Source organism: Neovison vison, chromosome 3 (genome assembly GCF_020171115.1).
Source record: "Neovison vison isolate M4711 chromosome 3, ASM_NN_V1, whole genome shotgun sequence".
NCBI classification, from domain to species: Eukaryota; Metazoa; Chordata; class Mammalia; order Carnivora; family Mustelidae; genus Neogale; species Neogale vison.
This window is the reverse complement of record NC_058093.1, coordinates 48,298,066-48,370,154: the sequence shown is the minus strand read 5'-3', so window position 1 is coordinate 48,370,154 and position 72,089 is coordinate 48,298,066. Positions and strand designations below refer to the sequence as shown.

The 72,089-nt window shown below is 37.4% G+C and overlaps 1 protein-coding gene across 2 annotated transcripts; it reads left to right on the top strand.

Moving 5' to 3' along the window:
- Positions 1–13,273: 13,273 nt before the first annotated feature.
- Positions 13,274–54,817, top strand: MMADHC (metabolism of cobalamin associated D). 2 transcript variants are annotated; one of them, XM_044242051.1, is made up of 8 exons: positions 13,274–13,355; positions 13,892–13,951; positions 18,635–18,779; positions 45,318–45,535; positions 48,935–49,040; positions 49,593–49,723; positions 53,462–53,548; positions 54,299–54,817. In XM_044242051.1, exons 2-8 carry the CDS (start codon positions 13,943–13,945, stop codon positions 54,491–54,493), a joined length of 891 nt encoding a protein of 296 aa, XP_044097986.1. In that variant the 5' UTR covers positions 13,274–13,355; positions 13,892–13,942; the 3' UTR covers positions 54,494–54,817. The 2 variants fall into 2 exon arrangements, with proteins under 2 accessions (XP_044097986.1, XP_044097985.1); XM_044242050.1 differs by having other exon boundaries at positions 13,348–13,421.
- Positions 54,818–72,089: the final 17,272 nt, after the last annotated feature.

The window sequence follows — 72,089 nt, the reverse complement described above, 5'->3', positions numbered from 1 at the left end:
CCTAAACATGTATGTATCTTCTAACAGAACTTTCAAACGCAAAGTATAAAACTGACAGAACTGAAAGGAGACACAGACAAATCTTAATTAAATTTGGAGATTGACATCTCTCATTCAGTAACTAATAGAATAAAAAATCTGAAGGACATAGAAATTTGAAAAAGGCTATCAACTATCTTCACCTAGAAGACACTTAAAAATACTATACAGGGGCGCCTGGGTGGCTCAGTGGGTTAAAGCCTCTGCCTTCGGCTCGGGTCGTGATCCCGGGGTCCTGGGATCGAGCCCCATGTCGGGCTCTCTGCTCAGCAGGGAGCCTGCTTCCTCCTCTGTCTCTCTCTGCCTGTCGCTTGTGATTTCTCTCTCTCTGTCAAATAAATAAAATCTTTAAAAAAATAAAATAAAGTAAAATAAAAATACTATACAGAGCAGAACACACAAATTCTCCAAACTGAACATTTGGATTGGCAAACTGAACATTTACCAAAAAGATCATATTCAGTTCCATAAAATGTCTCAATAAATTTAGGAGAATTGAAATCTTATAAAGTATGTTTCAGGTCTACAAAATAGTTAAAATAAAAATCAATAAGGGATATATGGGAAACCCCCAATACTTGAAAATTAAACAATGTATTTCTAAGTACCTCGTGAATAAAAAAGAAATTACAAGGAAAAATTGAAAATATTTTGAATTGAATAAAAATAAAAACACAAAAAATCAAAATTTATGGAATGTAACTAAAGCAGAGGTTAGAAGGAAAATTACAGCAAATGCTTGTATTAGAAAAAAAGAAAGGTCTCAATGTAAATAAGAAGCTTCTACCTTGAGAAATTTAAAAAAAAAAAAAAAAAGTAGAAAACTAAGCCAAAAGCAAGCAAGGAGAAGAAAATAATAAAGAGCAAAACTCAATGGCATTCAATTACATAAGAAAACTATTAATCAAGATAAAGAGTCATATTGATATGAATCATTAATAGTAGGAGATCTTAACATGCCTCTCTCAGTAATAGACAGATCATCAAAGCAGAAAACCAATAAAGAAACAAGAGCATTGGGGTACCTGGGTGGCTCAGTGGGTTAAAGCCTCTGTCTTCGGCTCAGGTCATGATCCTAGGGTCCTGGGATCGAGCCCTGCATCGGGCTCTCTGCTCAGCAGGGAGCCTGCTTCCTCGTCTCTCTCTGCCTGCCTCTCTGCTGACTTGTGCTCTCTGTCTGTCAAATAAATAAATAAGATCTTTAAAAAAAAAAAAAAAAGAAAGAAACAAGAGCATTGAATGACACATTGGACCAGATGGACCTCATAGATATATACAGAACATTCCACCCTAAAACAACAGAATAATCATTCTTCTCAAGTGCACATGGAACCTTCTCCAGAATAGACCACATACTGGGTCACAAATCAGGACTCAACTGATACCAAAAGACTGACATTATTCCCTGCATATTCTCAGATCACAATGCTTTGAAACTGGAGCTCAATCACAAGGAAAAGTTCCAAAGGAACTCAAACACCTGGAAGCTAAAGACCACCTTGCTTAAGAATGCTTGGATCAACCAGGAGATCAAAGAAGAACTGAAACAATTCATGGAAACCAATGAGAATGAAGACATTTTGGTCCAAAACCAATGGGATACAGCAAAGGCAGTCCTAAGGGAGACATACATGCCATCCAAGCCTCCCTCAAAAAAATTGAAAAATCCAGAATACACCAGCTGTCTCTACACCTTAAAGAACTGGAGAATCAACAAGTCAAACCAACTCCACACATAAGAAGGGAAAAAAATCAAGATTAGAGCAGAGGTCAATGAGATACAGAGATACAGAGATACAGTGGAACGTATCAATGAAACTAGAAGGTGATTTTTTGAAAGAATCAATAATATCAATAAACCATTGGCCACACTAATCCAAAAGAAAAGAGAGAAAGCCCAAATTAATAAAATTATGAATGAAAAGGGAAAGATGACAACTAACACCAAGGAAGTAGAAACAATCATCAGAAGTTATTACCAACAGTTATATGCCAATAAGCTAAGCAACTTAGATGAAATGGATGCATTCCTAGAAAACTATAAACTCCCAAAATTGAACCAGGAAGAAATTGACAACCTGAATAGACCAATATCTAGTAATGAGATTGAAGCAGTGATCAAAAACCTCCCAAAAAACAAGAGCCCAGGACCTGATGGATTCCCTGGGGAATTCTACCAAACTTTCAAAGAAGAAATAACACCTATTCTCCTGAAGCTGTTTCAAAAAATTGAAACAGAAGGAAAACTTTCAGACTCCTTTTATGAAGCCAGCATTACCCTGATCCCTAAACCAGGCAAAGACCCTACCAAAAAGGAGAATTTCAGACCAATATCACTGATGAATATGGTTGCAAAGATTCTCAACAAGATCCTAGCAAACAGGATCCAACAGCACATTAAAAAGATTATCCACCATGACCAAGTGGGATTCATCCCTGGGTTACAAGGATGGTTCAGCATTCGCAAATCAATCAATGGGATAGAACAAATCAATAAGAGAAGAGAGAACCACATGGTCCTCTCAATTGATGCAGAAAAAGCATTTGACAAAATCCAGCATCCATTCCTGATTAAAACACTTCATAGTATAGGGATAGAGGGAACATTCCTGAACTTCATAAAATCTATCTATGAAAGACCCACAGCAAATATCATCCTCAATAGGAAAAAGCTTGCAGCCTTCCCATTGAGATCAGGAACAAGACAAGAATGCCCACTCTCACCACTCTTGTTCAACATAGTATTAGAAGTCCTAGCAACAGCAATCAGACAACAAAGAGAAATAAAAGGTATCCAAATTGGCAATGAAGAAGTCAAACACTCTCTCTTTGCAGATGACATGATTCTTTATATGGAAGTCCCAAAAGACTTCACCGGCAAACTACTAGAACTCATACAGCAATTCAGTAACGTGGCAGGATACAAAGTCAATGTACAGAAATCAGTGGCTTTCTTATACACTAACAATGAAAATACAGAAAGGGAAATTAGAGAATCGATTCCATTTACTATAGCACCAAGAACCATAAGATACCTGGGAATAAACCTAACCAAAGAGGTAAAGGATCTGTAGTCAAGGAACTACAGAACACTCAAGAAAGAAATTGAAAAAGACACAAAAAGATGGAAGACATTCCATGCTCTTGGATAGGAAGAATAAACATTATTAAAATGTCTATACTGCCGGGCACCTGGGTGGCTCAGGGGTTAGGGCCTCTGCCTTCAGCTCAGGTCATGATCCCGGGGTCCTGGGATTGAGTCCTACATCGGGCTCTTTGCTCGGTGGGGAGCCTGCTTCCTCCTCTCTCTCTGCCTGCCTCTCTGCCTACCTGTGATCTCTGTCAAATAAATAAAAAAAAATTTTTTTTAATAAATTAAAAATAAATAAATAAATAATAAAAAAATAAAATGTCTATACTGCCTAGAGCATTCTATACTTTTAATGCCATTCTGATCAAAATTCCACCAGTATTTTTCAAAGAGCTGGAGCAAATAACCCTAAAATTTGTATGGAATCAGAAGAGACCCCAAATTGCTAAAAGAGAAACAAAAATGGGGGCATCACGTTGCCTCATTTCAAGCTTTACTACAAAGCTGTGATCACCAAGACAGCATGGTACTGGCATAAAAACACACACATAGACCAGTGGAACAGATTAAAGAATCCAGATATGGACCCTCAACTCTATGGTCAAATAATCTTCGACAATACAGGAAAAAATATCCAGTGGAAAAAAGACAGTCTCTTCAATAAATGGTGCTGGGAAAATTGGACAGCTATATGTAGAAGAATGAAACTCGACCATTCTCTTACACCGTACACAAAGATAAACTCAAAATGGATAAAAGACCTCAATGTGAGACAAGAATCCATCAGAATCCTAGAGGAGAACATAGGCAGTAACCTCTTCGATATCAGCCACAGCAACTTCTTTCAAGGTATGTCTCCAAAGGCTAAAGAAACAAAAGTGAAAATGAACTTTTGGGACTTAATCAAGATCAAAAGCTTCTGCACAGCAAAGGAAACAGTCAACAAAACAAAGAGGCAACCCACAGAATGGGAGAAGATATTTGCAAATAACAGTACAGACAAAAGGTTGATATCCAGGATCTATAAAGAACTCCTCAAACTCAACACACACAAAACAGATAATCATATCAAAAAATGGGCAGAAGATATGAACAGACACTTTACCAATGAAGACATACAAATGGCATCAGACACATGAAAAAATGTTCATCATCACTAGCCATCAGGGAGATTCAAATTAAAATGACATTGAGATACCACCTTATACCAGTTAGAATGGCCAAAATTAGCAAGACAGGAAACAATGTGTGTTGGAGAGGATGTGAAGAAAGGGGAACCCTCTTACACTGTTGGTGGGAATGCAAGTTGATGCAGCCACTTTGGAGAACAGTGTGGAGATTCCTCAAGAAATTAAAAAGAGAGCTTCCCTATGACCCTGCCATTGCACTACTGGGTATTTATCCCAAAGATACAGATGTAGTGAAAAGAAGGGCCATCTGTACCCCAATGTTTATAGCAGCAATGGCCATGGTCGCCAAACTGTGGAAAGAACCAAGATGCCCTTCAACGGACAAATGGATAAAGAAGATGTGGTCCATATACACAATGGAGTATTATGCCTCCATCAGAAAGAATGAATACCAAACTTTTGTAGCAACATGGATGGGACTGGAAGAAATTATGCTGAGTGAAATAAATCAAGCAGAGAGAGTCAATTATCATATGGTTTCACTTATTTGTGGAGCATAACAAATAACTTGGAGGACATGGGGAGATGGAGAGGAGAAGGGAGCTGAGGGAAATTGGAAGGGGAGGTGAACCATGAGAGACTATGGACTCTGAAAAAACAACCTGAGGGTTTTGAAGGGACGCGGGGGGTGGGGGGTGGGAGGTTGGGGGAACCAGGTGGTGGGTATTGGGGAGGGATACATTGCATGGAGCACTGGGTGTGCTTCAAAAACAATGAATAGTTTTATGCTGAAAAGAAATTGAAAAAAAAAAAAGAAAGAAAAAATCAATGGCATTAAAAACACAAAAACAATATAAAAACAATGAAACCAAAAACTATTACTAGGAGAAAATCAATGAAATCAATAAATCTCTAGACAGACTGAAAAAAAAAAAGGAGACACAAATTACCAATATTTGGAATGAAAAAGAAACATGACAGATCCTAAAATATTAAATGAAGATGACTGCCCCTGAAGAGTTTATAATCTAGTTGGTAGGACAGGCTCTATGCACAGAAAACAATGAACAATCATACTCATATCAATAATGATAGTAGTAATAATAACAACAACAACAACAATAATCCATTACCTATTATATGCCAGAAGTTCTAAGTACTTATATATATCAAACTGCTAAATTGTCACAACCATAATAGGTAGATACCATTATTAATTGCATTCTACAGATGGGTATCTTAGGCACACACCCAATGTAGATATGACAAAAATAGATAAAAGATAATTTAGTAATTCAGACTCAGAAAGAGAAATAGGACAAGGAGGAGAAAAGAGGATTGCACTGACCTTGCAAATTTGTCATGGAAGAGATAAAGCTTAAACTAGCTCTAGAAGGTCTATTGTGATGTCTACCAAGTTTTTAACACTAGGTGTCACAATCTTGTGTTGGCAGAGATTTAGTACTTCAACAGAGTAGTTTAAATCAATGTTTCAGCCATTTCAACAAACATTTATTGAATACCTACTATGCTTTTGGCTCTGGGATCATAGTCACAAACAAAAGATGGAGATCTCTTGAATATGTATACACAATATGCAGCATACTGGTAGATGTCATTGAGGTACAGTCTTTACTCTCAAAAAGCTCATAATCTAGTTAGTCTATGTATGTGTGTGTATGTGTGTGTGCATGTGTGCAAACAAAAAGCAACTAAGACTAGGTAATTATGAGCTAACCTGAGCAACATTATATATGAGTTAGGAAAATAGAAGATTCGTGTGTTATCCAGACATAGTTTCATGAAGGAGATGCTTTGTAGCTGAATACTGAAAAACTAGTCACATATATAGAGGGAGGGAAAATAGAGGGGCAATACCAGCTGTTGATAAGATGAGGAAAATTCAAATGGGAATAAGCAGTCTGCTTAGCTAAAGGTAGGTAATGCCAGGAGATAGCTAAAGATAAAGGTAAATGTGAAAAGGGAGCAGGAGCATTATAAAATGGAGTGTTGAAAAATATAGGCTTGATAGGTTTCTCCCCCAAATTCTAACAAAATCATTCTATTTTAGTCAGGCAATGAGAAAGGGCATAAATACAAGAGGGAGTGCAGAGAATTCCCAAAACAATAGAGAAAAATGTTTCAGTGATCATTTGCTTTGCACACAACTTCCTAGGAACTCAGAAATATCAATAAAAATTAAAATAGAGAAAAAAATATATCTAATCCAAGATTTTATTGATTTTTAAAAGACAAAAGCTTCTTTAAGCAATTAATTAACAAGCATCACTAATGCGACAAAATATCATCAAAACCATATAAAAGAAAATAGGAAGCTGGGGTAATATAGTCATTGATATTCCTGTGGGCTGGTAAAGTGTCTGCTCCGCTCAAATGACAGGGCACTGGGTCTTCAGTGTGTCCAAGGGATATTCCCATTGCAATTTGTCAGCAGACTGGCAAATGTTCTTAGTAACAGGAACACACAGCCCAAGAATACAGTCTTATCCACATTCATGGCTCAAAGCACCTCCGTGCAGTGTTGTTCTTCCAGCTCCCTCTAATGACCCTAAATACCAGTTAAACAGCTTCACCATCTCAGGATCTAAATTTGGATATAGGTATCAAGTTTGAATGCCTGATGAGACTAACTAAATAATCTGCAGAAGTGTGAAGTAATTAGTCCTAGAAAAAAAGAAAAAAGAAAGGAAATCCCCAGAAGTGGATCTGACATGGTTCCTGTTCCTATATAAGTTTCATAAGATCACAGCTGAAAGAACATTCTACCATAAATTGAAAGGCTCTGCATTAACAGCAGGAAACAAAAACCCATTTCACAACTCATCCCCCACTAATTCAGAATATCCGCCACAAATTCTCAAGTCGTCAGGTTGTCATATATCGCCACCTAGTGTCCACAGGCAGATGTATGTTAACACCAGCTGAGCCCAAAGGTGGCATTTTTCCACGGGCACCTTCAAGGGCTTCCTGCTAGACTCATCTGTTCACCACATCAGGATTCCTAGTGTGATCCCTCATCCTACTTCAGGGCATACCAATGAAAGTTTAATAAAGAATTTATTTTATTGTAGTTAAACTCCTATTTTGTGGATTGTCCCCAAATACTTTGAAACTGCGAAGTTCTCAGTTCCAGACAACTTTCTCTCCCCACTCCACTCCTCTTTTTTAAGAGACAGAGGTGGGCAGGGGACAAGGATCCCAAGCAGGCCCCACGTCCAGCACAAAGCCCCAGCCAGGGCTTGATTTCACAACCTAGAGACCATAACCTGAGCCAAAATCAAGAGTCAGAAGCTCAACTGACTAAGCCACCCAGGCGCCCCAGAATGACCCTTCCTTGACACTTAGCATACATCTGACTCCTCACAATTCCTTCTTACTGTTCTCTATTATTGGGCTGTAGACCCTATAATGGATGTCTCTGGGAGTACATACATTTTGATAGCATTATCTGCTGGATGAGATATAAGTGGAAAGAGAGGGCTGTATCAGAAGTGCATCCCATTGTTCATACCAACATTTTAGTGGCTTTACAATTGTTTCATTTTGTAGATTCACCCTTTCCCTCCCTCTACTCCAAAAACCACACAGTGCAAAAGAGAAAGAGATATTAATGAATAATCAAAACCAAACACGGTAACAGAATATAACAAAATTAAAATAATTACAAAGATTATTTTACTTCAGAAACCCCACTTCTTTCCAACCAATCTTTAGAGTATAAGCCCAAGCAAGCCATTTCTAGACAGGAAGTATGACACATTTTTAAAGATACGAGCTATTAGATGGCAATAAATTCTCTCAAAGCATTTTAGACATACATTACAGTCTGAATCAGACTTTTCCTGTACTAGGAAAAATAGAAGATGCGAGCAATTAGATGGGTGTAGACACATGAATACAGGACAGCTTTCTTAGTTTGCCTTGGAGTTAGATGTGCTAGATTGTCATGTAAAATTTAGGGCACACTTACACTAGAAAATTACTCTTTGTTTATCTGAAACTCAAATTCAACTGAGTGTCCTGTATTTAATCAGGCAACTCTCCTTGGAATGAAACAAAAGACCTTGGTGGAGAAAATAACTAGGCTCCTAGCAGAACCAGAGTCATTTTTATGAAAATGACTTTGGTGGGGTTCCAGAATCAAAGCAAAGGCCCAACACTGTATGCCTTCAAATAATATTCTGTATTAGTTTAATGCTTAAAAATTTATGAAACATTTCACATTTATTACATTATCTGGACTCTCCTAATGACAATCTTTATGTGGTTATTTTATGCCTGTCTCAAAGGTTATAGATATTAAGGAATTGTCATGGTGATCCAAAGTAAACTGTACAAAAAAGCCAGAACTTGAATCCAAATCTCCCAGTATGGTACAATGTCTACAAATAAAGAAAATGTTTGTATGGACACTACACAAGACTTTCCATTGTGACAGAAGGCCAGAAAAATGAAGATATTCTCAGTTACTGAGCAGTCTTAAGTACTTTCAGACTAGAGTCCCATTTGATTTTTTAAAGCACAGAACATTCACTTTATTTCCCCAAGTTCGATAAGGTATCATTCTCCTGATGTAGGTTTATTCACACAGACACAACCACTACACTTTAAGGGTCCTAGAGACCCTTAATAAAATCCAAATTTGTTTAACTCACAGTTCACTTTCCCTGGATCTTTACATTTGAAATTTAGAGAATGTTCTTGTAATAGTCCCATTGGCTATTAAGGATCAAGTTTGTTTTTAAATTGTAGAATAGAGACAGCTGGTGTTCATAGTGTGTATTACACTTCTTCCTAGCACAGTTTTTTTATCTTTTACTTATGGTCCTCAAATTCTAGTTCTCATAAAAATTCCCTGGAGAATTTCTTAAAATGCAGCTTCCTAAACCCTCATAGATTCTGATTATACATATCTGGGGTAATGTACATTATTCAAGCCCCAATGCCACCATTCCTTTCCTCTTCCTGGTCAATCTCATGTAAGAGAACATTATTGTATCACCCCCACAAACACTGTGCACATATATGGAAACCAAAGCTGTTTAAGTATAAAGTTCATAGGAGTTCACTGATGATAATGCTGATAATAACGATAAAGATGATCTCAGCTAACATTTATTGCACACTAAGTGCTGTGCACTGTGCTAAATCCTTTACATGGATTATCTCATATAATCTTCTAAATGTATCTATAAAGTAGATAATATTAAGGGCACCTGGGTGGCTTAGTCAGTTAAGTGTCTGACTCTTGATTTCAGCTCAGGTCATGATCTCTGGGTCCTGAGACTGAGCCCCATGTCTCCAGGCTCAGCACAGTGTCTGCTTATCCCTCCGCTCCTTCTCCAGCTCATGTGCACTCTCTCTCTCTCTCTTCCCCTCAAGTAAACAAATAAAGTCCTTTAAAAAAAAGTAGATAATATTATGGTCTCCATTTTAATGACAAGGAGGCAGAAAGATAATTGTTATATCTAATATCACAACTAAGTCCAATGATTGTATGTATCACATTCAAACTAAAAACCAAAATATTAAATAGAAGGCTTCTCTTCCATTACGTCCTAGAGATACAGTCATTCACTCTCTGTAATATTCATGTGTTGCCACCTAGCAATAGGTGGCTAGAACATACAAGGTGCTTCCAGGAAAAGCTTGAGTTTTCTAGAAATGACTAAAATATATGTCTATCTTAACGTATCAAATACTAAAGAGATAGTCCATCACTGATGTGGGCAACTTAAAAAGATGTATTCTTAATAGTAATATGATTGAGTTAAATAATAAAAACCAAGTGTTCACAGATTTTTACATTTACCCACACTCTTTTTAAATTTCTATTATTATCATTTTACATGTTGTTTTCTTGCAACCAGGTAATAGCTCCATGTAGCATTTTTTAAAATAACATGAGATATTGTCTTTGAACTTCTAAAGTGCTTTAGATATGCATGGCTGAACAGAAAATAGTCCATTTTGTCTTTTGGTTTTATAATCCTACTGTTTTTACAGAAAGAACCAGCTGCAACAGAACAGTCTTGCCAAGTTGAGAACTTAGTGATTACTATATATTTCTTAGTTTGTGTAAGTATACATCTTTTGTTATTGAGAATTAGTGTTTCTAGAATAAAAGGGAAGCCATATGTTTACCAAAAAACATCAAAGCAGGCAGCTATAAAAGTCAGATGAGAAAGAAAACCTCCAAGAATTACATATTGGCCTCTGGATAATCTCATAATGTGGTGAATAGATCAATTTTTACAGTTCTTCGATGGTCCTCCTTCATCTCTGTAGAATAAGAACAATCCAAGAGAGAGGGGAAGGGAGAAGGAAAATAGATAAGAGTAAGCTGAAATAAACTGAGAGACAGCTACTTACCTCTCTGTCTTCTGAGTTTTACTGTTGTGGAAGGCATGGAGATGTCGGAGCCAGACAAATCCAACGTTTAATCTCCCATTCACCACTACACGTAATTGTACATCATTGAGCAGTGTACCTAGCCTGAGTCTCATTTTCTTCACTTATGCAGTATAGACACCATTACTCTCCCAGCACAGTTGTCAGATAGATGGATGTCATGAAGGTATGGAGGCTGGAAACAGAAAAACAAAAAGCAGCTGTTGTTAATGGTAGCTTGTTATTAGTGACCCACACTTCTTCATCTATTCAACTTCTCGTATTCAGCAAACATTTATTGATCACCTCTCTGTAGCAGGAATACAGTAAAGTCCTAGAATAAGGTGAACAAACAGATAAAGTCTCTGTCCTCAAGAAGTTTCTGTTTCATCCTCTGAATACCAAGTTATCAAAATTCCACCTCCCCACACCCCACTGCACTGAAATTCCTCTGGAAAAGTCACGGTTGCTGGATTTATCAAATAAGATGAACCTCAATAAGAACATTTTTAACATCTAATAATGTTGAGCAATAATAACAGTAATTCTTGATGTCTAGAATCCTGTCTCCTGATTTCCTTCTACTTTCTGACTGAAACTTGCCAGTTTCCATTGCCAGGTTTTCTTCTGTTACCCCTTTAATTAATATCTCCTAGTATTCTGACTTTGCCCTTTTTCTTTTGTACTCTACAAAAGAAGCTATGTACCCTCTCCCTATGGAAAAAAAATGAATCTATTTACAAATATACAAAAATGTGGATACATTTCAGAAGTGTCACAGACACTCCCTTCTCATAAAGCCTATTGTTGAACTTCAGGATAAGGGGTTCCCATGGCTTGAATAATTACCCATATGTCAAGGACCCTCAAATTTCTGTCTCCTATATAAACCACTTTCCTGAGCAATAGGCCTATTTTCAAATGACTTATTGGCAACTCCACATGAATGTCCCTTAAGCATCTTACAACTGAAGTTATCCCAAACCAAACTCTTCATCATTCTCCGAACATCCGTTCTTCTGGAAGACACTATGTGCGGGAGAGAGAACACTATTTTGAACCTAACAGACCTTGATTTAAGTCCAACCCTGGAAGCTTCAGAAATATACTTAGCCCCTTTCTTCTTTCATTTCTTCTTCATATTTAACATGAGGATAATAGCTCTTTTTCTATATCGTTATGAGAATTAAAACAAATAATGTGAAAAACCTTATCCAAGTGCAACCACATAGTATACATTCCACAGATACTAATATTACTGAATTCCCAATAAAACAAAAGCAACTCTATTCACCAAATATCCTAAGTCAAAAATTTAGAAGTTATCCTCACACACCCTTCCAATCCATCCTCTAAATGGCAGCCAGAGGACCTTCCCAAGATACAAATCTGGTAACGCCATGACTCTGCTTCAGTCTTCCCAGTTGCTTCTCGTTGCTTCCAAGATTACATCTATCTTAGTACTGCACTGAAGACTGACTATGATCATGGCCCCTGTCCATGCCAAACCCATTCCCTTGACTACCTGTAGATCTCCCCAAATGTGCACAGTGTTTCAGATTCCACAACTCTGTTCACACTGCTCCCTTTGCCGGAAGTATCCTCACCCTTCCACATCTTTTCTTGGCATTCTGGTAAACACCCATTCATCTTTCAAAACACATACAAGCATATGTGCTATGATGTTACTCCTGACAGCTTCCTGCCATACTGTTGATCACTGACTCCTTTTATCTCCCACCTGAACCTGACAAATGATTTCTATCGTGGCAAAGATGAATAGCATATGCTTCCTGATCTCAAAAAGCTTACAATCATCATTCAACCAGAAATCCTCTTATATAACCGGGACAAGTAAACCAAAGAGAAATTTCCAAGGCATGAAAAAGTGAGTTGTATGTAACTTCAACACTCAGCTCAGTGGTCCTTTCTTAGAAGCCTTTCTGTGACTCCCAAGCTCCGAGCTGTGTGTGCATGTGTATGCTTTAAGTGTTAGCTATATATAAATTCGTTTGATCTTTACAGTGTGTGGAGCAAGCACTATTATTCTCCTTTTACAGGTGAAGAAACAGAAACAGACCAACTTGCCTAACATTACCTACCCAGAAATATTGGTATGAATAAAGTATGGACTTCAGTTAATTAAAAAACAATTTATAAATGAAAATGATATATGTTTCTAAATAAATTGTTTGATAAATACCTATTGAGCCTATTAAGGGCCTGGGACATAAATAGAAAAACCTAAGTGTCCTAAGCTCGAAAACAGTGATTCTTGGAAAAACCAGTAACTATGATATAAAGAAGTTAAGATTGTATCTCTTGGTGGCAGTTAGAAAGCCTTGGGGTGGAGGAATCTAGCAAATGAACCCATGAGTTAATGAAGGAAACAGAAGGAGCCCTCAACCCAGATCAGGAACCCTCCTCCTTCCACGTCACCCCACCTCACCTTTTCTCCTCCTACATGTTTGCCCGCGGCTATCCAATAGGAGGTAGGCTCTATGGTCCTATTGTGCGCGTGCGCATCATTAATTCGACGATCCTTCCCATCGACGCTTTCAGGAGCAACTTCTTCAGCCTGGTCACTGCCAGCGTCTACGCTACCCCTGCGGCCGTCGCCGCCGCCATTTTGACGGCGCAAAGAGTGAGAGGGTCTGGGACGGCTGGAGGCGGCGGCGGGACTGGTACGGATGGTTTCCACCCGCTTTAGCCCCTCCAGATTCGCCGTCTTCTTGGTGCCACGGCATTCGGTATTGCCCCTATTCCGACAGGGTCCCTGTCGGTGTCCCTAGTCCTGTCACTCCGTCTGCAGGCTGTTTTCGCTTCCTCACCGTCAGCTCCGTTCGAACCCTTTTTTGGAGCTGTGGTCAGACCCCCCCCCCCACCCCGGTCTGTTAAAATGCCCGCTTCGACCCTCGGAACTCTGTCTAAGCCTTCGGCTCCTCGTTCCCCGCCCTCATCTGGTCCGAGTTGCTTGCTGGAGCGGGGGCTGAGGGATGGGGGCCCAAACCGGGAGGGCTGGGTACTGCACGGCCTCCTCTGGGCAGGGATCTGTGCCCTGTAGGGACTGGAGGCCAATTCTGGCCTTCTTGGATTTTAGGGGGAGCTTGGACTTTGGTCGTGGTGGAGCAACAATGGTAGAAGATAGTGGACGTTCCCCAAGTTGTGTGTTACTACAGCTTAATCGCACACTGGCCTGTTTTGTTTTGTACGTTCTCAGGAAGAACTTTACGAAAGGGAAGATAATTTGCGTCTGCTGTCCCCGCTGGAAATGGCCACTGTGAGTAAATTAGTATTTTAAGCAGTGTAGTGGTTTGGGTACTTGTTAGAAAATGGAGGGACGGGTTTAATTATGATAACATCGGTGGCATGTTTCTTGTGCGTAGACGTAGTTGTATGAAAAATGTCAGGGGAAGCAAGGGGCGTGAAATTATGTTGGTACGCTTCGAAGGTAGTTTGGAACACAAAGGTTTTCTACAACACGCGTGTACTTGTTTCTACAAATTCGTTTTTGGAAATAAATTCAGTGCCAACATCCTTTCAATATTTTTTAAAAGACCTTTTGAGTAAATATTTAGAGTTTATTTTTAAACTATTTTTTCTTTTGTTAGCGAAACTGAAGGTTTTGTAACCGCTTCAGTCAAGCGAGTAACCTTCCAAATCGTACAAAATGAGAGCAAGAGATACGATTCTCATAGACCAGAAATATTGATTGCAAGTCTCCAGTTTAGACTCATGCTACTGTAAGGACTTGATATAGTAGGGGACAGTAGAAGTACATGAAATAGCTACAATAAAGGTGTAAAGTAATTATTTCTTAAAATCTACACAAAAGTACATCCAGATTCAAAGCTTTGTGAAGAGGAGAAACAAGGGGTTTGGGATCACTTAATCAGAGAACATTTAATCTGAGTTTTTAAAGATGGTAGGAGTTAGATAATGGAGGACTTGAATGGAAGAATCTGATATATTCAGAGACATCCTCCCTTTCAAAAACCAAAAAGTCATTTCTGCATTCTGCAATGTGAGATATATGAAAGAGATTAGAGGGAAATAAGGTTGTATTGTGGAGTTGGAATTGAGTAGTAGCTTGAATGTCACACTCAGTATTTAGATCTGATTCTTTACATTGTGATCGTTTAATCAAAGCTGTGTTAGGAGGATTAATATGGCAACAATTAGTCAGGATAATATTCGTGTAATTGAACATGATATGTTAAGAGTCTAATGATGTGACTGTAGGGTCAATTCATAAAAGTAGACCACTAGTTTTGGACCCCATTTTAACATGAATTTTTACTTAGCCAGACCCCCAGAAAGGGAATGTTGTAATAGAAGCATGGGAACTCTCAGAGTAACTAGAATAGAATACTCATGTTCAACCTGGCTTTATTTTTATTTAAATGAATTAGATCATCAGGGTGAGTATTTTGAAAGATGCTTTCACAAATCTTTTATTGTTAGAAAGAAGTTCATACAAAATAAATCTTAATATTCAAATATACTTTAAAATCTTGTGTTTATATGCATTGGAAATACTGAATGTCAGTTAGGAAATATGCAAGTATGTGTGTCTTCACCTATTTAATTAGCATACATAGCAAGAGTCATGAATGTCCACGCTTCAGAAGCTGGACAGGTAAATCAAGATGCCTCAGTGGGAACTTTGGCAAACTGAAATTCTCATTTCTGATATAACAGGAGTAGCCTTTCCTTAGCTACGGTGATTTATTGCTAACTAATGCCATTTGGGAATATGAATAGTGCTGCCAGCTCTTCTGAGATTTCAAGAATAGCCAAAAATCTGGACTTTTTGTGTGAAATCTGTAATTTCTCAATGTTTAGACCCAATTCAGATTTTTTTTTTATATAATATTGTGGACTACACAAAAATGTCTGTAGCTGGATATGAATGAATTTCCTTGATGGATATAGATGAATTTCCTAGATAACTAGTTCTAAGTCTTTGGTATAGATCCTGTATTCTACTCACATGACCAAAAGCAGGACTTAATCCTAAAGTAGTGTCTAAAAGACAGTTTCTCTGTTTACACTAATAAAGATTTTAAAATTATATTTGATAACCTGTCATCTTCCCAAGTCTAGAATCCTAGGTTTGAAGTAGTCATATATAAAATTGTACTTATCCTCATACTAAAATAAACTGGCTATACTAATTTTTGAATTATTTATTGGCTGTCATATTTAGTTATATTTACCAGCTGACCCAATGTCATAAAATCTGCCAAGTAACGAATTTGAGGATCCTGTAGGTTAAAAGGGAAACTTGAAACACATTAACACTGTCATCAGTTATTCCTTTCAGTGGACAAATTAGATACTGGCTTCTTTTGCCATTAAAATGAAATATAAATAAAGTAACTTGATTCGGTTTTCTTAGGTTGGCAACAAAACTCACATTTTATTATAACTTTCGTTAAACCATCAAGGAAAAAAAATCTAAAAGTGGCCTTGGCATTCACGGACTAAAATAATTCTTAATAATATTGGGAAGTTTTTAAAATAATTTGGATAATATTTCTTTTCCTTTTTGCTTGTGAAGCAATTTATTACCAAAAATAATATTTTGATAATCATACTTTAATTTTAATGGCATATGGAAGTATTTTGTGCAGATTAGTAAAACAGTGCATGTAAAGCACTTAGCACAGAACCTAGCCCACAGTAACTAACATCTGTTGAGTATTTGTTATTTAATATTGCCCCTTTCAGATAATCTCCTATTGAGCCTGTTACTATTTTGAGGACTTGCCCAAAATACTTCCGGAGTTTAAAATTTTATATTGCCTTTAGATCCTGAGCCATATTCTGTTAAATGTAAATGTCTTCATTTGTAAATGCAAATTTAAATTATAGAAACACCCAAAAGTCTAAGTTTGTCTAGGTTAAAATGTAATAATTATCACATTTATCTCTTTGAGCATGTTGGGTCCTGACCCAAGGAAGGATGCTTAAATTTTCGGGTGGCCATTTTCTGGAGACAGACCTTGTACTTCAGAGATACGTAAAGAGGGTTCTGTTTATCCAGGTCTTGAAGATAGAGTTGAAATTTGCTAGACCTAGAAGGAGAGGGAAAAGGACATTTTAGTGGAAGAAATCTTATGGCAGTATAAAAGAAGGCAGAGAAATGTGGGAAATGTTGCAGGTATTTTTATGTGACTAAAAAATTGAAAAGGAAAAGGTGGTAAAGTTAGTAAGAAATGCCAGAGAGGTAGAAAAACAAGTTAGAATATTCTCTCTTACTTACGATAAAAGTCGGAGCACATGGGTTGGAATTCAGACTACTTTGTGAAAGGGAAAAAGAATGATGCTAAAGTATCAAATGGCTAGACTAATTCAACATCATGGTACCTAATTTTCATACCACACCAATCCCCATTCTCTAATCCCACTCCAGTCCATCCTGCCCTAAGTGGTACATTCCTAAAACATTCTGCCCCTCTATTCTTCCCTGCCTCCAGATTAAAATTCTGATTTGTTGTCTTGTAACAAGACTTGTACTGTGTCAGATGTAAAGCCTTTTATAATTGCCCACAATTTAACTTCTAAGTCTGTTTTTTACTGCACTCCCTTAAATATCTAACCTCACTGAATTTATCACCTTTTGAATATACCTTTTATGACTGTACGTTTGTTCCAGAAAGTCACTCACTGAAATGCCCCATTTCTCTTCAAATTTCTGCTATTTCTTCAAAACCTAGTATATTCTCTATGAAACTTTTTCCTCCTCTCTCAAGGATCTCTTAATTGTTTAAATCCTTTAATAGCATTTTACAGTATTTGTTCTTACATATTTTCTACTGAATTAAGAGTTGGCATTTTTGTTTTTTAACGTGAAGGAGCAGATAAGTAAATATTTTAGGCTTTCTGTACCATATAGTCTCTGTGCAATTACTTAACTCTGCCATTATGGCATGAAAGCAGCCACAGTACATAAATAAATAGGTATGGCAATGTTAGAATAAAACTTTTATCTACTAAAATAGCAGGGTATATTCAACTATATTTTGCCAACTCCTGCATTCTGATGTGGGGCAGTCAGTTAAGCATCAGACTCTTGGTTACCACTCAGGTTATGATCTCAGGGTCTTGAGATCAAGCCCTGCATCCAGCTATGTGTGGGGAGTCTGCTGGAGAGTCATTCTTTCCCTTTATACCTCCCCCTGTGTGTTTCTGTGTGTGTGTGTGTGTGTGTTTGTGCCCACGTTCTCTCTCAAAAAAAAAAATCTTTAAAAAATAATAAAAGAATGAATTATATCTGACCCAAGTATTTTGCTAGATGTTTATATGTGAAGGACATTTACACAGTCACCTGTTGTAACTGACCTCAGAGTCCAGGAAATGAACAAAGGAGCAAAAAATTCAGCACAAAGCCATGTACTAAAGGTGTTGAAGTTTCCTTAATAATAGAAAAATTTGGGGCGCCTGGGTGGCTCAGTGGGTTAAAGCCTCTGCCTTCAGCTCAGGTCATGATCTCAGGGTCCTGGGATCAAGCCCCACATCAGGTTCTCTGCTCAGTGGGGAGCCTGCTTTCTCCTCTCTCTCTCTCTCTGCCTGCCTCTCTGCTTACTTGTGATCTCTCTCTGTCAAATAAATAAATAAAACCTTTAAAAAAAATAATAGAAAAATTTATTTATACTACCTTTATAGTGTTGTTCCAAATAGGGCAAGTTTTAGAGGTTCCTGTTCTCTTTTGTGTGGCACTCTTGATTCTAGCCTTTATTGGAAAGGCTGTATACTTTTACACAAAGTAAATTATTGTTTGTTTTGTTTTGTTTTTAAAATTATATACAGAATGCTTGTTGTATGGTAGTTGCTAAATAATAGAGTTAAGACTTGTTTTGAAAGATACATTGCAGAGTGAGGATTTGCCAAAGATTGTCTATGTAAGTATAACACTTATATCCAGAACAAATAATGTTAATTTTTGTGTTATTCTTAGGTGCTCTGTAATAGAGCCAGACTGGTTTCCTATCTCCCAGGATTTTGCTCTTTAGTTAAAAGGGTTGTCAGTCCCAAAGCCTTTTCAACTGCAGGATCTTCAGGTTCTGATGAGTCTCATGTGGCCCCTGCACCTCCAGATATATGTAAGTAAACGTTATTATGATTTACTTGTTGCAAAACACCCACCTCTCTTCTAGCGACTACCAGTTTATTCTCTGTATTAAAGACTGTTTTTGTTTGTCCTCTTTTTCTTTTTTTCCTAAACTCTATATGAATTTAATCTTTTGGTATTTGTCTTTCTCTGACTAAATCATTTCATTTACTATTATACCCTATACATTCATCCATGTTACTACACATAGCAAGATTTCAATATTTTTTATGGCTGAGTAATACTCCATTGTGTATATATATATCACATCTTTATCCATTCATCTGTGGATGGATATTTGGATTACTTCCATATCTTGACTATTCTAAATTATGCTATGTTAAATACAGGGGTGTGTATATCTTTTTGTGTGTGTTTTCATTTTCTTTAAGTAAATACCCAGTATTGCAATTATTGGATCATTTGCTAACTTTGTCTTTTAATTTTTTAAGAAATCTCATACTGTTTTGCACAGTGTTTGCACAGTTTGCATTCCCACGAACAGTACACAAGAGTTTCTTTTTCACCAGGTCTTTGCCAACATTTGTTATTTCTTGTATTTGTTTTAGCTATTCTGACAGGTATAAGGTGATAATTTCATTGTGGTTTTGATTTCCCTTTCCTTGATTATTAGTGATATGGAGCATTTTTTCATGTGCCCACCAACTATATGTCTTCCTTAGAGATATGTTTGCTGATGCCCTCTGCCCATCTTTTCAATAGGTTTCTGGTTTGGTTTGGTGTTGAGTTGTTTAAGTTCTTTATCTATTTTGGATATTAACCCCTTATCAGATATAGCATTTGCAAATATATTTTCCCATTCAGTAGGTTGCGTTTTTGTTGTTGTTGATTGTTTCCTTGACTGTCCAAAGACGTTTTATTTCAGTATAGTCTCAGTAGTTTAATTTTGCTTTTCTTTCTCTTGCAGAGAACAAATATTATCTGGAAAAATGTTTCCATAGCCTGTGTCCAGGAAATTACTGGCTGTGTTACTGAAGCATATATAGTTGACTGTGTTACATTAGTTTCAAGTGTACAACATAGTAATTCATTAATTTTATACATTACACAGTGCTTACCATGATAAGTGTAGTTACATGTGTTACTATACAACTTTATTGCAGTGTCACTAACTATATTCCCTGTGCTGTACTTTTAATCCCCATTACATACTTATTTTATAACTGAAAGTTTGTACCATTTAATCAACATCACTATTTGGCTGTCTCCCAATGTCCCTTCCCTCTGGCAGCTACCAGTTTGATCTGTATCTATTAATATCTTCTGACTTTTGCTTATTTCTTTGGTCGTTTGTTATATTCCACATATAAGTGAAATCACTTAGTGTTTGTTCTTCTCTGACATATTTCTCTGATCATAATATCTTCCAGGTCCATCTATGTTGCTGCAAAGAGCAAGATTTCATTCTTTCTTTATGGCTGAGTAGTATTCCATTGTGTGTGTCTATACAGTGCACAGACATATTCTTTATTCATCATCTGTCAGTAAACAGGTTGCTTCCATATCTTGGCCATTGTAAATAATGGTGCAGTAAACATAGAGCTACATATATCTTTTGAATTACCATGACTATTTTTGTTGGGTAAATACCTAACAATGGAATTTCTGGAATGTCTGGTATTTCTTTTCAATTTTTTGAAGAATTCCCAAACTGTTTTCCCCGGTGGTTCCACCAGTTTACATTCCCAACCAACAGAGTGCAAGGGTTCCCTTTTCTCAATATACTCTACAATGCTTTACTGATTTTAATTTTAATTCTAGAAATGCTAACTGGTGTGAGAATGCTGTAGTATGAATTTACTAATATCAGACTTACAGAATGCTTGTCTTGTGATTTTTGTAATGATTTTCAATTTTCTCCAAAAGTAAGATATCTCATAATGAGAAACTTCTAAAAAGGTCTTCGTTTTCACAGACTCACACATGCACACACAAAAGCAGAGGTGTAAAACTAAATAGCGTTAAAACAACACCAAAAATGAAGTTGTACACTATATATGTGTGATTCTAATTACTCACCAATTGAGAAATGAAGAGTGAGATAGGAGATATTATTATATATTTTAGGGAGAATTATCAGAAGTAGCTCCACTCATGACATAAAGCACTCTGGAGCCCTCCTTTGTGTTACATGTTGTACTCAGAGGGAGAAGAGTGTTTGGGTCAGGAAAAATGATCTGGAGGTAGTGATGATTGTGAATACAAATCTACCTGACAGACAAGGTAGAGAAGCATTCCAGGTAAAGGACAGCAGAAATGCCAAGGGAAAGCTTTAAGATAAGACTAATTATATTGGGACTGCTGCCATGCAGGGTGGCCTGAAGGCTGTTAGAAGATGAACTGAAAGGTAGGCAGGAGGCCGATGATGACAGAGGGCCTTATACACCATGCTGATGACTTTGGATGTCACCATTTAGGGTGATGACTTCTAAAGAAATTCTGTGGGGCTCTGGATATTTTCCTAGAAGGGGAAACTGTGAAGGACAATAAGGGTATAGAAGAGGCTTCTAATGTCCTCCCACTGTTCAACCAATGCTTGCAGTAAGAATTTATATTTTATTTGTTTATGCACTCATGTAAGTATGCAAATAAAAGTTTGCAAGGCTAAAATGATTAAAAAACTACTAGAACCAAAAAGAAACAAAAAACTAGAGGCAAAAGAAAGCTACGCAAGGATTTTGGGTAAGACAAAATCTGGTGTATTTCAGAAAAATTGCACTCAGTCCAGATTAGACTATCCGTCCGCATCCCGAGGTGGCCGTGTTCCAAGTATGTAGTATAGGAATGCTTGTTGTCAACTGGTTCGACCACGTGTCATCTCTCCTAAGTCTGGGAAGATTTCCCTTTCATTGCCTTCCCAGTAGTTATGCATTAGCTCATTAGTGATGAGAGGAGCTTGTGGAGATTTAGCAGGCCCAGGTGAAACGCAGGCCATTATACTCAGAAGGTTGTGGGAGTCACAGGGACAGTTCTGTTTAAGTGTTTACGGGACCCCTGTGTGGGAGTGCCCATTTCTTATGCCTCGTTGTGGTCAGACCCGTTGCTCTTCAGACTCCTGTAAACCCCAGGTTTTATGCTTCTAGTTGAGACAGTGACTGTTTCTCTGTTGCTCTGACTACCCCTTTGCAGACAGACCTTCACTTCCCAGCTTCTTCCTCATCCAGGTAAGCGGTAATTCTTCTATGAACCCCTCAGTCCTGTAATATTGTAGTGTCTTAAGAGACCTGACAGAACCCAGACTGATACAGGTGTGTATGAAGTAATCCACTGGGTGGAGAAGATCATGTTAAAACTCCTATTTCTAGACATACTTTAATCTCTCCATTTTAAAATCATAGCATTTTAGGACAAATGTAATGGTGAAAGAGTAAGCATGACTTAAGGAAGTCAAAGTGCATGTGTTGAGATGTGTGTTCAGTTTGTTTACTGAGAGAGGTATGAAGTTTTCAGAATTTGAGAACCTTGTTAGGATGGCCCTGGAAGAAGGACAAAGCTGTAGACCGAGTGTTCAGTCAGAAGGCTATTGTAGATGTCATCCAGGAAAGAACTGATGAGGTTCTGAAGTGAGGCTGTGGCAGGGGCAGTCGGATTTAAGTAGTACTCAGGAGGTAAAAAAGGGAGCAGCAGATAGATGACCTTTGTGGAGGAAAGAGAAGGACAGCTCAAGATGACTCCTAGGTTTGCAGGTAAGGTGCTTCCATTTGCAGAGCAAGACCTGCCAGTTGCTTTTGTTCATTTTTCCTCTCCTCTAGCTTGGCAGTTTAGAAAAACCACCACCCATCAAAACCAAATAGGGTTCATCTAGGAATGTGAAGGATGGTACAGTATTAGGAAAACTTCCCCCAGCTCTACCGTGCAAAGGCTCTAAGAGAAAACTTGTAGCTACAGCTACCCGTCCACCCAAATTTTGTGCTCTCCTCTCCACTGTATAGAGTTGCTAGCAGAAGTGATGCCCAGATGGGACCATGTGACTCATTCTTGCCAAGGGAAATGTTGAGGGAGTGTTGTGCCAACTCTGGGCCAAAGCTTTTTAAGAAGCCAGAGTGCTTGTTTCACATCCCCTTCCCCTTCTATCTGCAGAATTTAGACAACAGCAAGGCCCTAGATGCGAAAGCAGACACATCTGGAAGAAATCTGGGCCCTTGAATTACATTACGGAGGAGAGCCACCTGCCTTAGTGTTCTGTGCCTGAGAAATAAGCCTTCCACCACATTAGACACCAAAACATGGGTCTGCTTGTTCTTTAAAAATGTTTAGTCTACTTTAAATATTCTGAAGATACTATAGTAGAGTCCCCTTAGCATACAATAACAGCAAATAATCATTGTTGATACAAACTTTTAGAAAACCTGTTACTTAACAGGCTTTCTGGATGTGGAGTCCATGCATAGGATGAATTTGGGTGGAAAAAATTACATTTACCTTTTCACTAACATTCCGCTGAAGTTTAGCATGTCTTTTCATTGTGGATATATGTAACACGTCCAGTGTGATTAGCAGTTGCTGGAACTTGTCGCCAACAGAGAACAGATCTTGTCCTGTCACATTAAAGATGTTCCTTGACTTACGATGGCATTATGTCCAGATAAATCCGTTGAACATAGTTGAACGAGTTGAACATAGCATAAACTGAGAGTGCACTTAATACACCTTACCTGCTGAACTTCATAGCTTAGCCTCACCTACCTTAACTGTCTCTGCACGCTTACATTTTCCCACAGCTGGGCAAAATCATCCTCCCACAAAGCCTGTTGTATAACGAAGTGTTGCGTACGTCATGTGATGGCTTGAATGGTGTGCTGAGAGTGAAACACAGAATGGCTGTATTGGTACAGAGTAGCTGTAAGTGGATCTGTTGTTTGTCCTCAAGATCAAGTGGCCATATGGAAGCTGGGGTTCACTGCTACTGCCCAGCATCATGTGAGAGGATTGAACTGCCTATCCCTAGCACAGGGAAAGCTCCAAATTGAGAATTCGCTGAAGTGTGGTCTCTACTGAATGCGTGTCGCTCTTGAACCATAGTCAAGTTCAAAATCCTAGGGTGAATCATCATTAGTTGGGGACTCTTTAAGGGTTGCCAACATATAAATAACGTTTATACTGTCAATATTTCAGAACTACAGATCTTGTAATACTAAACCTTCATAACAAGCACATATATTCTATCACAACTTCCAAAAATGTTTTGATATATGTATTAAAAATGATAAATCAGATTTTTAATATATGTACTTTATGCATTTAAAAACTTTCTGAAAGGCCCATGGCATGAAAAAAAAAACACCTTGAAATATATTTTTTCAATGTAAAGATGATTATCTAACTTATAACAACAGGGATTCTGCTTCCAAACTTTAAAAGTCTAGTTTGAATACCAGCTAAAATATGATAAAGACACATAGAATTACAACAGATTAAAAGAATCTCATGGTAACTCTAACCATCCAAATATTTTTAAATAATAAAATAATATCAGTAAGAAATCAAACTTTGTGCATATGTCTTTGGACACATGTACATGTCTTTTTTTTTTTAGAGCAACCAGAGCCTTCCAGACCTGTCAAGACTACCATCAATACATTTCTTTCTGATTCATTCATATGATCAATTTGTAAATCGCCAAATTCTGGTTAAGGTATTTATAATATTCTGGATCTTAACTAAACCATGAAAGTATTTGCCTATGTCAAGCAGGATATGAATTATAAATGATAAAGATCTTCCACTATTTAGGAATCATTCTGGGGGTTGCAATATTAAGAATTTTACTTTCATCTACATTTTATTAGTGGGTCTGAAAATGGTGATCTGCTAAAGCCAGAACTCAATGGCATCTGGAAATTGCAGTTTCCAAAGGCAACAGAACATACTCTGAACAGCCTGCCATATATGCTTGTACCATCATGTCTTCCCATTTATGACCTAAAAAAAATCTAAAAATAATCACCCCTGAAATCACTTTAAGGGACATTTAAATCACTTCCCATCATCAACAGCCCTTCCTTCCTGTATATTTTAATACAAAAGCTATTTCCAAAAGTGAGACACTTGGCCAGTAATTTTCATAAGGAAATGCAATATGAAAGAAGGGAACTTCCATATTTAAAAAAAAAAAAAAACCTGGGTTTTGGATCCTAGCCCATTACTTAAAAACTTTGTGTCCTTAATTTTTATTTTTTTTCCTGAGTTTGATTTCCTCCTCATGAATTGGAGATAGGATCACTTACCCCATACTGTTTTGTGAATGTTAAATGAGATACTTAGGTAAATTTCAGTAGAAAACGTCTGTGCAGAAAACTGTTAATTCTATCCTTTACTGACTTATAAATAGAGTGATCACAATAGGCCTGAACAAAGTGTCCAACCTTCACAATGACCTGGGAAAATCTCCCCAAAGGGAACTATTTTGCCTCAGGTAGGACTTTTTAAGACTTGGCTACACAAACACGGCATCTGTCCCTATAAATATACTTTTCAAATCTGTTTTTCTTAAAGCCAGTGTATGTGTAGATCTTTTTAAATATTTGACGTAGAATTCTGTTGGATCCAGTGTTTGTTTGTTGGGTTTAGAAATACTGCCCGCCTAACTAAAGGAAAACTATTTAAAAGGGCAGTCAACAATTTCTGACAAATGTCTAGGCATGTAATGGCCAAATAAATCTAAAGCAGTGAATTCCATGATTACCTCCATTAACACGCTATCTGTGTATTAACGGCTGGTGGGAGTATTTCGCTTGTTTCTTGTGGATGTCCTGAATTGTGTGTGATGGTATGATATTTTTCTCTCCAGAGTTGCAATTAGAAATATCCTGTCATGCATCCCTTGAAGTGGTTGTATTACATTTTGGGGGAAATCCATTTGGGGAATAACTTTTACTGCTTCTATGTCCACAAAAGTGGACATCTTTAGAGATCAGATAACAATAGCAGCTCAAATTTACAAACCTTCATAGGAATTTTAAGAAATGACTTGTGTATGTAATTTCCTCTAAACCTAACAGTGCTCCCATTAGATGGGTGTTATTACAGACAGAAAGTAACTTGTCCAAGAATGGAAAACTTACAAGCGGCAGAACTAAGATCCACACTCAGGTGTTGTGCAAAGCTTATTTTTTTAAAAGCCATGATGCTACACAGTTCTTTGATTTCCCAATGATGTCTAGATACCTGAACTCAATATTTCATGGCATGATGTTTGGGATTTTCAGAAGCCTAAAGCAGGTTGGAATTTTAAAAATGAGCATGAAAATATCACGAGCCACCTGATTTCCTAGAACCAAATGGAAATGAATATAGTACTTGATCCAAACAGCAGATTACCAGAACTGCAGTGTGAGAGAACAAAAGATAAGCAGACCCTTACTCCTGCAATCTCTGATGAGGAGGTCTGTGGGCACTGTTTCCAATGGGGCTGAAAATCTTTATTGTCTCACTACCAGCTCCATCAGCTCCCCTCCCCTGGAGTACAGAAAATCAGTGGATTACATTCATTCATTCTTTCTTTATTTCTGTAATTTTTATTATGTTAGTCACCATATAGTAACATCATTAGTTTTTGATGTAGTGTTCCAGGATTCATTGTTTATGTATAACACCCAGTGCTCCATGCAGTATGTGCTGTCCTTAATACCCATCACAGGGCCTACCCTCCTCCCCCCACTCCCTCCCCTCTAAAACCCTCAGTTTGTTTCTTGGAGTCCACAGTCTCTCATGGTTTGTCTCCCTTTCTGATATCTCCCCCTTCATTTACCCTTCCTTCTCCTAATGTCCTCCATGCTGTTGCTTATATTCCACAAATAGTGAAACAATGTGTAATTGACTTTCTGTGCTTAACTTATTTCACTCAGCATAATCTTCTCCAGTCTCATCCATGTTGATGCAAAAATTGGGTATTCATCCTTTCTGGTGGTGGCATAATACTCCATAGTATAAATGGACTGTATTTTCTTTATCTATATGTCTGTTGAAGATACACATATAGTGAAAAGAAGGACCATATGCATCCCACTGTTCATAGCAGCATTGTCCACAATAGCCACATAGTGGTTTAAATTCTAATGTCAAATTCAGTCATGGTGACTTTCAGGGATTCAGGTTAGTTGAGTGAGGTACACCTAGCATTCAATTCTGTCTCCTCAGTACTGACCTCTGAGTTCTAGATTCCCATCTCCCCTCCCAGCTGGATGTTCCCATTTGAATATTCACCACCATTTCCTTTTCAACACATAAAAAGTTAAAAGGGCTAAAACCCACAAGGGAGTACTTGCTAATGGGACCATCAGGAGAGGCATTAGATTCTGGGGCCAGATCACTAGTATTCCAGTCCTGTCTGTCCCTCATGATTCTCTGACTGAACACATCCTCTGATCTTAACATCCTCTGAACCTTAGCTTCAGGTTTTCTATCTGTGCAATGGAAATACTACTACCGACGTCTTGGGGTTATTATGAAGGCTAAAGGAATTATTACACATAAAGCCCTTAGACAGGTGCTGGGCATCCAGTAAGCACCATGGAAATGTGGTTGCTATTATTATTATTGTTAATATTATATCATGGATCATCCAGGCTAAAAACTGATGTCATGTTTGGGTTGCTAGATGTTGGGAGGAGGTGGGAGCAAAGCAAGGGAGCAGTCAGCCACCAACTTCTTTTAATTCTCCTTTTGGAAGACTACTCTCATTTTTAACAGCTATTGCCCTAATTCAGGCCTCTCTCACCTTTGATCTTCTCTGTTACAGTAGCAGTCTGCTCATTCTTCTCTCTTATAATTATGCCCTATGCCAGCAGATTTATCTTTTCAAACTTGAGTTTATGGAAGTATTCTACCCAACAGCTTTCAAAGTCTAATGCTATCACAGGTAATGCAAAGTTGTTACTCTAGGACAGAAAATCCTTTCAGTCCAGCCCCAGCTTATTTTGCTAGCCTCCTCTTCCTCCCTTGCGTGTTGAGGATGCTCTAGGCAAAGCAGTGCACTCACAGCCATATGTTCTTCACAGAACATTCCTAGGTCCTGGAGTATTCTTTTCTCACTATTCAAATCCACCCTGCCTCGTGGGCCAGCACGAATTTTGTCTCCTCCAAAGACTAGTCATGTAGTAAGCTCAATGAATTGGAGCAGACTAAAGGGCATCAGTATAAAAATTTGAACTTTATTCAATCAGAGTGCACATATAGTGGGGCTGATTATTTAAAAAGCATGGGGGTTACAAATTTTACAAAACTGTGGAATGATTTTTGTAATTATATAATGACAGCAGGCAGTGACTGTAACTAGCAGAGGGCATACTATAACAATATATCTCACCATATATAACACAATTCTTGAAATTATTGCTCAAGATCAATTTAATAGCACTCAGGATTTCAGTTTTCCCTTTTGATATAATGTGATAGTTGCATTCGTAAGAGATCTTGCTTGCTGGAAAAGAAATGTTAATGGAAAAACCAGGAGTTCTCAGATCATAACATTATTGAATAAGGAATTTCAGTAATAAAGGTGCTTTCTCATAGCCTAATTGAATAATTATAAAGCCTAAATGTTACTGAGTAAATCCAGTGTTTTATTAACATCAGCAATATTGGCCTTTTTCTATTACTTCTAGCACCACCATTAGTCAGAACTTAACATTTCTGTCATCACTGATACGGTAAATGAAGCAGAGCTGCTCAAATAAAGTAAGGGTATTGTGAACAACTTAATGTTGCCTCTCTGAGAAGTGGTAGATTAAGATTGCATTAAAAATAGATGATTATGTGAGGAAAATTAATCTTATAAAAGCTCATTCCATGCTTGAAAATTCTTTTTTACAGAAAAAAAAAATGTTAATTTCAGAACCACCTGGCTGAGTTATTAGAAATTGCCAATTAGAGAAGTAGTTTAGCAAAGACCCAGAAAATGGGAATTCTAGTCTGACCTTGGTCAAATCACTTAAGACTCTAAAATCTTGAGTTTTCTCATCTGAAAAAAAAAAGGTAGGATTAGATGATTTCAGAGACTCGAGATGCATCAATATCTCTCTACCTATTTCCTTTCTTACCTGCAAGGCTATGAATTATTTTATAATGTATGGCTCTGTTACTTACTATGATCTTAAAGTTTAATGAATGTGTCTATTCCCACATACCTTACTTTTCAAAGAATTAGAATATAAATTCTTAAAATAATTACAACTTAAACTTTTCTTTTATGATTCATAGACACTTTGGATCATCAGTGCCTTGTCGCAAACACTGCAGAATAATATTAAAAAAATCCCATCAGTTCATTTTTTCCCATAATCCATAATCATTTTTAATGACCCTAAAACTATATTACTACAGTTCCAAAACCCAGCAGTAACTTTCATTGACTTTCTACTTTCATAATGTTTCAGAGATAAAACCTCTTTTGATGGAAACAGGAGGCAGCAAGTAAGTGCTTAACAACTGGAAATTGGAAACCTGAGACCATACACACATCAGATCTTTTGGCTAAATGAAACATTCCCTGATTACTCCAGGACTCTTTGGTTGTCTTGCTGGTGAGAGTGAATTTGACCACCTATACCTCATTGCTGCCCCTTTCTTTAATTATTAACAGCTAGGAGTCCTTCTTCCTATCATAATTCCAGCCGTGATCAGCCTGCATTAGACAAACTGAACTTTCACAGAAAATCACAATTTTTTAAAAATGGAAAAAAGACCTGTATTGAACAGTTTGACTTACTACACTGGAGATTGATTTTCTATTGTAGGATACTATAATTAGTTCCATAGACCAAATAATAGCATCTGGGTAATAGCATTAGGGACCAACCCACCAACCAAGTCACTACCAATGTATGAAAACCTCTCTGAACAAAATAGTTCAAATTTGAAACTGGCAGGTTTGATAAGAGGACAGAATCAGAAGGCCCAAATTCTTTGCAAAACTCCAAAATGCAAATTTGAGGAATTTCTAGGCAATTAGATGGTGACATCTGTTGATGTATCACTGCATTCCATCATTTGAGACATCTCAGAGCAGAGGGTTGGATAAAGTTGGCAAAATCCCAAGAGCAAAATTAGGGATTCTTTTCCATTTGAGATGTTCACGTGGATACCTTTAAATATGATATTTTAAATTAGATAAACATACCGTGTGTGTATGTGTGCACACGCACATGCCTGTGCCTCTGTGCCTGTTTTGCTCTTCCTTGGGAAGTTTTTGGTTCACAAAGTATTCACAAGCTTGTCCCCCCCCCCAACACACACACAGTGTATATTTGTTTGTATATATGTGAAAGGACCATGATTATTAGGATTAGCTTATTTTGCACTGTGAGATGGAGAAGCATAATGGAAAGGCCAACAGCTAATGGCTGTCCTCAACTTCCAGAGTCTTTAACTTGCTAGTGAAAATAAACCTTAATTTTAAGTGAAAAACAGGATTAATTTGAGAAGCGGGCCAGGAATTGTTAGCCCTAATTAGTCTAGCACATCTTTTTCACTTTATTGCCACACCTCTAATTTGCTTGGAGGAGTTCGCCTTTGTTGCAAACTTCTGTAACAAATTCCCTCAAGCTTTTGGTAGTCTCAATTTTAATATGTGTTTTATCTCCATTGTGGACTTTTTGAACAGTGCTCGGGTTTTCTCCAATATACTGAAACAGTTTATGCCACGTGGAGACTTTATTGTCTTTGAGTCACTGTAGAGCTTTGGGTTTAGGTGCATAAAACAACATACACTGCATGTTGACCTATGTGTGGTCATAAGGGGATATGAATAGAGAGCAGTCTGAAAGCCAAGTGCTCACCCATTTGAGATTAATTGCCTCTTCCAGGTCACTAATTCATACCCCAGTGTCCCAGGAGAGTTCATTTATTTCCCATCAGTGACCACTTGACTCTGCAAAGGTATTTTTAACTCACTGGGGTTAATATAGGACAAATCTTACTACTATAACCTAGTTATAGTAAAAAAAAAAAAAAAAGAAAGAAAAAAGCAATTTCCCTGTCTCTCTCCCAGCTTGTTTACTCTTTGCCAAAACAGAGTCTTCCTTTTGACCATACCAGTGATTTAACTCTAAACAGCTTCAGTCTCTGGTCAATTATGTTAAGATTGTATGAATTAGATATGGAATTCATATTATTTAAAATAGCTTTTTTTTTTTCACTCAAGTATAATTAGCATACAGTGTTCTATTAGTGTCAATGTACAGTATGATGATTCATCAGTTCTCTATTTCTCAGTGCTCCTCCAGATAAGTGTGCCCGTGAACCCTTTGTCTCTTTCACCTAATGGCCCAACAGCCTCCCCTCTGGCAACCAGAGGGGATCTTTGTACTCACAGGTTTGGGGTTTTGTTGTTGTTCAACATGACATGTTCAGTGACTGGATGAAGTCATATGGTAGTTGTCTTTGTCTGACTGACTTCACTTAGGATTATACCATCTAGGTCAATCCGTGCTGTTGCAGATGGGAAGATCTCATTCTGTTTTAGGGCTAAGTAATACTCCATTGTATGTATATACCCCACCTCCTTTTGTCCATCCGTCTGTGGATGGACACTTGGGTTGCTTCTATACCTTGGCTATTATAAATAATGCTACAGTAAATAGAAGGGTATCTGTATCTTTTCAAATTGTGCTTTGGGGTGGTTTTTTGGTGGGAGCCAGGGAGCGGTTAACTCCCCAGTAGTAGAATTATTGGGTCAATTGGTAATTCTTTTTTTATTTTTTGAGGAACATCTATAGTGTTTTCCACAGTGGCCACACCAGTTTGCTTTCCCACCAACAGTGCACGAAAGTTCCTTTTCCTCCACATTCTTGCCAACACTTGTTATTTCTTGTGTTTCTTATTGTAGCCATTCTGATAGGTACATTGTAATATCTCACCGTGATTTTCATTTTACTTTTCCCTGATGACTAGTGATGTGGAGCATCTTTTCATGCATCTATTGCCCATCTGTATGTGTCAGTGGAAAATGTCTGTTCAGGTCCTCTGCCCAGTTTTAATTGGATTCATTTGAAATTTTTTTGGCGTTGAGTTGTATAAGTTTTTTATATGTTTTGGATGTTAACCTTTTATTGGATGTATCACTTGCAAATATCTTCTCCCATTCAGTTCGTTGTCCTTTGGCTTTGTTGATGGTTCGTTTCTCTGTGCAAAACCTTTTTATTTTGGTGTAGTAGCAGTAGTTCATTTGCTTTTGTCTCCCTTGCCTTAGGACATGTATCTAGGAACATGTTTCTACAATGGGTGTTAAAGACATTACTGCCTATGTTTTCTTCTGGGAGTTTTATAGTTTCAGGTCTCACGTTTACGTCTTTAATCCATTTAGAGTTTGTTTCTACGCATGGTATAAGAAAGTGGTCCAGTTTCATTTTTTTGCATGTAGGTGTCCACAAAGGGTGTCCAACAAAGCACCCTTTGTTGAAGATACTGTCTTTTCCCCATTGTATATTCTTTTTTAAAAAAAGATTTGTTGAGAGTTAGAGTGAGAGAGAGAGAGAGCACAAGTGGGCAGCAGAGTACGAGGAAGGTGCAGACTCCCTGCTGATCAGGGAGCCTGAGGGTGGGGCTAAATCCTAGGACCCTGGGATTAGGTCCTGAGTGGAAGGCAGATGCATAATTGACTGAGCCACCCAGGCGCCCCTCCCCATTGTATGTTCTTCCTGTTTTGTCATAGGTTATTTGACCATGTAAGTATGCGTTTAATTCTGTGTTCTCTGTTGCACTGATCGGTGTGTCTTTTCTTTTCGGCCACAGACATACTCTCTTGATTACTATAGCTTTGTAGCATATCTCAAATCTGAGATTGTGCTATCAAGCTTTGCACTTCTTTCTGAAGATTGATTTTTCTATTCAGTTTCTTTTTGGTTCCATAGATATTTTAGGATTATTTTCTTAAGTTCTGTTAAAAATTCTGTTACTGGTTTCATGAGGATTGCGTTAAATTTGTGGATTTTGGTAATAGGGAAATTTTTAAAATATTGGGTCTGCCAATTCATGTACATTATATATCTTTCCATTTACTTAAGATAGTCTCAGTTTCCTTCATCAGTGTTTTAAAGTTTTCAGAATGCAGATCTTCTACCTCCTTGGTTAAGCTTCTTCCTAGGTATTTTATTCTTTTTGGTGCACTTGTAAATGGGATTGTTTTCTTAATTTCTCTTTCCGCTACTTCATTATTAGTGTACAAAAAATGCAACAGATTTCTCTATATTAATTTTCTGTTCTTTTTTTTTTTTTTTTTAATTTTTTATTTTAAAGATTTTATTTATTTACTTGACAGAGAGCCTGGGTGGCTCAGTGGGTTGAGCCGCTGCCTTCGGCTCAGGTCATGATCTTAGAGTCCTGGGATCGAGTTCCGCATCGGGCTCTCTGCTCAGCAGGGAGCCTGCTTCCCTCTCTCTCTCTCTGCCTGCCTCTCTGTCTACTTGTGATTTCTCTCTGTCAAGTAAATAAATAAAATCTTTAAAAAAATAAAAATAAAAATAAATAATTTTCTGTTCTGCAACCTTACTGAATTATCAGGTTAGTACTTTTTTGGTAGAGTCTTTAGGGTTTTCTGAATATTGTATTATGTCAGCTGCAAATACTGAAAATCTTACATCTTCTTCACTAGTTTGGTTACCTCTTATTTCTTTTTCTTACCTGATTGCCCTGGCTATGTCTTCCAGTATAATATTGAAGAATACTGTTGAGAGTGGACATCCTCGTCCTATTTTTGATTTTAGAGAGAAAGCTCTGTTTTTCACCATTGAGAATGAAGATAGCCTTTGTTAGGTTGAGATACGTTCCCTCTGAACCTAGTATATTGAGACTTTTTATTATGAAGAGTGTTATACTCTTTCAGATGCGTTTTTGCATCTGTTCAGATGATCATATGGTTTTTGTTCTTTCTCTTGATGTGATGTATCACTTTGATTTGCATATACTGAATCACACTTGTGTACCTGGAATAAATCTCACTTGATCATTGTGTACAATTTTTTTTTTTAAAGACTGATTTATTTGCAAGAGAGAGAGCATGTAAGCATGGGTAGGAGAGGAAGAGAAAGAATTTTTTTTTTTTTTAAGATTTTATTTTAGAGAACACATGAGCGGTGGGGTGGAGAAGGAGAGGCAGAGGGAGAGAGAAGTAGACTCCTTGCTGAGCAGGAAGCCTTGGGTGGGGCTTGATCCCAGGGACCCAAGATCTTGACCTGAGCGGAAGGCAGACCTTTTTTTTTTTAAATTAACATATAATGTAATATTTGTTTCAGGGGTACAGGTCTGATATATCAGTCTTAATTCACAGCAGTCACCAAAGCGCATACCCTCCCCAATGTCCATCACCCAACCACCCCCTCCCTCTTACCCCCCTGCCCTACAGCAGCTCTGTTTGTTTTCTGAGATTGAGTCTCTTATAGTTTGTCCCCCTCTCTGGTTTCATCTTGTTTCATTTTTCCCTCCCTTCCCCTATGATTCTCTGTCTTGTTTCTCAAATTCCTCATATCAGTGAGATCATATGATAATTGTCTTTCTCTGATTGACTTATTTCGGTGAGCATGATACCCTCTAGTTCCATCCATGGTGATGCAAATGGCAAGATTACGGGGGTTTTGATGACTGCATAGTATTCCATTGTATTTATATACTGCATCTTCTTTATTATCCATTCATCTGTTGGTGCACATCTAGGCTCTTTCTATAGTTGGGCTATTATGGACATTGCTGCTATAAATATTCAGGTGCACATACCCCATTGGATCACTACATTTGTATCTTTGGGGTAAATACCCAGTAGTGCAATTGCTGGGTCATAGGGTAGCTCTATTTTCAACTTTTTGAGGACCTCCATACTCTTCCAGAGTGGATACACCAACTTGTATTCCCATCAACAGTGTAGGAGGGTTCCCCTTTCCCCACATCCTGGCCAACATCTATCATTTCCTAGCTTGTTAATTTTAGCCATTCTGACTGGTGTGAAGTGGTATCTCATTGTGGTTTTGATTTGTATTTCTCTGATCCCAAGTGAGGTTAAACACTTTGTCATGTGTCTGTTGGCCATTTGGATGTCTTCTTTGCAGAAATGTCTGTTCATATCTTCTGCCCATTTCTTTATTGGATTATTCTTTGGATGTTGAGCTTGATGAGTTCTTTATAAATTTTGGATACAATCCTTTGTCTGAAATGTCATTTACAAATATCTTCTCCCATTCTGTCAGTTGTCTTTTGGTTTTGTTGACTGTTTCCTTGGCTATGCAAAAGCTTTTGATCTTGATGAAGTCTCAGTAGTTCATTTTTGCCTTTGCTCCCCTTGACTTTGGCAATGTTTCTAGGAAGAAGTTGCTGCAGCTGAGGTCAAAGAGGTTGCTGTCTGTGTTCTCCATAAGCATGTTGATGGTTTCCTGTCTCATATTGAGGTCTTTCAATCCATTTTGAGTTTGTTTTTGTGTGTGGTGTAAGAAAGTGCTCCAGGTTCATTCTCCTGCATGTGGCTGTCCAATTTTCCCAACAACATTTGTTGAAGATACTGTCTTTTTTCCATTTCCTGCTATTTCGAAGATCAGTTGACCATATAGTTGAGGGTCCATTTCTGGGCACTCTTTCTGTTCCATTGATCTGTGTGTTAGTTTTTATACCAGTACCATATTGTCTTGATGTTTATAGCTTTATAATAGAGCTTGAAGTCTGGAATTGTGATCGAAGGCAGACACTTAACCGACAGAGCCACCCAGGTGCCCCAAGGGAGTAGTTCCTCTCTGTTCCTTCTCTTGCTCTCTTGTCATTTTGGCTTTCTTTAGTGATGTGCAAAAAAATAAAGAGAAATCCAAGCAAATCTATTATACATAGTTTGACTTTTGGTTACCATTAGGTTCATTTATAATATCCTTTTTTTTTCCAGTGTTCCAAGATTCATTGTTTATGTACCACACCCAGTGCTCCATACAATACATGCCCTCCTTAATATCCACCACCAGGCTCACCCATCACTTTACTCCCACCCCTGTAAAACCTTCAGTTTATTCCTCAGAGTCCACAGTCTCTCATGGTTCATCTCCCCCTCCAATTATCCCAATTCACTTTTCTTTTCCTTCTCCTAATGTCCTCCATGTTATTCCTTATGCTCCACAAGTAAAAATGAAGCCATATGTAATCAACTTTCTTTGCTTCTCTTATTTCACTCAGCATAATCTCCAGTCCCATCCATGTTGATAAAAAAGTTGGGTATTTATCCTTTCTGATGGAGGCATAATACTCCATTGTATATATGGACCACATCTTCCTTATCCATTTGTCCGTTGAAGGGCATCTTGGTTCTTTCCACAGTTTGGCGACCGTGGCCATTGCTGCTATGAACATTGGGGTACAGATGGCCCTTCTTTTCACTACATCTGTATCTTTGGGTAAATACCCAGTAGTGCAATAGCAGGGTCACAGGGCAGCTCTATTTTTAATTTCTTAAGGAATCTCCACCCTGTTTTCCAAAGTGGCAGCAAAACTTGCATTCCCACCAACAGTGTAAGAGGGTACCCCTTTCTCCATGTCCTCTCCAACTCTTGATGTTTCCTATCTTGTTAATTTTAGCCATTCTAACTGGAATAAGGTGGTATCTCAATGTGGGCTTGATTTTAATTTCCTTGATGGGTAATGATGATGAACATTTTTTCATGTGTCTGTTAGCCATTTGTATGCCTTTGGAGAAGTGTTCATGTCATCTGCCCATTTTTTGACATGTTTTCTTGGATGTTGAGTTTGAGGAGTTTTTTAATAGATCTTGGATATCAGCGCTTTGTCTACAGTGTCATTTGCGAATATCGTCTCCCATTCCATGGGTTGCCTCGTTGTTTTGTTGACTGTTTCTTTTGCTGTGCAGAACCTTTTGATCTTGATGAAGTCCCAAAAGTTCATTTTCGCTTTTGTTTGCTCTGCCTTTGGAGACATGTCTTGAAAGAAGTTGCTGTTGCCAATGTTGAAGAAGTTACTGCCTATGTTCTCCTCTAGAATTTTAATAGATTTCTGCCTCACATTGAGGTCTTTTGTCCATTTTGAGTTTATCCTTGTGTATGGTGTAAGAGAATGGTCGAGCTTCATTCCTCTACATAGCGGTCCAATTTTCCCAGCACCATTTATTGAAGAGACTATCTTTTTTTCCACTGGATATTTTTTCCTGCTTTGTCAAAGATTATTTGACCATAGAGTTGAGGATCCATACCTGGGCTCTCTGTTCTGTTCCACTGACCTACGTGTCTGTTTTTCTTCCAGTACCATGCTGTCTTAGTGATCACAACTTTGTAATATAACTTGAAATCAGGCAATGTGATGCCCCCAGCTTTGTTTCTCTTTTTCAGCATTGCCTTAGCAATTCGGGCTCTCTTCTGGTTCTGTACAAATTTTAGGATTGTTTGTTCCAGCTCTTTGAAAAATGCTGGTGGAATTTTAATTGCGATGGCATTGAAAGTATTGATTGCTCTAGGCAGTATAGACATTTTGACAATGTTTGTTCTTCTGACCCATGAACATGGAATGCTTTTCCATGTTTTTGTGTCTTCTTCCATTTCTTTCATGAGTGCTCTGTAGTTCCTCGAGTACAGATCCTTTACCTCTTTTGTTAGGTTTATTCCCAGGTATCTTATGGTTCTTGGTGCTATAGTAAATGGAATTGATTTTCTAATTTCCCTTCCTATATTTTCATTGTTAGTATATAAGAAAGCAACTGATTTATGTACATTCATTTTGTATCCTGCCACATTACTGAATTGCTGTATGAGTTCTAGTTGTTTGGGGGTGGAGTCTTTTGGGTTTTTCATATAAAGTGTCATGTCATCTGCAACAAGAGAGAGAATGACTTCTTCTTTGCCAATTTGAATAACTTTTATTTCTTTTTGTTGTCTGATCACTGTTGCCAGGACCTCCAGTACCATGTTGAACAAAAGTGGTGAGAGTAGGCATCCTTATCATGTTCCTGATCTCAGTGGGAAGGCTGTCAGCTTTTCCCCATGGAGAATGATATTTGCTGTGGGTTCTTCATAGATAGATTTTATGAAGTTGAGGAATGTTCCCTCTATCTCTATACTTTGAAGAGTTTTAGTCAGGAAAGGATGCTTTATCTTGTCAGATGCTTTTTCTGCATCAGTTGAGAGGACCATGTGGTTCTTCTCTCTTATTGATTTGTTCTCTCACATTGGTTGATTAGTAAATGTTGGACCACCCCTACATTCCAGGGATAAATCCCACCTGGTCCTGGTGGATAATCTTTTTAATGTACTGTTGTATCCTATTAACTAGGATCTTGTTGAGAATCTTGGCATCCATACTCATCAGGGATATTGGTCTAAAATTCTCCTTTTTGATAGTGTCTTTGCTTGGTTTGCGGATCAAGGTAATGCTGGTTTCCTAGAAAGAATCCTGAAGTTTTCCTTCTGTTTCTATTTTTTGAAACCACTTCAGGGGAATAGGTATTATTTCTTCTTTCAAAGTTTCTTTGAAGGATTCCCAGGGAATCCATCAGGTTCTGGCCTCTTGTTTTTTGGGAGGTTTTTGATGACCGCTTTAATCTTGTTACTAGACATTGGTCTGTTCAGGTTGTCAGTTTCTTCCTGTTTCAGTCTTGGAAGTTTATACGTTCCCAGGAATGCATCCATTTCTTCTAGGTTGCTTAACTTACTGGCATATAACTGTTGATAATAATTTCTGATGATTGTTTCTGTTTCCTTGATGTTAGTCATGATCTCTCCCTTTTCATTCATAATTTTTATTAATTTGGGTCCTCTGTCTTTTCCTTCGGATTAGTTTGGCCAGTGTTTTATTGATCTTATTGATCCTTTCAAAGAATCAGCTTCTGGTTTTGTTGATGTGTTCTACTGTATTTCTAGTTTCTATTTCATTGATCTCTGCTCTAATCTTGATTATTTCCCTTCTTGTGCTTGGGGTTAGCCTAATTTATTGTTGATTTTCCAGTTCTTTAAAGTGTAAAGAGAGCTGGTATTTTCAGGATTTTTTAATTTTTTTTGAGAGAGGCTTGGATGGCTCTGTATTTCCCTCTCAGGACTGCCTTTGCTGTATCCCATAGGTTTTGGACTGATGTGTCTTCATTCTCATTGGTTTCCATGAATTGTTCAAGTTCTTCTTTGATTTCCTTGTTGATCCAAACATTCTTAAGCAGGTTGGTCTTTAGCTTCCAAGTGTTTCAATTCCCTCCAGACTTTTTTTGTGGTTGAGTTCCAGTTTCAAAGCATTGTATTCTGAGAATATGTAGGGAATAACCTCAGTCTTTGGTATCAGTTGAGCCCTTATTTGGAGCCCTTTTTTGGACCTTATGTGATGTGTTCTGGAGAAAGTTCCGTGTTTGCTCAAGAAGAATGAGTATTCTGTCATTTTAGGTCGAATGTTCTGTATATATCTATGAGATCCATCTGGTCCAGTGTGTCATGTGAAGCTCTTGTTTCTTTGAGTTTCTGCTTAATCTGTTGCTGAGAGTGGCGTGTTAAGATCCTTTACTATTAATGAATTCATATCCATATGATTCTTTATTTTGTTTAACAGTTGGCTTATGGGGACGCCTGGGTGGCTCAGTTGGTTAAGCGGCTGCCTTCGGCTCAGGTCATGATCCCGGCGTCCTGGGATCGAGTCCCACATGGGGCTCCTTGCTTGGCAGGGAGCCTGCTTCTCCCTCTGCCTGCCACTCTGTCTGCATATGCTTGCTCTCGCTTCTCTATGACAAATAAATAAATAAAATCTTTAAAAAAAAAAAAAAAACAGTTGGCTTATGTAGTTGGCTGCTCCCGTGTTGGGGGCATTAATATTTATAATTGTTAGCTCTTCTTCATGGATTGACCCTTTAAGAATGGTGTAGTGTCCTTCTGTACTCTGACTACAGTCTTTAGCTTAAAATCTAATTTATCTGATATGAGAATTGCTACCCCAGCTTTATTCTGAGGCCCATGGGCATGAACAATGTTTCTCCACCCTTTCCTTTCAGTCTAGATGTATCTTTAGGTTCAAAATGTGTCTCTTGAAGACAGCATATGAATGGTCCTGTCGCTTTAGCCAGTCTGCATCCCTGTACCATTTTATGAGCGTGTTCAGGCCATTTATGTTGAGAGTGATTATTGAAAGAAGTTTTTATTGACATCATGTTGCCTGAGATGTCTGTGTTTCTACAGATTGTCTCCTTAAATTTCTGTTCTGTGTTAATCTTGGGCTCTTTCTTCTTTTATAGAACGCCCCTCAATATGTCTTGTAGTGCCAGCTCAGTGGTCACATAATCTTTTAAACCTTGCTGGTCTTGGAAGCCTTGCTGGATAAAGTATTCTTGGCTGCATGTTCTTCTCATTTAGTGCCCTGAATATGTCTTGACAGCCCTTTCTGGCTTGCCAGGTTTCTGTGGACAAACTGACATTATTCTGATGTTTGTTCCTCTGTATGTAAGGAATCTCTTCCCCCAGCTGCCCTTAAGATCTCCTCTCTGAATTTATGATTGGTGAATTTCACAATTACTTGTCCAGAGGTCTTTCTAGACTTGTTGGTCTTGGGAGGTGTCCTCTCTGCCTCTAGGACATGAACACTTTTCCATTTTCCAGATTAGGGAAATTTTCATCCAGTATCTCTTCAACTCTATCTTCTAGTCTTCTCTCTTTTTCCACCCCCTCAGGGATCCCAATAATTCTGACATTGAAATGTTTCATGGTGTCATTTATTTCCCTGATTCTGTTTTTAAGGCTTCTAAGCTGTTTGTTCCAGGCCTCCTCCTGATCCTTCTTTTCTATCAGTTTGTCTTCTATCACTAATTGGATCTTCTGCCTTGGTTAGCTGTTAGAGTATATAGATTAGATTGGATCTCATTGATACCATTTTTAAGTACTGCCAGACAGCCCTCACTTCCACCCTTAGAGATTCTGTGTTGCCACTAATGGTCTTCTCCAGCCTAGCCATTGCCTGGATAATTGTTACCTTGAATTCCATTTCTGACATATCATCTATGTCCATATTTAGTAGTTCTGTGGCAGAGGACACATTCTCTGAACTTTGCCTCTGTTGGGTGTTCCTTCTCCTCATCATTTTGGTGAGGAGTGGTTGAGGGAATGTATAGCTGAATATATCAACCACAGTCCAGTCAAGGTGCACCTTGGAAAAGTTTTGGAGCAATCAGAAGTCACCACCAAAGAGAAAGAGAAAAAAAAAAAAGAAAAAAGGCAAAATGAGCCCCAAAAGTAAGACTTATAAGGTACATAAACAAAAAAGAACAAACAAAAAGACTGTCAAAAGTTAAAGACCGGGGGTTGGGGGGGAAATAAACCCCAGCCAAAATGAACTCCAAGACTAAGATTTATAAAGTACAAAAACAAATACACAGAAACACTCACAGAAGAATAGGTGGTTTTAAACCCTCGATGTGAGTGAGGAAGGTTAGTTTGGTTCTTCCTGGGTGAATCTTGTTATCTTTGTTAAAGGACTCGACTTTCCAGAGATATAGATAAATTAAAACTTGTTTTATATATAGGGATAGTATTGAATAGGGAAAAAGGATTACCTTGAAGCTTATATCTATATATATTAATTTTTAAAAGGAAAGAAAAACACAGGTGTATGTATGAGAAGAGTTCAAGTTCGGCTCGGGTCATGATCCCAGGATCCTGGGGTCGAGTTCCGCATCGGGCTCTCTGCTCAGCGGGGAGCCTGCTTCCTCCTCTCTCTCTCTGCCTGCCTCTCTGCCTGCTTGTGATCTCTCTCTGTCAAATAAATCAATAAAAAAATTTAAAAAAAAAACTGAAAAAAAAAGTTATTATGTAATGTGTCATATTAAACATCTAGTTGTAGTGGTAAGTAGGTTAAAAAAAATCACGAGAACAAATTTAAAACAAAAAAGTTGTATCTATGAAATATACAGGTTTTGGGGCAATACATGGGGCTTAATATATTGTTTTCCCCTGATGTTTGGGTGTTAACAGTTTTATGGGGACCCTGTGGTTATTGTCCTCTTGTTCTTTTGGCTTGTCTTCTGGGGGAGGGGCATTGTTTTTTAGTCATTCTTGCTCAGGCTGAGTTGCCCTGCCTCCTAACAAGGGACTGGGTTCTGAGGAAACCGTTTTTTCAGGCTTTTGTTCTCTGGAGGCTTTTGTTCTTTGGGGGCTTTTTGGAGGGTTAATGCAAGTATATCCAGACCTCCACCTCAGAAGCCTTAGTCTGCTCCCCTCTGGGTGGTGCCTCCCCCTCTGCAAACACCACAACCTCCCACAGGTGGTGTGCACTCCCAGCCACCGTCTCAGTGGTCGCCCAAAGCACCTGCTTGTCTCTGCACCCCAGTGCCACTAAAACCGCAAATGATACTGGTCCAGGCAAGCTGGATCCCAGTGGCTGCCATTGCCGGGACTGCTGTCTGGAGTCCACGCCCACGCCGGATGCACTCAGACCTGGCTGCAGCTCAGGTCTCAGAATGCTGGAGCCTCCTCTGGGTTCTCTCAGGTACCGGTGGGTGCCAGCTGTAACCACCGTGGGACCGTGGGTTTAGTCTGTGCCTGTGGCCACCTGATTCCGGCAGTTGCCCCTTAAGACCCTTTGTTTTTTTTGTGTGCTTTTAACCAGACTCCAAGTTAATGCTGGTCTCCAAACATAGGGCACTTTCGTATTGGGGTATTACTTTTCCAGTGAGTCGTTTCTTGTGGCTCTCTTCCCCTTCTGTGTATCCTCTGGTATGAGTCCCGAGTGCTCCCACTCTGCTTTACCTCTCCATTGACATCTTTCTTCTGCCTTCATAGAGATCCAGAAGTGTATTACATTTTAGGCTGATTTCATGTGTGTTCAGAGTGTTCTGGTAGATATTTAGCTCAATTCAGGGAACCGGTTGAAAGAGGATCTTCTACTTCTCCGCCATCTTGCTGAGTCCACCAAAACCACTCATATATAATATTTTATGTGTATAGCAATGTATATGAAATTAATGGTTGCTTATGTTTGACTCCATTCTAAAAGCACTAAGTTTATACCTGTCCCCACATTTTATGTATATGATGTCACACTTTACATCCTTTTATTTTCTGATTCTATTGATTATAGACAAAATTGATACTACTGCTTTTGTGTATTAAACTCCATACTGATTTTGTATATGATTATTATTCTTATTATTTGTATTTATAAGATTTTTTCCTAATTTCTTTGTTATGGCCTTTTCTTTCCACTCAGAGATTCCCTTCAGTGTTATTTGTAAGGCTGGTTTAATGATGATGAACTCTTCACTTGTTTGGGAAATTTTTATGGTTCCTTCTGTTTGAATGAAAGCCATGCTGGATAGAGTATTCTTGGTTGCAGGTTTTTTCTTTTCAGCACTTTGAATATATCATACCACCCCCTTCTGGCCTGCAGTGTTTCTGCTTAGAAATCAAGTGATAACCTTATGGGATTTCCCTTCTGTGTGACCGCTCTCTTTTCTCTTACTGCTTTAAAAATTTTCTGTCCTTTTTCCGTTTTAAATATTATGTGTCTTAGTGTGGACCTCTTTGGGTTGAATTTGTTGGTGGCTCTCTGTCTCCTGGATCTAGATAATGTATTTACTGCCTCAGGTTTGGAAAGTTTTCAGCTGTTGTTTCTTCAAATAAATTTTCTGTCCTGTTTTCTCTTCTCCTTCTGGGATCCCTATGACTTATTACACTTCTCATGTTGCTGAGTTCTGTTTGTCTCCTATTCAGTTTGGTTGCTTTTCATTACCCTGTCTTCCCAGACGCTGATCTATTCATCTACCTCCTCAAGTGTGCCATTCATTCCCTGTAGTATATTTTTTATTTTACATCTCTGACTAGTACATCTCTGGAGTACATCTCTGATTAGTTTTTTTTAATATTATCTCTTTGTTGAAGTTTTCGCAAAGGTCCCCCACTCTTTTTTCATCACACATATTGCTTATCTGTATTTCATTTAACTCTTTTGGTTAGTATTAACCTGTTCTTTCATTTGGGACATTGCTCTTTCTCATTTTGTTTTTCTTTTTTTTCCTATTTAGAAAGTAATATGTATCTCTTGAAAGTCATGGCTTTATGAAGAAGAGGTCCTGTGGTGCCCTGTAGCACACTGTCCCCTCTTCTCCAAAACCAGGTGCCTGTGGGTTTTTATGAGTTTTGTGTACCATACTGTTGTGGCTCAGCCACATTTACCTTTAGTCAGCTCCAAATGTCTATTTTCTTATTGTGGGCAGGGGCTGGTCCCTGTGCTATTAAGGGCCTGTTTGGGGCAGAGAAGGGCTTATAGTTGGACAGTATCAGTAATCAGTCCAGATGCCTGCCTTTAGCCCATTAACAGGGGCTGCAGTTGTACAGAAGTGCAGGGCACTGTCTCTGTCTTTCATTTGAGAGGCTTTGTTGATAAGTGGGGCCAAGAGATCAGATGTCTGTCCAAGTCAGTCTGCTGGTGCTGCAGTCAGGCAAGGTGTACATGGTTATCTTCCCCACTCCCCAGGGCAAGAGTTATTTTGGAATGATCGTGTTCACTATCAGGGCCACTTGTAGGATGAGACCTGTCTGGAGCTGCTTTGCAGGGACTCCTGCCCAGTGTGGCTTCTTGAATGGAGTGATTCAGCAGGAGAATGGGAGTGCATACACAGTGTTAGCAAGTTATGTGGATAGTGTTCACATTGGTTCCACAAATGTCTGGGTACCTAGGCTGAGGTGGGAGGGAGATAAATTGCACCTGCCAGCCCTTTTGTTCTTGGAGAAATTTCCTACAGATCCTTGCTTCTCCAACACAGATTCTTCTCAGTACAGACTGAAATGAATTACAAAAAAAAAACAAAACAAAACAAAAAAAAAAAAACCTTCTTGATGTTTTACTTCAGGCACTTTTCAGACTTCTGCTTCTACACTAAATCTGGGTGGGATTGTTCGTTTTGCTCTCTCTTTAAGGGTGGGAATTCGGTTTCCTATTAACCCTCTGGCTCTCCGAGAGCTAAACCCACTAACTGTAAAAATCTTTGAAATTAAACCCCACTGATTTTTCAAAGCCAGATGTTATGGGGACTTGTCTTCTCAGTGGGGCTCCCTCATGTCTGTGGTACCCGATATGGGGTCTTTTCCATTCCCTTCTCTGTACTCGTCCCTTCTGTTTGTGGTTAGTCTTGCAGGGAACTTTGGTTTCAAACTATATCTGCCCTTTCTATCCTTTCTGATTGGCCTCTTCTCTTTGATTAACCCAAAGATTTCCTGTGTTCACCAGTGTGGTTACCGAGGGGTTTCTGTGTTAATGAGGTGAATTTAGGATTCTCCTGCTCTGCTATCTCCCCAGGCTCCTTCCAAAATTTACTGTATTATTTTTAATGACTATCAGGCATTACATAGTTTGGATTACTGTACTTTATTATATCCTTCTTATACCAGGCTTGCCTTTGAGTTAAAAACTGGTTACTTTGATTTTTTTTAATGACATAAAACTAATTTACATTCATACAAAAAAGTAAATTTCAAAGATCTCTTGGTGTTATAAAAAATACCTAATTAGAAGAATATTCTTTCAGTCCACCAATGCACTTGACTCTTGGAGAAAATGGATTCATTTTGTTGTTTCTCTTCAGGTTCTCGAACAGTTTGGCCTGATGAAACTATGGGACCATTTGGGCCTCAGGATCAGAGGTTCCAGCTTCCTGGGAACATAGGTTTTGATTGTCATCTCAATGGGACCATGTCACAGAAGAAAAGCCAGGTTCATAAAACTCTACCTGATATTCTAGCAGAGCCTTTATCAAGTGAAAGACACGAGTTTGTGATGGCACAGTATGTGAATGAATTTCAGGTAAATCATTAATATCATTTATTTTGTTTTTCTGATCATTAATACTGTATTTCTGATAATGTGGGCAAATTACTTGAATCAAAAAAGTTTAAAAACTTATTAATTCCAGCATATTCAGAAACAACATGTATAACTTTTAAAAGCTTGGCATTGTTCTATACATGTTTGCTATATAACTTTTTTAAAAATATTTTGTTCATTTATTAAGAGAACCCAGGAAGAGGAGCTGGGGTGGGGGAGGTGGCAAAAGGAGAGGGAGACACAGGCTGCCCCCTGAGCAAGGAACCCTGATGTGGGTTTCAATCCCAGGACCCCAGGAATATGACCTGAGCAGAGGGCAGATGCTTAACCAACTGAGCCACCCAGATGCCTCTTTTTTTTTTTTTTTTTTTTAAGAGTTTATTAGAAAGAGAGTAAGCACACAGAAGAAGAGGGAGAAGCAGACTCCCCACCAGCTGGGGAGCCTGACTTTGGTCCATCTGAGTACCCTGAGATCATGACCTGAGCCAAAGGCAGATACTTAACCAACCAAGCCACCCAGATTACCTCCCCCCCCTTTTTTTTTTACTTTAGATTACCTCTTGTAGGTAAATAATTCTTCATAAATACATTGTTTAATAACTGCTTATTTCAAATATAATTTAATACCTATATTACTAAAAATTTAAATTGTATGCTTTTATAGTTTTACACTCCTCTAGGCATTTAAAACTTTTTTTTAAATTTTTTTTTTTTTATACTCCAGATATTTCTGAAGCAATTTTAAGATTTTATTTATTTGACAGAGAGAGGTCACAAGTAGGCAGAGAGAGAGGAGGAAGCAGGCTCCCCGCTGAGCAGAGAGCCCGATGCGGGACTCGATCCCAGGACCCCGAGATCATGACCCGAGCCGAAGGCAGCTGATCAACCCACTGAGCCACCCAGGCGCCCTAGGCATTTAAAACTTAAGAAAATTTTGATATCTCTGAAATTCTTCAGACACCGTAAACTAAAAAAGATTAAAAAAGAATTTTTTTTTTTAGAAGAACTGTGTCTTGGGACACCTGGGTGGCTCAGTGGGTTAAAGCCTCTGCCTTTGCCTCAGGTCATGATTTCAGGGTTCTGGGATCAAGCCCCGCATTGGGCTCTCTGCTTGTTGGGAGCCCGCTTCCCCCTCTCTCTCTGCCTGCTTCTCTGCCTACTTGTGATCTCTCTCTGTCAAATAAATAAATAAAATCTTAAAAAAAAAAATGTCAGTGTTTGTTTTTGCTTTTGTTCTGTTTTTTTTTTGTTTTGTTTTTTTGTTTTTAATGAGTTCTTAAGCTGGTATTGTAGGGATGCCTAGCTGGCTCAGTCAGTAAAGCATGCTGCTCTTGATCCAGGGTCTGTGAGCTCAGGTCCCACGTTGGGCATAGAGCTTACTTTAAAGAGGGGGGTGGGGAATGTACCTGGGTGGCTTAGTAGGTTAAAGTCTGCCTTTGGCTCAGGTCCTGGGATTGAGCCCTGCAGCTGGCTCCCTTCTCAGTGGGAGTCTGCTTTGCCTTCTCCTTAGCACACTCTCTCAAATGAATGAGTAAAAGAACTAATAAATAAAAACGGGGGGGGGGGGTTTAAAAATAAATAAACCGGTGTTGCTCACCAAAATGAAAAGTTACATGCAATTCAGAGTTTCTATCAAACCCCTAATCTGTATCATTTTCTCAATTTCTGCATAGTTTCAGGGTGATTTTTTTTTTCAAAGCCATAATATTTAGAGCAACAGCTCCTCATAGTTATAATGATTTATATCCAATAACCTAACATTTGGAGACAGCTGTCCTCCCCTGACATTTTATCTCTGATAATTTTTTCTCTGTCTTCTTGGCTCCTCTGTCTGCCATTTATGTGATTTCCTATGTGTTTCTGTCCATCTTATTTAATTACTCATTGGTCACTTAATTCCTTGGCTTCCTAACTTTTTCTGACATTTCTGATTCTATATTTCTGTCTGCTCACCAGACATCATTATCTGAATGTCTTAAAAGTCCCTTGATTTTATATGTCTCATACTTAGGTTCCTCAGCCTCCCATGCCTCAAAATCTGCCCTTACTCCCATGTTACCAATAGCATAAGTGATTTAGTCATTCTCCCCCTGTCCCAAGACAAAAATTATAGGCCAAACTTGGATTCTTTCCATCATATCACCATACAGAATGACAGAATTGCATGGCTTCCCCCGCTGAAGTAACTTTTAAGTTATTTGTGTCCTTTCACGTCCCACTAATAAAGCCAGAGTTCAAGACCTCTGTAGCTCTCCTCGGTTCTTAGAGCCACTATAGTGAGATGGGTTATGAGGCTAGGATAAATCTTGCTTCAAAGTTTACTTCTGTCTTTTACTTAATTTTGTGACCTTGAGAAAGCTACTTAGTATCTCTGAGCCTCTGTTTCTTTATATGTAAAATGGGATAATAATACCTAACACACAACATTGCTATGAGTATTAAATGTAAAAATATACATAAAACACTGTGATCAGTAAATATTGGCTGTTAATTGGTCTATTGCCTGCACAATAATACTGGCATTTTTTTATGTCCAATCTTGCTATTCATTGTTTATAGACTAAAGTCAAAATTCTTTAATGTAGCATAAATGACTTTCCACAATTTTGATCCCTTACCTTTACCACTTCGCCTCCTGTAACTCTCTGCTCCCTCTGTACTCAAATTACAGTATACCTTTTGGTTCGTTTTTTGTTTGTTTGTTTATTTTAATTGTACCATATTCTTTGACCATTGCATGTGCTTGCACTGTTTCTGTCTCTTGCTGGACTGTTTTTCCTCCTGAGTTTCTAACCTCCTTTCTACCTATTCATTACACACCAAATACATACATTAATTCACATATAGTTTAAATACGATGTTTCCCCATCTATACTCCAGAAGACTTTCTTTGTAACTCTGAAGCATTTTTCATGTTGGATTACATTTATTTGTTCATGCTTTTCATGTTTTCTTCTACTCACTCTTTTAAACCTAAGGGTGAAGGCCAGATTTTTTACCATTGAGGGGCTGCTCTTGTCATAGTGTCTAATATATAGTATAAATTTCAGTTGAATAGAAGCCTCTAAACTTGTCCTGTAGGAAAGGGTATATATTTAATATATATAATTTATAATATATATTTTAGTTTAGGCATTTTAGTTGCTTAGCCAACTTCTCATATCAAGTCTTAGAATATTAGTATATTTATATCTATGTTTATATATATCTATATACATATGTATATAGTATATTTATATGTTCATTTTGAAGTTTTTAAATCTTTATTACCCCACCTCCAGTTAATCTATTTTTTAAACTTTTCAGGGAATACAGGTTTGTAACAGATCAGATATTTTATTTGAACTCCAGCTTTTATTTATGTTCTGTTCCTCTTAGGGTAGTAATGGACCTGTTGAACAAGAAATCAGCAGTGCAGAAACTTACTTTGAAAACGCCAAAGTAGAGTGTGCAATCCAGACATGTCCAGAATTGCTGCGAAGAGGTACAGTGTGCTTCATACATTTACACTAATCTGTATTATATAATGTCACTAATTTTCTTAAATGTTAAATAATGGACTCCATAGGCATTGCAGTACTTTGTAACTTAATATTGTAATATGTCTGGTCTGAAAAGATTACATGGCCAAGGTAGGGTCTTTCAGATATCCCCTCATAGCTGTATAGACTTTTCAGTAACTTTTTCCCTGAAATCCTTCTACTTCTGGGTGATTACTATAGCTATAATTTCATAAACTAATACATAATACTGAGAAAATTTTAATACTTACTCTGAAGGATTACAAGACCAATAACAAATAACCTTATTTGCTCTTCAGAATTGTTGACAGCAGTATTTCAGTTCAACAAGAGCAGAAGTTAACCAAAAGTTCTCTTCAAGTTTTTTCAAAAATAGTATGCATTTATCAACCTAACATGTACCACAATAATTAAACTTACCCATCACTTTTGTAAGAAGTACTTTTATGTACTGCTTCTTTAAAAGGGAAAAAAAAAAACTTATTTTCTCCCTGGAATTTTGTTCTTTTTTATAGATTTTGAGTCACTGTTTCCAGAAGGAGCTACCAACAAACTAATGATTCTGACTATAACACAGAAAACAAAGAATGATATGACTGTTTGGAGCGAAGAGGTAGAAAATGAAAGAGAAATGCTTTTAGAAAAGGTAATTCTTTCCATTGCTGACAATTTAAATTTTGTGATGTTTAAACACCAGTGAACCAGCATTTTTAAATGATGGGTATCTTTTTAGCATTTATTAATTTTTTGCTAATGTATGTCCATACTAAAGGACTTTCACATCTTAGAATAAAAATGCCATCATTTTTTGTTTTTAATATCTTCGAAAAACTTAGATTCTTTGTAGTACTTTCCTCAGATTTTTTTTGAATTTTGGAAAATACAGTACAAATGGCAAAAATAAAATTAACTCTTCCTACCCGTCACTCTCTCTTCTTAAAGCAAGTCAAGTAAAAAGTGAAAACTACTCCAGTCTTCAAGGAATAAACTGTAACAGTGTACAGTATAGTAACAATATATTGTATACCCACTTTTTTCCTGTCCTTTGCTTTTTACTAAAAAATGTTTTGACACCTTTCCATAGCATTACAGATTTTATACTATGTAAAATCTGTATAGTATTATATTTCATGAGCAAACCATAAATTTTTTATGTTAAAAATTCCCTGAGTAATTTGTAAGTTGAAAAACTTTTGCTGTTATAGGCAGTGAATATATGTGTGCATATATTTTTATGCGCACACTTAACATCTGTAGATTCCTAAATAGGGAATTGGTGAATCCAGGGTGTATATTCACTTTATGTTTTGATGGATGCTGCCTAGATGGCCCTAGTATGTATGTTGTTACCATAACTTACTTACCCTGGATATTATTAGCATTTCTTTCTATTTCACCAACCTGAGTAATGTGAAGTGGTAAATTAAAGTCTTCAATTTAAAAAAATACAAAAACGTATAATTGTCTTAAGAGTTTGATATTGGGTTATGAGTTTCTGTAAGATATGAAAATATTCCTTTGCCTGTGACAGGTCAAGATTAGCTCACTTGGGTACTTTAGTTAAGGGAATTTTTTTCAAATATAGTTAGCTAATTTCCATGTAAAGTAATATTAGGAATTTTTAAATATTTTCTTTAGGATTGGATATATGGTTCTCTTCATTTGTAAATTATAATTTATAAACTGGACAGAATCTCTTAGGATAATGACTTTTGACTTCATATTAAAATATCCCACATAGGGGCACCTGGGTGGCTCAGTGGGTTGAGCCACTGCCTTCGGTTCAGGTCATGATCCCAGGGTCCTGGGATTGAGCCCTGTATCGGGCTCTCTGCTCTGCAGGGAGCCTGCTTTCCCCTCTCTCTCTCTGCCTGCCTCTCTGCTTACTTGTGAGCTCTGTCTGTCAAATGAATAAATCTTAAAAAAATAAAAATCCCACATATAGTTTTGCCAATAATTGGATATTATCATGATCATGAGCAGGGTGCATGCCAGTTAATAAAGAAGTTACAGAGAGGCCTAAGAACTGTCTGATTTTAAAGAGATCTGAATTTAGAGAGTTGAAATTCAGGCAGTAACTCAAACCTTTTCTCTTTACCAACTAAGGCAGTATTTACTAATACATATATACTTACCATTGCTATCATTTAGTCACTAGAGCACTCCCAAATGTGCATTGCATTATTGGTCCTAATTTCCAATGAGTTAAACATTCTGAACCTCATTTGATACTGACCCCGGTACAAATGTCAGGTTTTTATAACCAATTTCAGGGTTTTGAAATGTCCTATTGCTTTTAATTTTATAATGACTAAAGCGATGAAGATCTTTCTGTTTTAGTATGTTAGTGATTATTTTAGAACTACCTGTAGTTTACTGTCAGTAGATGTTTTATGTTCTGTAGTTTAAATCTATTGTAGTTTTTTCCACCACATATCAGTGTTTGCTGTTGATGAGCAGAAATCTTAAAAGAAATACTTTTACCAATATTTGTATTGCTTTGTTCTTGTAGTTTATTATAGTTTTGTTTCTGTTCATTAAATTGATGTATTTTCTAATGACTTTTCTAGACCATATTTAGTTGGTTTCTTATTTAAGAATTAAGATTAATGAGATTCAACAATAAGTATAAATATTAAGTATGAAGATAACCTAAAGAATACAATATTAATGTTTTTCATTATTTTACAAGGAAGTCCTGGGAGAAAGTAAGTTAGCTTAAATTGTTTCCTCTATACAGAAAAAGTTTGCTGATCCCTGCTAAAGAGCCACATAGTAAATTTTTAGGCTTTCTAGGTTATAGGGTCTTAACTACTCAGCTCAACCCTCATTTTGTTAAAGCAGCCATAGACAATATATAAATGAACAGACATGGATATATTCCATTGAAACCATATTGCACTTACTGGCACCCAGCTGGATTTGACCTTCAGGCTGCAAGTTGCTAACCTCTTAATTTAGGATATGGCCCATCTTCCTCAGGCATAAACTTTGGGGGATCTCAGCTAAATGCCCAACATGCTCAGTGAGGTCTTAGCGCTTTGTGTGAGCCAGAAATTCATGTTACCTAGCGGTGCACCAACCTCTGGTGACACTACTGACCTCTCAGATGCCAGTTAGCACTCTTCTGTGAGGGCAGTTCCTCAAGGAATCTTGGCTTGGGGGAGTGCACAGCTCCACCCTTGGTTACTGTACCAGGGTGAATTACTTTGCATTCTATTTGGGAATCCCATTTATGCCTCTCTCTTCTAGTACCCTAACCCACAAATTTAGATGCTTTAGTAGAACTCTTCCCTTTCTACCTCCTTAGTTTAGTGACACCATCACTTTGCTTGGAATCTTCTCCTTTGCCCTATGACAGTGTTCCAGACAGCTGGAACAAATATGGGCATCACCTAATTTGTTGCCCTTCTATCCAGTTTTGGCTCACTCTTGTTCAGGATTTAAAACCATTGTCTCATATATTTTAGTCAGTTTTACAGCTTTCAGCAGATAGCAAGCTTGATAGCTGTTATTCTGTATGACCAGAAATGGATCTGTGCCCTTGTTTTTAAACATTTATGGATTGTTGTCTTTTTTTTTTTTAAACACAATAATCTGGTCCTAATATTTGTTACTGTCTTTTTCACTGCTTAGACTTCTGAGAAAGGTAGTAAAAACATCATAGGAGTTACAAAGTAGAATGGTGAGACCAAGATTTTGAATAGGTGATACAGATGCATGGTTTGTAATAAATACTGTACAAAAAACAGGGTGTATAATGAAAATTATGTATCATGAATAGATGTGTTTTTGTAACACAAGTAGCATTTTTTTTAAAGATTTTATTTATTTATTTGAGAAAGAGCATAAGAGGGGAGAAGGTCAGAGGGAGAAGCAGACTCTCCGTGGAGCTGGGAGACGGATGCGGGACTTATTCCGGGATCCCAGGATCATGACCTGAGCCGAAGGCATTTGTTTAACCAACTGAGCTGCCCAGGCACAAATAACCTTTTTAAACAACATTCAAATGAATGGTTCATATCTTTTCATTGTATTTTGTTTTCTTACCTTATTTTTATAATACAAAAATAGTAACTGTGTTTTCCAATTCGTGGCAGATTTGGGAGTTAATAGCACAGAATTTATTAGAAATTGTTCCTAAAATAAGGAATAATTTAGTAGAAAAAATACACAATTTAGACTTTCTGAAGGAAATGAAAGTGTTAAATGAACTGTATTTTGGACTGGCATAAATAATTTATGACTTTATATCTAATCATTAGTTGTATTTCCTTATTAATCTTACTGAGTTCTCTGAAGCAAAAGATATTTTAAAATGTTTTATATTTCAACAGTATGTAAGGATGCTATCTTCAGAACATTTTTTTCTTTTTCTCTGCAGTTCATTAATGGTGCTAAGGAAATTTGTTATGCTCTTCGAGCAGAAGGCTATTGGGCTGACTTTATTGACCCATCATCTGGTTTGGCAGTGAGTAATTACATTTTGAAAACCATATTAATTTGAAGTAGGAATTTTTTTTATTATAAAATTGTTAAATGATCTATTTCTAACAAAGTTATTATCTAAGACAGTTTTTAAACTTCACAACTTTATCCAAAGAAGTACCAGTTTGAGTCAGTTCCATTCACAACCTTTGAGGGACCAGTCACTGACAAGTTTTTCTGTCTTTTTTAGTTTTCATTCTCACTAGTAAATACTTTTACATTAATGAATTTCGTAGTTACAAATTAGCAGTCATAGTTTAAGAAAGAAGACTTTTTAGAATTAAGAAAATACGGGTGTTAAAGATTTATAAACGTTAACTTCCAGGAAGTATGTCTCTGACACTAGACTTTGAAGAAAACAAGAACCACCGTTGTGGTCGCATTTTAAATTCTGGGCAGAGCTTTCAGTTACAAATAATAATGAAATTTTTTGTATCTTAAAATAGGAATATGTACTGTTTCTTTTCAAAGTCAAAATCTAGAAAGATTGTATAATGTTAAGTGTTTGGTTCAGGATAGCATGTAATCTGCTAGATTATTGGTTTCACATTTCCAGAAGCACAGGTACTGGATGAAGAGGAAGTGCTTGGTCACATGCAGTACCTAAAAACTGCCCTTTTTAGGTTCTGATTTTTTAAATATTTGAAGTATCAAAATAGGTGTGTATTCATTTTATATAAAAACTTACATCATTGTCTTTCTTGCTAATGAATATCACTTTTATCTTCTCCAGTTTTTTGGACCATATACAAACAACACTCTTTTTGAAACAGATGAACGCTATCGACATTTAGGATTCTCTGTGGATGATCTTGGCTGCTGCAAAGTGATTCGTCATAGGCTCTGGGGTACCCATGTGGTTGTAGGAAGCATCTTCACTAATGCAACACCAGACAGCCATATTATAAAGAAATTAGGTGGAAACTAACAGCAATGTCAATTTATCAGCTGTACTATTTGTATGTACTATTTGGGTTGATCTGTCAAAACTGTCAAAAGCTTCAGTTTTTAAAATTTACTTATTTCTGGGTATTTATTTCGACACTTACTGATTTACAGTATTGGCAAGTGGTATGTGATTTTTAAATCTCAACTGTTTATTCATGCTATCATTGAATACATGTTGATCACATCCACATTGTATGGAATGTGGTAATTGACATGTAATCAGGACATGATTTCATATTGTTATTCTTCCCTTTATTGGAAAAACCTGTTTTATTTTTCTCTAAAAATAAATCACCTATTTGGATCTGTGTTTTTTCATTGCAATATGTTTAAAATAGAGTTCTTTAAAAAGATTAATGTAGTTTCTTATTTTTAAGCATTTTTTAAAAATGCAGTCGAATTCTAGATTCAGTGTAGCTTTCAATTTTATTACTTGCTAAGTGTTGGAGCATGTATTACTTTGAAGTAATGTTTGTGCAGGAAAATAAGGATTAATACTATATATGTAAAAGAATATGGATCTCAAAAAAGGATCCTTACCTCCTGGATTGAGGCATATAAATACAGGTTATTTTGACAAAACAGTGCCTCAGCTGCTAAGTAATATTTCTCCATTTTAGTAAGAGACAAAAACTATGGTACTTTACAGAAATGCCTCATTTGTGACAGACCTTGTTTTTATAGTTTTTAGCTATAGTTTTTTTTTTTTTTAAGATTTTTATTTATTTGACAGATCACAAGTAGAGAGGCAGGCAGAGAGAGAGAGAGAGAAGAGGAGGCAGGCTCGCTGCCGAGCAGAGAGCCCGATGTGAGGCTCGATCCCAGGACCCTGGGATCATGACCTGAGCTGAAGGCAGAGGCTTTAACCACTGAGCCACCCAGGCACCCCTTAGCTATAGTTTTTAAGCTTAAAAAGAATCATCTTAGATTTGTGAGGCTTTTGCCAGTAGGAATCTCAGAAGAGCAAGTAACCGCTTAGAAATGAATTAATGAAATGGATTTTTCCTGTATTTTTCAGTTAAGTGACTTTTTAAAAGGAACACATGGAGATATTAGCTCATAGCTTGATTTAAAACTTTGCTTAGTTAACATGTAGCTAAGTGCTGCTCAATAATTCAGAGAGTAATGGGTGCAGAGTTTTCATTCACTATGAAAACAACAAAGTTAATAGGTGCACTTTTCCAAATATATACCCCGTATCGTAAGTGCTCAATAAATTTTCTTCTATTTAAGCAGCCCCCATCTCAAGACAACATTATTGGTACTTCTCCCCTCACTGTCCCTACCGAGGGTAACCATTATCCTGATTTCCTGCTGCGATGAATATGGTTTGTTTGTTTTGATGCTTTATGCTATATGAAACCGTATATAGTATGTTCATTTTTATGTCTGACTTCTGTTCACTCAGCAGTGTGAGAGAGATCAGTCCTATTGTGTATAGTTATAAATCTGTTTGCCTATTTCTTTTTTCCTTCTCAGTCGTTCTGAATTGGGACAGTTTTGCCCCACAACAAATTTAGCAATGTCTGGCCATACTTTCCACACAGCATGGGGCTGAGGAGAAAAGGGTGGTACCTTAGGCATCCAGAAGGTCAAGACCAGGGGTGCTGTTAAACATCCTACAATGCAAAGGACAGCTCCACCAAAAAATTATTTGGTCCATGGTCTTGCAGTACTCTCGTTGTTTCTACCGTGCGTGTTGCTTATTCAGACATTTGCTACCTTGCCCTACTGTTTGAGCCTCATTCCCTTGAAATTTCAGTGTTGGCTTTAACAATTCTGAAGTGCCACCTACTGGTTGAAAAGGATACTTAGTCCTAAAAATGGCTATGGTGATGTGTTATTGTATGGGAGCTAGGGTACATGGTGGCAGGGCTCTCTTTTATCATTAATAGAATCAGAAGCAACATGAGAAGCAGTAATTGCCAATTAAAATATTTTCTATGAAATGTTACGGCAAGATTCAGGTTCAGAAAATATGATCCAAGGGACTGTTACTGATAATAGTGGAAAGTAGTTGATTATGTACTATAGTAAGAAAACATAGGTATCACTTTTCTCATACTTACTCAGGACTCCATAAAGAAATCCTACATAAAATTATCCATCTTAAACATAAATTTTCTACCTTTTAAAATACGGTTGAGCCATTGAAATTAATTTTGACCTATCACTAATAAATAGGTTTTGTTGTGGAATTTGCATTTTGACAAGAGCTTAGGAATTACTGTATGGACATTTAACTGTGAAAGAGACCATTCAGATCATCTGACCTACATCCCTCATTTTATAGTAGACAAAATGGGAAACAGAGGTGCATGCTTTGGTTACAGAGCTAGTGTTAAGACCCAGCACTGGAATTTGGTTTGATTCCAGTGTGTGTAGAATCAAATCTAGATCTTCTTATGTATATATGTATGTATACATAGATATATAAAAATACATATATGTCTATATACATATATATGTGTGTATATATATATACACACACATATGTTTCTGTTTGACTCCTTGTGATCATTGTCAAAAAATTTGTGATTAAAAATATTAAAACGGGTTGCAGAATTTAAACTGAAAGAACTTTCAGGTTAACTACTATTCCTGCCACATTTCATAGATTAAAGAAATTTCAACTTTCATTCTATTATTAAACTCTGCATGTTTTGAATTTCATTGAAAATGTACTGAAGCCTATCTTAAAAATTCAATTATAGATACTACACTTCAAACAGTAGTTCTCTGGCTTGAAGTATTAAACTTTTTTTAGACTTCTGTCAGTTGTAACATCAGTATAATCCTTACATGTAAACAGAATTGTGCTTTTAGTTCCAATTCTCTTTTTTTTTTTTTTTTAAGATTTTATCTATTTATTTGTCAGAGAGAGAGAGCACAAGCAGCCAAAGTGGCAGGCAGAGGCAGAGAGAGAAGCAGGCTCCCCACTGAGCAAGGAGCCCAATGCGGGACTCAACCCCAGGACCGCGGGATCATGACCTGAGCCGAAGGCAGCGTCTTAACCAACTGAGCCTCCCAGGCATCCCTCTTGTTTCCTCTTCTTAAACTCATTCTCATTGTTGCTCCAAAGCAAGATCTATCTACTTCTACATTGTGGACATTTTGAGGCTGGTAATTGTTGGGGAAGCTCTCCTGTGCATTGTATGCTGTTTAGCAGCATTCTTGGCCTCTACTCTCTAGATGCCAATAGCAACCCATGGTCATGGCAAAAATATCTAAAGACATTGCTAGATTGGGGGGTGGAGGGGTGGGGGGCGGGCACTGAATGTTTATCTGAAAAATAAAAGTTAACAAAGTGTCCTAAATTTATTGCAATAAGCCTGTCCCCAGTTGAGTACTACTGAATGCACATTCTACTTCAGTGGTCCTCAGTTCTGTCTGTACATTTGAATTACCTGGGAAGATATTTAAACATGCTGTGGATTTGGCACCCACACCCACAGATTGATTTTATTAGTCCAATGAGGCCTGGGCATCAGTATTTTTTAAAGTTTCCCAGGTGCTTCAGGTGTATAGTCAGCCTTAAAACTATTAGTTTTATTAGTATTTGAAACTAATAAAGAGGCATCTAAGGAAATAAGAGCAGGATATAATAGTGGATTTAATGTATTAAGGAGGTGCAGGAAACAAAGATGAAGGCTACATTGAGAGTGACCTAATCACTTAGTAGAGGTGGCAGAGAGGAAGACCTCTCCCACATTTACAACTAGGTATCATTCACATCTGAGTAAATAAACTAGAGCAGTCTGAAGACTGACAGAACAAATTCCACAATAAAATGTAGAGAAGCCACATCTGAGAGGTTAGGGAAAGCAGAAACGGAGGTCAGAAACTGCAGAGACAGAGCTGCAGGCACAGACAAGAGAAAGCATCAGGGAGCCCACATGGGGAAGAGGAATCCCCATAATGACTGGTTTTGAAAACCCGAGGGGCTTAATTCCATGAGTGTGTATAACCAACAGGAGTTGGAGCTTTAAAAATCAGTTCACTTAAAGCTGGACCAGCAAAGGCAAGTGATAGCTGGGTCCCCACACTTAAGGACAGCATCTTGCAGAGGGGCATCACAGAAGTGACAGTTTGCACAATGCTTGGGACAAACAAGGAGATCTTTTTCTATAGAATTTGGAACGTGTTGGGGAACCTATCCAGGAACAAAGAGGCTGGCAGGTGCCATTTTCCTCCTCTGCCTCCCAGGCATAAGTATAAAGCCACTCTGGCTCTGATAGCCCTGCACAGATACTTGCTACCTAACATGCTGGCCATGTGCCCCACCCATGAGTTCTCCCGAAGACTCCCCCCCCCCCCCATCAAGCCTACTGGGCTCAGCACAAATTTTGTTAACCCCACACACACCCTGCCCAGCCAGTACATGCACAAACACTGGGTACACCCAACCACCACACAGCCACCACACACCATGTCCCTGGTGGCCACCATGCTTTGTGGAATTCTGCCCAGGACTAGCAGCTCAGCACAAATTTAGATAACAGTGCTACCCTGCCCTCAAGCCCTCTTATGGCTATTTCCCTCAGAGCCAGCCTGCCTGGGTCTCGTACCACAAAGAGCAAGGACAGCCCACGACAGGCAGAGAGGGCAGACATCTGGACTGAAAGAAAAATGATCCAGACACAATAGCAGGATGCAAGCAGCACATAGGACACTTCCCTGGATTGCCAGGTTATGCTGAACAGGGGACACTGCACTGCAGGGCACTATAAGAACTATCCTCCATAAAGCCCCTACTTTTTTTTTTTTTTAAGATTTTACTTAATTATTTGACAGATCACAAGTAGGCAGAGAGAGAGATGGAAGCGGGCTCCCTGCCAAGCAGAGAGCCCAATGTGGGGCTCAATCCCAGGACCCTGAGATCATGACCTGAGTGGAAGGCAGCTTAACCCACTGAGCCACCCAGGTGCCCCATAAAGCGCCTACTTTCAAGAGCATAAAATGTAACTAACCTTCCTAACAGAGAAACAAGTAGAGAAAATGAGACAAAATATGTCCCAAATGAAAGAATAGGACAAAATCATAGTTCTAAGCAAAATTGAAATAAGTGATATGCCTGATAAGAGAATTTAAAGTAATGATCATAAAGATACTAGACTTCAGAAAGGGGTGAAGGAAATGCATGAGACCCTTGACAAGTTTAAAAACATCATAACTCAATACATGAATAAATAGCTACAGGAAGCCAAGGAAAATCCATGTGACCTGGAGGATACAGTAACGGAAAACATTAAAGCTGAACAGGTGAGAGACGAATACCACATGAGAACAGACTTAAGAGAACTCAGTGACACATCAAATCTAAGGATATATGCATTATAGGGCTATCACAGAAAAAAAGAGGGGAGCAGAAAATGTCTTTGAAGAAATTAAAGCAGAAAACTTCCCAAATCTGGGGAGGGAAACAGAAATCCAGATTCATGAGGCAGAGAGATTTCCCTGACAAATTCACCCAAGGAGCTGCATACCAAGACACGTAATTAAAATGGCAAAAAATATAGCTTCCAAGTGTTTGTATTCTTTCCAAAGTTTTTCTTGTGTTTCAGTTCCAGATTCAAAGCACTGTGGTCTGAGAATATGCAGGGAATAATCTCAGTCTTTTGGTATTGGTTGAGCCCTGATTTGTGACCGGTATGTTGTCCATTCTGGAGAAAGTTCCATGTGTGCTCAAGAAGAATGAGTATTCCGTTGTTTTAGGGTGGAATGTTCTGTATCTGTAGACCATCCTGCTCAAGAATGTTTAGATCAACCAGGAAATCACTGAAGAACTTAAAAGAATTCATAGAAACCAATGAGCATGACACATCAGTCCAAAACCTATGGGATACAGCAAAGGCAGTCCTAGGGGAGAAATAAGTACACAGCCATCCAAGCCTCACTCAAAAAAATTGAGAAATCCCGAATACACCAACTCTCCTTACACCTTAAAGAACTGGAAAATCAACAATAAATTAGGCTAACCCCAAGCACAAGAAGGGAAATAATCAAGATTAGAGCAGAGATCAATGAAATAGAAACTAGAAATACAGTAGAACACATCAACAAAATCAGAAGCTGATTCTTTGAAAGGATCAATAAGATAAATAAAATACTGGCCAAACTAATCTGAAGGAAAAGACAGAGGACCCAAATTAATAAAATTATGAATGAAAAGGGAGAGATAATGACTAACATCGAGGAAATAGAAACAATCATCAAATTATTATCAATGGTTATATGCCAATAAGTTAAGCAACCTAGAAGGAATGGATGCATTCCTGGAAACCTATAAATTTCCAAGACTGAAACAGGAAGAAAATGACAACCTGAACAGACCATAATCTAGTAAATGAGATTGAAGCAGTCATCAAAAACCTCCCAAAAAACAAGAGGCCAGAACCTGATGGATTCCCTGGGGAATTCTATCAAACATTCAAAGAAGAAATAACACCTATTCTCCTGAAGCGCTTTCAAAAAATAGAAACAGAAGGGAAACTAACAGACTCTTTCTAGGAAGCCAGCATTACCTTGATCCGCAAACCAAGCAAAGACCCTATCAAAAAGGAGAATTTCAGACCAATATCCCTGATGAGTATGGATGCCAAGATTCTCAACAAGATCCTAGTTAATAGGATACAACAGTACATTAAAAAGATTATCCACCAGGACCAGGTGGGATTTATCCCTGGAATGTAGGGGTGGTCCAACATTTACTAATCAACCAATGTGAGAGAACAAATCAATAAGAGAAGAGAGAAGAACCACATGGTCCTCTCAACTGATGCAGAAAAAGCATCTGACAAGATAAAGCATCCTTTCCTGATTAAAACTCTTCAAAGTATAGGGATAGAGGGAACATTCCTCAACTTCATAAAATCTATCTATGAAGAACCCACAGCAAATATCATTCTCCATGGGGAAAAGCTGACAGCCTTCCCATTGAGATCAGGAACATGACAAGGATGCCTACTCACCACTTTTGTTCAACATGGTACTGGAGGTCCTGGCAACAGTGATCAGACAACAAAAAGAAATAAAAGTTATTCAATTGGCAAAGAAAAAGTCAAACTCTCTCGTTGCAGATGACGTGATACTTTATATGGAAAACCCATAAGTCTCCATCCCTAAACGACTAGAACTCATACAGCAATTCAGTAATGTGGCAGGATACAAAATGAATGTACATAAATCAGTTGCTTTCTTATACACTAACAATGAAAATATAGGAAGGGAAATTAGAAAATCAATTCCATTTACTATAGCACCAAGAAGCATAAGATACCTGGGAATAAACCTAACCAAAGAAGTAAAGGATCCATACTTGAGGAACTACAGAACACTCATGAAAAAAATGGAAGAAGACACAAAAACATGGAAAAGCATTCCATGTTCATGGATCAGAAGAATAAACATTGTCAAAATGTCTACATTGCCTAGAGCAATCTATACTTTTTTTAAATTATTTTTAAAATATCCTTTCAGTGTTCCAGAATTCATTGTTTATGCACCACACCCAGTGCTCCATGCTATACATGCCCTCCCACCACCAGGCTCACCCAACTCCCCCCTCTCCACCCCTCCAAGACCCTCAGTTCCTCAGAGTCCACAGTCTCTCATGGTTAATCTATACTTTCAATGCCATCCTGATCAAAATTCCACTGTCATATTCAAAGAGCTTGAACAAACAATCCTAAAATTTGTACAGAACCAGAAGAGACCCCAAATTGCTAAGGAAATGTTGAAAAAGAGAAACAAAGCTGGGGGCATCACGTTGCCTGATTTCAAACTATATTACGAAACTGTGATCACTAAGACAGCATGGTACTGGAAGAAAAACAGACACATAGGTCAATGGAACAGAACAGAGAGCCCAGGTATGGATCCTCAACTCTATGGTCAAATAATCTTTGACAAAGCAGGAAAAAATATCCAGTGGAAAAAAGATAGTCTCTTCAATAAATGGTGCTGGGAAAATTGGACCACTATGTATAGAAGAATGAAGCTTGACCATTCTCTAACACCATATACACAAAGATAAACTCAAAATGGATAAAAGACCTTAATGTGAGGCAGAAATCTATTAAAATCCTAGAGGAGAACATAGGCAGTAACTTCTTTGACATCGGTGACAGCAACTTCTTTCAAGACATGTCTCCAGAGGCAAAGCAAAAAAAAGTGAAAATGAACTTTTGGGACTTCATCAAGATCAAAAGCTTCTGCACAGCAAAGGAAACAGTCAACAAAACAATGAGGCAACCCAAGGAATGGGAGAGGATATTTGCAAATGACACTATAGACAAAGGGCTGATATCCAAAATCTATTAAAAACTCCTCAAAATCAACACCCAAAAAAACATAGTCATGTCAAAAAATGGGCAGATGACATGAACAGACACTTCTCCAAAGAAGACATACAAATGGCTAACAGACACATGAAAAAATGTTCATCATCATTACCCATCAAAGAAATTGAAATCAGAGCCACATTGATTATACCAGTTAGAATGGCCAAAATTAACAAGATAGGAAACAGCAAGAGTTAGGACATGGAGAAAGGGGTACCCTCTTACACTGTTGGTGGGAATGTAAATTGTTGCAACCACTTTGGAAAACAGGGTGGAGATTCCTTAAGAAATTAAAAATAGAGCTACCCTGTGACCCTGCAATTGCCCTACTGGGTATTTACCCCAAAGACATAGATGTAGTGAGAAGAAGGGCCATCTGTACTCCAATGTTCATAGCAGCAATAGCCACAGTCGCCAATGTCTGGAAAGAGGCAACATGCCCTTCAAGAGATGAATGGAGAAAGAAGATGTGGTCTATATATACAATGGAGTATTATGCCTCCATCAGAAAGGGTGAATACCCAACTTTTGTTATCAGCATGGATGAGTCTGGAGGAGATTATGCTGAGAGAAATAAGTCAAGCAGTTAATTATCAAATGGTTTCACTTCCTTATGGAGCATAAGGAATAACATGTAGGGCATTAGGAGAAGGAAAGGAAAAGTGATTGGGGGAAATCAGAAAGGAAGATGAACCATGAGAGACTGTGGACTCTGAGAAACAAACTAAGGGTTTTGGAAGGGAGGGAGGGAGGGGGATGGGTGAGCCTGGTGGCACTTAGCAGGGAGTCTGCTTCTGCTTCTTCCTCTGCTCCTCCTTCCCCACCTCTGTGTGCACATTCTTGCTCTTTCAAATAAAAATCTTTTTTTAAAAAGATACAAAATATAATACCAAATATCTGAAACACAGAGGGGAGAGGAGTAAACAATGAGTTCAAAATTAAGCAAGCATCAGCTTAATATAGACTGCTCTATGCAGAAGATTTTATATATAAACTGAATGGAAACCACAAATCAAAAACAGTAATAGATATTTTTTTAAAAAGAAGGAATACAAGTATTTCACTAAAGCCAGCCAATCATGAGAGAAAAGAGCAAGAGAACAAAGGAACAGAAAAACTACAAAACAACCATAAAAGAAGTAACAGAATGACCATAAATACACACATTATAATCACTTTGAATGAAAATAGACTAAATGCTCCAATTAAAAGGCAGGGTGATGGAATCAATAAAAAAGCAAGACATATCTGTCTATATGCTGCCTACAAGAAACTCATTTCAGACCTAAAGAAACGTGCAGATTGAAAGTGAAGGGATGAGGAAACATTTATCATTGCAAATGAAAAGGAACAAAACTGGAGTAACAATGTTTCTATAAAACAAAACAGACTTAAAAACTGTAACAAGAGACAAAGGACTCTATATAATTGTAAATAGTATAATCCAACAAGATAAAACAATTGTAAATATTTTTTTAAAACTATGCACACAAAATGGGTGCTCCCAAATACAGCAGCTAATAACAAACATGACGTAATCAATAGTAATACAATGATAGTAGGGGACTTTTAACACCCTACTGACATCAATGGATAGATCATCCAAAAAGAAAATCAGTAAGGAAACTGGCTATGAAGGACACATAGAACCAGATATATTCAAAACATTCTGTTCTAAAAGAGCACAATGCACATTTTTTTCAAGTGCATATGGACATGGAACACTGTCTAGAACATATCACATATTAGGCCACAAAACAAGTCTCAATAAATTTAAAAAAGATTGAGGTCATACCATGTATCTTTTCAGTCCACATGCTATGAAACTACAAATCCACCACATGAGAAAGCTTGGAATGAACACAAATACATGGAGGTTAAATAACATGCTGCTAAACAATGAATGGGTCAACTAAGAAATCAAGGAGGAAATCACAAAATACATGGAGACAAATAAAAACACAATGTTCCAAAATCTGTGGAATTCATCAAAAGCTATTCTAAAAGGGAAGTTTATAGCACTTTGGGCCTACCTAAAGAAACTAGAAAAATCCCAAATAAACAACCTACCTTTACTTCTAAAGGAACCAGAAAAAAAACAAAACCCAAAACTAGTAGAAGGAAGGAAATTACAAAAATCACAGGAGAAATAAAATAGAAACTAATAAAAACAATAGAACAGATTAATGAAACCAGGAGTTGGTTCTTTGAAAGATCAACAAAGTTGATATACTTTTAGCCAGACTCTTAAATAAATGGGTGTTGGGGATAGGGAAAGACTCAAAATCAGAAATGGAAGAGATATATCAAATGACAGGACAGAAATACAGAAGACTGTAAAAATATTCTGAAAAATTATATGCCAACAAGTTGGACAACCTAGAAGAAATAAATACATTCCTAGAAATATATAACCCCCAAAATTGAACCAAGGAGAAATAGAAAATTTAAACCAATTACCTGCAATGAAATTGAATCAGTCAAAAAACTCCCAGGAAACACAAGTCCAAGGCAAGATGGCTTCATAGGGGAATTCTACCAAACATCTTTAAAGAAGAAGTAATACCTATTCTCAAACTATCCTAAAAGGAGAAGAGGAAGGAAATCCTAATTCATTTTATGAACCCAGCATCACCCAGATACCAAAACCAGATAAAGACACATGCACACACATACACACACACACCAACTATACAGGCCAGTATTTCTGATGAGCATAGATGCAAATTCCTCAACAAAACTATCGATCTCAATCTAATGATACATGTAAAGAAAAGAAAAATGATATATGTAAAGAAAAAATTTACCTCAGTCAAGTGGGATTTATCCCTGGGATAGAGGGGTGATTCAATAGAGTAGTCACAAGTCAATCAATTATGATATATCACATCAACAAAAGGGATAAAGTTGTATCATTTCAATAGATGCAAAAAAATATTGACAAAGTACATCTATTCATTATAAAAATCCTTAATGAAATAGGACTAGAGGGAACATACCTCAACATAATTAAGGTCATATGTGAAAACCCATAACAAACATCATACCAATTGGTGGAAAACAGTGTTTCCCCAAGGGTCAGGAACAAGACAGAGGTGTCCACTCCCACCACTATTATTTAATTAGTACTGGAATTCCTAGTAGACACAGCAATCAGACAAGAAGAAGGAATAAAAGATATCCATTTTGGTAAGGAAAAAGTAAAACTATTTGCAGACAACATGATGCTGTATATAGAAAACCCTGAAGACTCCACCAAGAAACTACTAGAACTGATAAGTTCAGTAAGGTTGCAGGATAAAAAATTAACATACAGAAATCTGTGGCATTGTATTGCTACTAATGAAGAAATAAAGAGAAATTAAAGCAATCCCATTTACAATTGTACCAAAGATAATACTTAGGAATAAACCTCACCAGGGAGGTGAAAGACTTATATTCTGAAAAGTATAAAATATTGATGAAAGATACTGAAGAGGACACAAACAAGTAGAAAGATATTCCATTTTCATGGATTGGAAAAACAAATGTTAAGATGTCCACTGGGTGTGGTGCATAAACAATGAATTTTGGATCACTGAAAAAAAAAATTAAAAAAAAAAAAAAAAAAGATCTCCATACTATCCAGGGGCACCTAGGTGGCTCAGTCGGTTAAGCATCTGACTGATTTTAGCTCAGGTCATAATCTCAGGGTCATGAGATCAAGCCCTGCATTAGGCTCCATTCTGGGCATCAAACCTACTTAATATTCTCTCCCTCTCCCTTTGCCCCTCCCCATCATTTGCTTTCTCTCTCTCTCTCTCTCTCTCTCTCTCTCTCAGGAAAAAAAGACAAGAAACAAAAAACAAAAAAACATGCTATCCAAAGCAGTCTACAGACTTAATGTGATCTATCAAAATACGAACAACACTTTCACAGAACTGGAAAAAAATTCTAAAATCTGTATGGAAACACAGAAGACCCCAAAGAACCAAAACAATCTTGAAAAAGAAATCACAATTATAGCTTTCAAGTTATACTGCAAATAGTAATCAAAACAGCATGGTACTGGCATGAACACAGGCACAGAGACCAGTGAAATAAAATAAGAAGCCCAGAAAACCCATAATTATGTAGTCAATTAATCTTGGGCAAAGGGGGAAAGAATACACAATAGGGGAAAAAGACAGTCTTTTCAACAAATGGTATTGGGAGAACTAGATGGTGACATCCAAAGAATGAGACTGGCCCTGGAACAATGGCTTACACTATACACAAAGATAAATTCAAAATGGACTAACGGCCTAAATGTAAGACTTGAAACTATAAATATCCTAGAAGAGAGCACAGGCAGTTATTTCTCTAACATCAGACATAAAGCCTTTTTTCTAGATAGGTCTCCTGAGGCCAGGAAAACAAAAGCAAAAATAAACTATGGGACTACATCAAAATAAAAAGCTTCTGCACAATGAAAAACAAAATCAACAGAACTAGAAGGCAACTAGGGTGCCTGGGTGGCTCATTGGGTTAAGACTTTGCCTTCAGCTTGGGTCATGATCTCAGGGTCCTGGGATCAAGCCCCACATCAGGCTTTCAGATCAGCAGAGAGCCTACTTCCCCCTCTCTCTCTGCCTGCCTCTCTGCCTACTTGTGATCTCTCTTTCTCTCTGTCAAATAAATAAAATCTTTAAAAGAAAACTAGAAGGCAACGTACAGAATAGGAGAAAATATTTGCAAATGACATATCCAAAAAAGAGTATCCAAAATATATAAAGAAATTATAAAACAATACCACCAAACCAAATAATCCAATTTTAAAAATGGGCAGAAGACATAAACAGACATTTCTCCAAAGAAAACATACAGATAACCAACAGACTAAAGAAAAGATGCTCATTACTTATCAGGGAAATGCAAATGAAAACTACAATGAGATATCAACTCATATCTGTCAGATTGGCTAGAATAAAAATCACAAAAAAACAGGTGTTGGAGAGGATGTGGAGACAAAGGAACCCTCATGCACTATTGACAGGAGTGCAAACTGGTACAGCCACTGCGGAAAACAGTAAAAAAGTAAAAAATGGAACTATGTGATCCAGTAATTACACTATGGATATTTACTCAAAAAATACAAAACACTAATTGAAAGGGATACATGTAATGGTATGTTTATTACAGCATTATTTACAATAACCAAATTGTGGAAGCAGCCCTAGGTGTTTACTAATAGATGAACAAAGAACACATACACACACAGTAATGTTATTCAACTATAAAAAATGAAATCTTGCCACTTGCAACAACATGGATGCAGTTAGAGAGTATAATGCCAAGTGAAATAAGCCAGTTAGAGAAAGACAAATACCATATGATCTCATTCATATGTGGAATTTAAGAAACAAATGAGCAAAAGTAGGAGGGTGAGGTGGAAGAGAGACAAACCAAGAAACAGACTCTTAACTATAGAGAACAAACTGATGGTTACCAGAGGGGAGGTGGTGGGGGAGATGGGTGAAATAGATGATAAAGTATACACTTATTATGAAGAGCACTGAGTAATGTATAGTGTACCTGAGTCACTCTATTGTACCCTGAAACTAATATAACACTGTATGTTAACTATACTGGAATTAAAATTAAAAACTTAAAGTGTGACCTAATCAGGTCCAAATCAACTCAAGGATTTATTCAAGCCACACTTCCTCTATGAAGCCTTTCCTAACTACTCCATCCCTCACTGGTCCTTTCTTTTCCTTCATCTGTATATCACTTGGTTTACACCACATCGTCTTGTGCTTGATTATATGATTGTACACAATTTTTTTATGTTATTTTTTGTTGTCTTAAATTGTTCCTCTCATACCTGGTAAGTAGGGATACAACTCCCTACTACATTTAGACACAGCACTAAACATGCAGTAATAATCTTCATTCTCATCTTCTTGTTACTAGCCAGGGTATTTTAAATGTTTTCATAAGTTTTCTTTACCCTCCCCACTTTGTGTCAATACAATATATGTAAGCCATAACTTAATTATCCAGAAGATTAAAATTCAGGCTTTGAACATATGACTTCCAATCATGTTACTGGAAGTTAAAACCAGTTAAAACTATGTTGCTACTATAAAATGTAGTAATTAAGACAGAGTAGTAACAGCCAAAGAATAGACAAACTGACTAATGAACAGGAAAAATCTAAGAAACAGACCTATACATAAGTAGTCATTCAATTTATGATCAACACGACACTGCCGTGCAGTGGAAAAGGATGATCTTTTCAATATGTGTGGCTGAGTCAGCTGGATATTCATATAGGGAGAGAATATACTTTTGCTTTTACCTCATACCATATGCAAAAAAATCACTGCCAAATAGGTTGTAAATCTAAATGCACAGTACAGAGATTATAGTCAATGGTATTGTAATAGCAGTGCATGGGGATATATGATAGCTACACTTGCAGTGAGCATAACATATAGAGTTGTTCAATCACTATGTTGTATACCTAAAACTGATGAAACATCATGTGTCAACTATACTCAAACTTAAAAAAAATATTCATTAATGTGAAAAATTAAAGCTTTTAAAAAGGAGAGGAAAATAATGGTCCTTGTGACCTTGTAAGTAGGCAGGAATTTTTTTTTTTTTAACAAGACACAAAACTATACAGGGTGAAAGTTGATTTTGTTATATTAAAATTAAGAATTTTTAATTAATCAAAAGACATAATGAAAAAGAAGGCAAACAATGGTTGAAGATATGCATATACAACAATCCAGCCATATAGATTATATACAGACATACCTATCCAACAAAGGACTCATATCCAAAATATATAAAGAAGTTCTAAAATCTGTGAGGAAAAAAATAAAGAAATAAACACTTACAAAGAAAGATATCCAAATGGCCAGTAAGCATGAGAAGCTTCTCTACTATATTAATCATCCGAAATGCAAACTAGGGGCACCTGGGTGGCTCAGTGGATTAAAGCCTCTGCCTTTGGCTCAGGTCATGATTTCAGGGTCCTGGGATAGAGCCCCGCATGGGCTCTCTGCTCAGCGGGGAGCCTGCTTCCCCCTCCCTCTCTGTCTGCCTCTCTGCCTACTTGTGATCTCTGTCAAATAAATAAATAAACTTAAAAAAAAAAATAAATGCAAACTAAACTCCCAGTACCACACCAGTGCATATCCCCAGAATGGCTAAGATGAAGATACTGAGTGTTGACAGATGTACAGCAAGCACAGATTATTGGAAAATGAAACAAACACTTCAATTTTAGTGTATGTGCCGCTGAAGCGAGCATGATACAAACACTTCAGAAAACAGTTTGGCCATTCTCAAGCTTACCATACACCTAAGACCTAGTAATTCCACTCTAAGATATAGATCAACAGAAATGCACACATCTGTTCAACAAAAGACAAATACTCCTAGAAAACTCTATACCACTACAATATATAATAACGAGAAAAGGGACATTGCTCAAATACCCATCAACACTGTAATGGATGCATCAATTAGGGAATAGTCTTGTAACAGCATACTTTATGGTAATGAAAATGAATGCTTTATGACTATTCACATCAAAATGATGACACTAACAATGTTGTGTGAAGGAAGCCAGATACTAAAGACTACATGCTATATATTTACATGCATATAAAGTACAAAAATAAAACAGCTTCTTTAAATCAGGATGATGCTTACCCTTGAGAGTAGATGGTAGTGACCTGAAAGAAAGACTGGAGTGACACCCAGGTGTTGGTAATACTCTTTTCTGAATTTGGGTATTGACTGCCTAGGTAATTTAGCTGTGCAAACGAGTGGTACATTTATGTACCCTTTTTTGTATGCATGTTACTACTTTAATAGAAAGTTCTTAAATATACAACCTAATCTACTCTTAAAATAGTGTGAGAGCCTACCCAAAGATAACTGGTACCATAAAAAGACCCTTAAGCAATATATTTTTTTAAAAAAAAACTATAATTTATAGTTAACTCTGAAAAAATGGTGAAACCAAAATTGTTTTTTCTTTTTAAATATTTAGGTATAAGTTCAACTATCCATCAATTCTTAGATTAAATAAAGCAACAAGTTGGCAAACCAATTCATTTTTCTTACCATTATATTAGATATATTTTACATTTTTTATAACATGATCAATTTTGCCAAGGGCTTTAAGGGTTTTCCAAAAACTTGTTAACCCTTGGATACTTAAATCATTCTCTTTTAGAGTTTCTAACATTCAGTCATCCTCATAGATTTTTACTCTTTAATTACTAATCCACTTAACAGTTGTTTCATCATATCCAATTATTTCACAAAATGTTTCATTTTGGTTACACTTGCAATTTTACATCAGTGTATTTACTTGTCATGCCATGGTTATTAGATTTGCTTCCTTAAAAGGAAAACAGGCAAAACAGATAAAACTGCAATATTATAGTCTGTTTGGACCTTACTATCCTATAAAAAAGAGGCTCTAACTGCTTTAATTTTGTTTTGTGTAATATTATATTTAAATTACAAATTCTTACATATTCTAGTATAAAGAGCAACATTCCTGTTATTAAAAATGAGTGGCAATTTAATGATACAAAAATAGGCCTTAAACTTTTTAAATACTGGTTTGTACTGATAGCCCATACTGTTTTCCTAGTTGAATTTTCAGTAGTTTTGAAGAGTAAAAAGCCATTCTTGTCACAAACCCCATGAACAAGTGCCTGCCAGAGGTCCAGTTCTTTTGCTGGAAGAATGCTTCAGCACAGTGCCTGTCACATAAATGTTCACTAACAGATGTTGTAAAATTGATGCTAATTTAATGATGATTCAGAAAAGTAATTCAGATTTGATGGGGTCAAACTGAAACTTTGTCTTTGTGTCCATTTTAATCAGAAAACCTTCTGTAGAAAGAGCCCCAATTAGTTTCAGATTGGTTCAACAAGTTTTACAATTGCAACACATTTGGAACATTTAATGAAATACACTGCCTAAATCCCAAATATTACATGGTACATACTTACAATAAGAAAAGTCACTTTTTATCTGAAATTCAAATTTATCTGAGTGTACTCTGTTTTTATTTGCAAAATCTGGTTACCCTAAGTGAAGGACAACATTGCTATCAAACAGTGATTTTTCTTTTCTCCAGTTTTAATAAAATATAATTGACATATATCATATAAATTTAAGGCATACACCATAATGATTTAATATATGAATATACTGCAATATGATTATCACAATAAC

Excerpts from the sequence above, each read along its gene's own strand:
- MMADHC (XM_044242050.1), top strand. The coding sequence starts at position 13,362 with ATGGTTTCCACCCGCTTTAGCCCCTCCAGATTCGCCGTCTTCTTGGTG. Across the intron at positions 13,952-18,634 it reads CCCCGCTGGAAATGGCCACT|GTGCTCTGTAATAGAGCCAG; the intron begins GTGAGTAAATTA and ends TGTTATTCTTAG. Across the intron at positions 49,041-49,592 it reads TCCAGAATTGCTGCGAAGAG|ATTTTGAGTCACTGTTTCCA; the intron begins GTACAGTGTGCT and ends TCTTTTTTATAG.